The sequence below is a fragment of the Ochotona curzoniae genome, unplaced genomic scaffold (genome assembly GCF_017591425.1).
Source record: "Ochotona curzoniae isolate NIBS_2020 unplaced genomic scaffold, NIBS_Ocur_1.0 contig_2404, whole genome shotgun sequence".
NCBI classification, from domain to species: domain Eukaryota; kingdom Metazoa; phylum Chordata; class Mammalia; order Lagomorpha; family Ochotonidae; genus Ochotona; species Ochotona curzoniae.
This window is the reverse complement of record NW_024465451.1, coordinates 13,345,146-13,415,539: the sequence shown is the minus strand read 5'-3', so window position 1 is coordinate 13,415,539 and position 70,394 is coordinate 13,345,146. Positions and strand designations below refer to the sequence as shown.

General features: G+C 49.7%; 1 protein-coding gene across 1 annotated transcript; it reads left to right on the top strand.

Annotated features, from left to right (window-relative positions):
• The first annotated feature begins 16,928 nt into the window (after nt 1-16,928).
• Nucleotides 16,929-40,638, top strand: KLF18 (Kruppel like factor 18). Its single transcript, XM_040974049.1, has 6 exons — nt 16,929-17,408; nt 17,517-17,715; nt 17,962-18,021; nt 35,810-35,911; nt 38,564-39,823; nt 40,463-40,638. The coding sequence occupies exons 1-6, from the start codon at nt 16,929-16,931 to the stop codon at nt 40,636-40,638; spliced, it is 2,277 nt and encodes a 758-aa protein (XP_040829983.1).
• Nucleotides 40,639-70,394: the final 29,756 nt, after the last annotated feature.

Genomic DNA, 70,394 nt, shown 5'->3' with positions numbered 1-70,394 from the left:
TTTTACTTCCTTTTAGTATTATCATTTTATGATATAGTTCCATAGGCCCTGGGATTTCCCTTATCAACTTGCTTCCCAATCCCCTCCCCCACTCTCTGAGTTCCCCTATATCATTACTACAGTATAATTCTTCATGCACGGTCCTCTGTCCATGATTGTGGGCATGCACAATGGCAGAGAGTCCAGCAGCCTATTGTCAAGATACTCTGAACAGTTTGATTGGGAGTCCATCTTTGTGTGGAAGTCGAGATCATACTGTATTGTATCCTCAGATCTCAATATGATAGTCTGCATTACACAGTTACTCTATAGCCCCTGAAATGAAAAGCCACAAAACAAAATCAACAACAGGAGTTAAAAAAAAAAAAAGAAATTAACAACACCATGAAGTTCAATAACATGGTACTGATTGAGTAACGTGTCGCTGAAAAAAATGATGAAGAAAATCAAGAAGCTTCATGAAGAAAATGATGCTACTGTATGATCTATGAGTCATTGAAGAATTTAATCAGAAGAATGTGCTTATATATATGTTCATTTTGATCATCTTTACATAATTGATTAGGGCACAAAGGGTCAAGGGCCACAGGAAAGTGGGACAGACCATTGCTTCTACAGTAATTTCTTTTCCTGTATCTGGGGTCAGGGGAGATACAAAGGGAGAAGCCCCACCCAGCCTCCCACCCATTCCGGGTGCTCGATGTGGGGCATGCTCTGAGGGTCCTGCTGAAGCAGTTTCCAAGTTCAACAGTTTGGAAATGCTGCCAATGTCGCCGTTCCAAGCATGATGAAATCTCTTCAGAATCCACTGGCTGACACAGTCTCTTCATGGTTGGGGTTCTGAGATGAGCAGTTCTGCTGGAGGTATCCCCAAAGAAACTTCGTCTGAGGTGATCCCAGACTGATTCTTGTGTGTGCTTGCCAGTACAGGGTCTGGCACGGTCCATCATCCCAGTCAGCTTATACGTATGCAGGTGATTGCAATTGCTGGGTCAGTTTTGTTTCCAGCCATGTTTTACACATGAAACAATGGGTCTTGCAGTCCAGCCTGATCCTGCCTATTTCATACTCGGTCCTCACGCAAATCAGTGGGAGCTGCAGCCTAGTCGAGGCGAATCCCCATAACCCCCACCAGGCCTGCACCCTACTCTGGTTCCCATGCTTGCCAGTATGTACCACAGACTTGCTCAGTCTGTCCCACATCCCATTTAGCTCCCGTACATGTCAATGGGCATTGAAACCTAGCTCAACCCAATCAGCCCTACTATCCAGCCCATACACATGCTGGTGGGTGCCGTTCTGTCTAGTCACCCTGCCCCGGTCCTGGTTTTCATGCTCTCCAGTGGGAGTGGTAACCCAAGTGGGAGGTGCTCTACTAGGTCACTTCACTCCCGGATCACGCACTCTCCAGCTGGTTCTGCAGTTTAACTTGACAGAATTAGCCCCCAGTGCCAGCCTCTGCCAGCTGATGCTGTGGCAAATTCATTTTCAACAAATGTGTGCCTTTGCACCTAAAAAGAGTCTCTGGCAGAAACAATACACTTGGGTCCTCTTCTTAATCCATGTTACCAATTTCTGCTTTCCTTTGTAGAGTTTGAGTCATTTCGTTTCTACTTTTTTTTTTTGAAGTGTTTATTTATTCACTTACTTGTTTATTTGAAAGTGAGAGTTACCAAGAGAGAGGGAGAGACAGAGAGAGATTTTCCATCTGCTGGGTCACTTCCAGAGGGCTGCAATGATCAGGCCAACGCCAGGATCCAGGAGCTTCATATGGGTCTCCATGCAGGTGTTAGGGATGCAAGAACTTGATCCATTTCCTGTTGCTCTTCTCAGATGATTAGCTGAGATTCAGATAGCAGTGGTGGGACTACTGCTCTCCCATGTGGATGTGGTGGCCCAAGGACTTGGCCATCCTCTTGTGCTTTCCCCGACAATTAGCAGGCAGCTGGATCAGTAGTGGGGCAGCCAGGACTCCACCTTCCTCCCTAGGGGTTGATGGCTCCACAGGTAGAGCCTCACCTTGCTAGGCTTGCTCCTCATTGCTGGCACCATCACTAATTCAAACTAGCACGCTCATATACACTAATGTGTGAGAACCAGCTCACTTCTGCAGCACACTATGAGGTTCCACCATGTCTCACTTCTACTGACCGGGTTCCAACGCTTTCTTTGGACACCTCCACTAAAACACAGTATTTTAGTTTCTCATACCTTTTACTTATCAGTCTCATAACCTCCCCAAAGTTCTCTTTAGCACTGACCAGCCACAGCTCATGTTTTAGGCTCTTTCTAGCTAACTTGGGGGTTGAGGGACACAAAGACTTAATATTATGGCCAAGAAGGGCCAATCCCACTCTGGTTTCTTCTCCCTAACCTAGCGCAGGCTCCTGCAATACCGACTGCTCATTGGCCAGTTGACCCACTCTCCCTGTGCTTGGGTGATAATGGAATCTCCAAGCAACTCAGCCAGCTGCCATAGGACCTCATGTCTGAACTCAGCAGGCCATTTTACTGACCGCACTGCGAGAGAAAAAAAGGGGTTCAGCCAAGGATGCAGTTGGCACAGATGGTGCCTTCTCCAGGCGTTGCCTGAGCCCACTCAGGCACCACACACTGCCAGAGGGTGGTCACCCAGAGTGGAATCACCACTGGTTTCTATGTTCAGACAAGCTCTCTACATCCAGTTGTTGTGGGACGGAGTCGCCCCCTGTGGGAGAGTCAGGGAACTGCTGAAAGGCAGGTTTACTGGTATCTAGCAAGAGAGTGTGATGTGAGGAATTCCTGAAATGCTGGAATACATACAGCAGGGGAATCACTGAAGAGGGAAGATCCCTGAAGGCAGAGAAGGATGGAACTGGCCAATGCCATCAGGAGTGTCAGCCCGCAAGCGCCTGCCACAGGGAGAGAGCACCAAGGCAACAGGGACCCAGGCCAAGGAACCTGGAGATGCAGGAGGGTATGTCAGAGGCTAAGACTTCTCCAGGAGCTGACAGAGTCAGTGCTGAAGGATTCCTGAGACTCAGCTTCTCCCATCCCAACCCCAAAGTCCTGCCCTTTCCCATCCCCTCCCAGGAAGAGATATCGCCTGTGCCAGACTTAGGATTCAGAGGTACACGAAGGCGCCCTACCTACGAGGGGCAAGGTCGTGGATTCTACACACATAGTCCCCATGTGCTCAGTGCTGCCAGGGAGGGGAGTCGGGCCCTGTGGGCTCCCATCCCAAGCTGAACACATCCTGTTTGGCTGTCACGGTCTATGTCCTCAATGTGCATCCAGGTGCCTTCACATCGGGGAGTGGACATGATAAAAGAAGCAGGTGGGGAATGTTTCTGACTTCCTTCTTGGTTCCAGAGCTGGGAGGTCCTGTGCTCTTGTGAAGTGGCCTTCATTTCCTTCTGGGTAGGACGGCCTCTTTGAAGCAGGACATTTTTTTTTTAATACTCTTACTTAGTTGATCAGGGTACAAAGGGTCAAGGACTACAGGTCAGTGGGTAATACCATTGTTTTCCACACTAATATCATCATTTTTTACCCTGCATCCAGAATCTCTTGGCTTGTGCTTCAAAGGCTGAGGAAGCCCAAAAGATGACGTCACTCCAGGAATCCTCGGGCCAGTCTGGGAATGTACCCCCAAAGAAACTGAATAACTTGTTATACAGATTCCCTAACTAACAAACACAGGGACGCCTTTGCTTCTCAAGACGACACGGCGGTGTCTTAGAGACATTTGAGCTAGCCTGCCTTCTTGGAAAAGCACCTGAGGTGTCATGGTCCGTGGGGAGAAGTCATGCTTTATCTCAAAATAAAATCCTCTGAGGAGGTATCTGGGGTCAGGAGAGAAACAAAAGGAAAAGTCCCACCCAGCCTCCTGCCCATCCCAGGTCCCCGATGTGAGGCACACTCCAAGGGTCCGAGCAGGCCATTTTTGAGTTTGATGGGCTAGGGCTGATCTTTGAGAGCACTTCTGGTTGACACACGGCCTGTTAGCTAGGGCCAACACAGCAGATGGCCCTTTGCTGCAATCACAGATGACAAGTCTGGCTGGTGACTCATCACTTTTATTAGGGAAGGGATACATATGTGGAAGACCCAGAAGGACACGGGGTATGTGATACCCATTACAATGGTGGCCAAAAGAGGTCCCTGCCCTTGTGGAAGACACAAACTATTAGGGAGAGAGATTGTCTGAAAAGGCTTGGAGATTGGTGTGATGGCTCAATCGGCTAATCCTCCTCCAGCAAACACCAGCATCCTATATGAGTGCTGGTTCTTGTCCCAGCTACTCTATTCTGCATCCACAGATTCGGCCACTGCACTCCCAGCTAGGTGAGGAAGCTGAGATGGAGTGGTTTAGAGGGGGAAAGCAGAGGGCATGTATGGGTCAGGCCAAGGCACCTGCTCATGGAGGAGATCTGGGCTGGGCAAAGTAGCATCACCTGCTTCCTGTTGGCACATACAGAAGCTGGAGCTGCTGGAGTTCCTGGCAGGCCATGTCAGGCTGGGCCACAACACCCACCAGGACGTGACCTGAATCTGTGGGAAAATTCTGGAGGGGACTCGTGGGCTTGCTCTGTGGGACTGCAGCACCTGGCAGTTCATGTGAGAGCTGGGGGTAGCGATGGGCTGAATGAAGCACGCTGCACTGTGGAACTCACCTGATACTCGTAGGAGCCAGGGCTGGGAGGGGCCAGGCTGGGCCAGGCTGCAGCAACTGATGGCACAAGCTAAGGCCAGAACTCAGGGCAGATCATGATGAGCAGGGCCAAGGCATCTACCAACATGCATGAGAGTTGAGGCTGAGATTGGCCTGGTAGGTGCGTTTAGGGAATTCCTCCACCAGATCAAAATTCCCAGGAACAAGAGAAGGCTTGTCCAGGCAAGGCTGCTGCACTGGTCGGCCTGTGTTTGGGCTGAGCTAGGAGCAAGCTGCACTGGACAGGGCTCAGCACCTGTTGCCACAAATGAAATCCAGGATGTATGTGGGCCACATCTGGCTGGGCTAGGATGCAACACATACCAGCAAGAGCTGAGAGTGTGGCCCGGCACGATAGCCTAGTGGCTACATGCCTCACCTTGCATGGCTGGGAAACCACATGGGCGCAGTTCCAATTCCAGCAGCCTTGCTTCGAATCTAGCTCACTACTTGTGGCCTGGGAAAGTAGTTGAGGATGGCCCAAAGTACTAGACTACACACCCATGTGGGAGTCCCTGACGATCCCCTGGCTCCTGGCTCCTGGCTCCAGACTGCCTTAGCTCCAGCTGTTGCAGCCACTTGGGGGTGAATCAACAGATGGAAGATCTTTGTCTCTATCCCTTGTCCTCTGTGTGTACTTTCCTTTCCAACAAAAATAAATACCTCTTTAAAGAAAAATAATAGCTGAGACTATGTTTGGCCATTCCAGGCTGGACTGAACTCACCAACACATTTACCATCCCTGGCTGAGAATGGCATTGGTAGGGGAAATTTTGAGACTCCCCTACTAGACTTCAGCTCCCATTGGTGAGTGTGAGAGCTGGGACTTGGGCAGAGACCAGGATGGGAAAGGCTTAGCACCTATAGGCATGTGTGTGGGCTAGTTTGGGGGTGGGCCAGGTTGGGCTAGACTGTAACACCAGCTGTGCTTATGAGAGCCAGAATGAGTGTGAAAAAGGCTGGACTACAGATTCACATGAGAGTTGTGTATAGCGGTGGGCCAATCTGAACTAGTCTGTAGCATTTACCAGTGAGTGCCAGGACTGGGGATGATGCTTGTCAAACTACACTGCAGGACACACTGGCTGACACACAACCTGGGGCTGGAAGCACGCCTGGCAGGGGAACTGTGGGCAATACCTCTAGCTAGTTAGAATGAGAACCACGGCTGGGGCTGGACCAGGCTGGCAAGACAGAAGAACCCACTGGCATATGTGTGGGCTGTATCTGGGGGTGGGTTGGATTAGGTTAAGCCACAACAATAAGACGTATGCATGAGAGTTGGATGGGATATGGGCTGGGATGGACTAGGCTGCAGTGGAGACTGGCATGCACAAAAGCCAGGGCTTGTAGCAGGCTGGTTTTTGTTATCCTAACTAGGCCATGGCACCTCTGGTAGGCATGAAGTCTGGGCGAATGGCAGGCACGGCTGAATTGGGCTAGGCTACAGTACCCATCAGTTCCCTTGAGGTGTGACTGGGGAAGAACTAACTAGGCAGCTGCATCCACCAGCATGTGTGTTGACTGGTGCAGGCCACAAATCACACCTCACCCTGCACTGGCTCTCACACACAAGAGGTGTCTCAGGTCCCCCAGTGATGTTTCTTGGGGCATTCCCCAATGAGACAGCTGGACTTCAATCTCAGCCACAGGTGAAACACATGATGTGTGGTCTGACTTTGGAGTGCATGTATCAGGACAGGGCCCCTCAGTTGCTGATACCTGGGCCATAGACAGCACGTCCAGATCCACGCAGGGGAATGGCGACCAGCTCACCTAGGCTAGCAGGGACTGTCAACTGCTTTGTCAGAGAATGGAAAGCCCAACAAGGTGGACAATTCTCCTGGTCAAGCTTTGCAGCATATTCCTGGTTCTGTGGATGCACTTAGGTGAAATGTATGTACCAGTGGACCTTGGAAGGATTTTCTCAACCCTGGAGCAATGAAACTAAGAACTTCCTTCTCAGAACTATCAAGACCATTCAGGTGACCTCCTTGGAACACTCTTCCCCATCTCGGGTCTCTAAGACAGCATCAAGTGACTGTAGCCCATCCCCAGGTATTGTAGTGATCTGACACCATGGAGCAAACCCCTCCAACTCTTACTCCAGAGACACAGCAGAAAGGTAAAACAAAACGGAAATGTATGTCCCACCCACCTTCTTCTGTAACTACACTTCTCACCCCCCCAGTCAGAGTCCCACGTGAGCGTGCACCCCTCTCAACGCTGTAAACAATATTAAAAAGAAAATTGAAAACAAGAGCCAGAATTAGGTCTATTCTGTATGGACGAGTTAACAGTCCAAGCTCTTGCCTTTAACACCAGCATCCTGTAACATGTTGAGTCCTGGCTGCTCCACTTCTGCTCCAGTGCCCTGCTGATGTTGTCAGGAAGAGAGTGAGGGCTGGCCCAATTCTTTGGACTCCTGCCACTCAGGTGGGACACTAGGATGGAGTTCTAGGCTCCTGGCTTCAGACTGTAGCCAAACGTTGTGGCTTTTTGGAGAGTGAACTTGCATAGAGGATCTCTTTGTTTCTGTCACAGTGCCTTTTGAACCTCAAATGCATGTAAAGTCCACCTTAGTACATCCACACACCTAGACACGTGTGCTGCCAATGTCCTGGCACTTGCCAGGTGGTGCCTCACCCCAGTATGGTCCACTCAGTATCAGCTCTCACCAGTGGAAGCAGCAGCTCAGCGCAGGGGTCCACAAGTTCCCCTACCACAACTGCTCCCAGCCCTGTGTCTTGCATGTGCCAACAAGAGCTGCTGCCCAGTTTGAGATGGCACAGACCACTCACCCCTGCAGCAACTCCCTGACTCTCCTGAAGAGGGCGCCTCTTTCCTACAAACACGACCCTGGGAGCTTCTCTGGACACAGAAACCACATCTGAGGGGTGACTGGGCTGTGTCACCCAACAGTAAGAACCGAATGGGGGTGAGCCAGTTGGCAAGATCACTGTTCCTGCCATGGCAGGTGGTAGACCAAGTCAGCCTGGGCCAAGGACCCATCGGTGTACATAAGAACAGCCACTGGCAGGAGGACTGATAGAGAAATTAGGGAGCTCCTCGACCTGGACGCAGTCCCTGCAGGTGACCACAAGAACCAAGGCAAGCAGCCAAAAAAAAAATCAGCAACCCAGATCAGGCCAGGTTGCAGTACCCACAGGCATACGTGTGGCTCAGGTCTGCGGGTGAGTCGTGTGGCTGTACCAGTTCACACCCAGTGGCAGATCTGAGAGCCAGGATGGGGTGCAAGACAGGTCGGGTCGGGCCACATCACCGGCCAGTTCACATTAGGGCCAAAACTGGGGGCTTATTGTGTCTGGTTGGGCAGCAGCCCCTGCCAGCGAGAGCTGGAACAGGGACAGACCGGGCTAGGCCAGGATTCAGCACCTGCCAGCCAGTGCCAAGGTGAAAGAGGGACCACCCCACCCCACTACACCCTCACTGGACCACTGTTCCTGCTTGGGAGAATGAGAGCTGGGACTGCAGACAGAACAGGCTGGGCAGCACCTTCTGGCCTACATGTGTCCTGGGGAGGAGAACCAGCTTGAGCTAATCAACTGTCTCCACTGGTGCAAGCATGAGCAAGAGTAAGGGCAGGTGGGCTGGGCTTTGCTGCAGCATCAGCTGGCAAGTGCTGAGACTGGGGCAAGTCCTGACAGGCTAACATGCAGAATGCAACATCCTCCCAGAGTAGGTCCAGTGGGGAGGCTGTTGGTACCTCGCTGATATGCTACAACTCCCACTGGTTAGGATGAAAGCTGGGACTGGGTACAGGGAAGCAGTAGCAGCCGCCATTTCGGGGAGCTTGTTGACACTGCTGCAGGGGTGGATCCTGAGCTGCCAAGGCTGCCATCCTGCTCACCCGCGCGGGCTGCCCTAATCCCATTGTTTCTTCTAGGTTTGCTTGGGCCTAGCCACCCTCGGAGCCCAATATTCGGGCTGGGCGGCACCAAGGCGAGAAACTGGCAGATGATAATGCTATTGAAGCCATGCTTGAGGCTCCCTACAAGAAGACTTACCTAACGATGCCTCACCTCTACTCCCATGAATTCACCTTGGATTCCAGTGTAAACTGTCCATCACAAGGATGAGAATGAGTTGAGTAGTGCAAACGGCCATGAAGAACGTAGCAAAAAGAGGGAAAAAAGCAAGAGCAGGAGGACAGTCGAGAATGTCCCAAACCTTGGGACCCTGTACTTTGTGGGAGACCTGGAAGAAATTCCTGGATCCTGACTAATAATCAGCATAGCATCGGATATTGCACTCACTTGGAGAGTGAATCATCACATGGACGCAAGATCTTTCTGTCTCTCCTCCTCTCTGTATATCAGACTTTCCAATGAAAACAATATAATTGTAAAAGAAAAACAAAATGTTGTGCCTGGACCGCTGGGAAGGTTGCTGTAGGCACCTGGGAAACTTCTCAGCCAAGAATGCCAGAAGTAAGAAGGCCTCTCTCTGAATGCAGGCAAGTGGACACACATGCATTTTGTCTAGGAGAGTGGCCTTCTGAATGTGACGAGCTGGAGACTGTGGCTCCTGGCTGTGAGTGGTCATTGTAAGTGTTTGCAGAGTCAACTGGAAACTGAAAAGTCTCACTCCAGTTTTCTCGGTCACTTTCCATTTCAAAGAATGTACATCCTCTTTTTGGAAACAAAGAAAGAAGAACACATTTGTTTGTTTTCTTGGCAAGGCACATTGAGAGAGAGAGACAAAAATGTTCTCCAACCATTGGTTTCCTCCCCACAGGGCCACAAAGACTGCAGTGGATCATTCGAAAGCCAGTAGCCAGGAGCTACCTCAGGGACACCCATGAGGGTGCAGGGTCACAAGGCTTTGAGTCACCCACCAGTGCTTTCCCACGAGCCACAAGTAGCAAACTGGATGCAAAGTGGAGCAGCCTGGACACAAACTGGCACCCATACAGAATGCTGTTCCTTGCTGATGGAACATCAGTTAACTGAGTCATTGAGCTGGCCCTAAATCAATACATCTTCAAAGAAATGGTCCTGAAAGCACACAGCAAAATCAAAACTTACTGAAAATGCACACACTCATACACGTATCTAGTGTGCTGGGAATGCACTGTGCTGGGATCCAAGGGAATGGGGCTGGGACAGGGCCATCATTCCACTCCTCCCTAGAAACCGGATACCCTTCAGCACTTGAGTCCGGCATATCATGTGACCAGTGCAGAGTGACTTGTGCAGAGTGACTTGCAGCCTCAAATGCAACTCCTCCAGAAACCACAGTGCCCCATTTGAGGAGGGAACCAATGGACAGAAGACCACTCTGTCTAGCTCTCCCTCTCTCTACTCAAAAGAGGCCTCTTAAAATGAAGGGAAATGAAAGAAGATACATATATAGTAAAATCCCAGAATTAGATGTCTAGCACTCTAGCACTAGGGATGAATGTGGTGTCAGCATCCCCTATGGGCACTGGGTCCAGAGACAAACTGCCTCTTTTTTTTTGTTAATTATTTTACTTCTTTTTAGTATTATCATTTTATGATATAGTTCCATAGGCCCTGGGATTTCCCTTATCCCCTTCACCAACTCCCTCCCCGCTCTCTGACTTCCCCTATAGTATAGTTCTTCATGCACGGTCCTCTGTCCATGATTGTGGGCATGGACAATGACAGAAAGCCCAGCATCCTATTGTCAAGATGTAACTGTAACTCAAAACAGGCCCACAAAGGATGCCAGAGCTTCAAGCGGGAGAGTATACAGCCACAGTGACCACACAGAAGCTTTACTGAGCAAAGGGAAAGTGAAGCACCCAGTTGCAGAGACATGGTGGAGGACAGAGAGAAACCCATTGGCAGAAGTATGCTTTTTTATTTTAAGTCTTGATGCATTTTTAAGTCTTGGAAAGTCAGATACACTGAGAGGAGGAGTGACAGAAAGGAAGATCTTCCATCTGATGATTCATTCCCCAAATGACCACATTGGCTGGAGCTGAGCTGAGCTGAAGCCAGAAGCCAGGGCCTTCTTCTGGGTCTCCCACATGGTTACAGGGTCCCATGGCTTTGGGTCATGCCTCCCTACTTTCCTAGGCCACAAGCAGGGAGCTGGATGGGCAGCAGGGTTACTGGCACATGAACCGGTATCCACAGGGCATCCTGGCACTTGTACAACAAGGATTTTAGCCACTAGACTACCACACTGGGCCCTGTTTCTTGTTTTTCTGGTTTTCTGTCCAAAGCAGGAGACATCTCCTCAAGTGGGAATTTGTCCAAGTTTCTCCATGGGCAGGAGGATTTGAATGCTGGTGGGGTTGGGCTGTGGCCCCTCTCCATTGCTGGAAGTAGCACACAGTCAACATTTTCATTCAGCAAGGACTGAATGGCATGAAAAATGTCCTGGCTGGGCTGGGCAGTGGCCATTTGGACTGCTATGCCTGGACTGACATGGTCTCTGAAAGAGCTGGACAGAAGTGTGTTGCCGAGGCCCTGCTAAAACACTTCAGCTCAGACTCCAAGGCTTTGGACCCAGACTCATTTTCAAAGATCTTGGACCTGGGGAAAACACACTATGGGCCACTAGACCAGGGGCCAGACCAGGGGCCAGACCTGCGGCAATGTGGGGACCTGGAAGCGGTTCAAGGATCATTCCCGTAAGATCTGTTACGAGCCTGCCTGATGATACTGCTTGGAAAATCAGGACAGACCCGCAGAGAGTTGGCCTTGCTCTAGTGTGCCTCAACTCTCTCCCTTATACATTCATTTCTTTTATGCATTTTATTGAAATAAAACCCAGAGCCTTGCATGGATTGAAACCACTTGCCGGTGTGTTTATTCCTCACGTCACAGTGCTGAAATACCAGTCAGGTCCTCATCGTTCAAACCCTCAACAATCTTTCACAGGTTGTCTCTATTCCATCAGTCTTGATGGAATGTTGATTGGATTGCTGCTTCCTTTATCAGATTGACGGTTCTTTGTATGGCAGATCCAATTCCTAGTGCTGGGATGGGCCTTGTGGTGTGCTGGATGAGTTGCCTGCCTCAGCGGCACGCCAAGTAACAAATTTGAGTCCCAGCTATTCCACTTGTGCTCCAGCTCCCTGCTTCTGTGCCTGGGAAAGCAGCAGGGGATGGTCGTCCTGCTTGAATGCCAGCAGCCCTGTGGGATGGCCAGAAGCAGCTGCTGGTTCCTGGTGTGTGTCTGACCCAACCTGCGGCCACACGGCCATTGGGGAGGAAATCAGCCCATGTCACTCTATCTCCCTCTCTCTCTAATTCCTCCTTTGAGAGAAAGAAAAAGATAGAGGAAAAGAGAGAAACTGAAAAAGAGAGAACTGAAAAACTGAAAGAGAGAACTGAAAAACTGTTTGGGAAATTTGGCTTAGAGGGGAAATGCCCATATCTCTTGTCAGAGAGCCTGGCTTCAATTTCAACTCCCGTTCTGAATAGAGCATCCTGCTAATGCAGACCCTGGGAGGCCATAGTGATGACTCAAATGATTGGGTTTCTGGGGCCCAGGCAGGACTCCCAAAAGGAAGCTTTCAGTCCCCAGCTTCAGCCTGAGCCAATTACCAGCCTTGGTGTTTCTTCGGCAGTGAGCCAGTGGATGCAAGCTCTGTCTCTCAAACACAAACCAAAAACCAAACAACAACAACAACTAATTCCATTCCTGTCAACAGTATGCCATGTACCTGCAGGAAAGCCTCTTGCAGCCCCATATTCACCACCTGCTCATCACACAGTCGGCCTCAGCTGTGAGCTGGTTCCCACAACTTTATGTGTCTGAAGATCCTTATTTAATGGATCTTATTTAATCGTCTGCAATCCGGATGTTTCATGGGGTTGTTTGTTTGTATTAAACATATTTATACTAAAGTAAAAACATTTATTTTAAAGCAAATACATTTATTATTTTACAAGATTTATTTACTTCTTTGCAACATCAGAATTACAGAGAGGAGAGGAGACAGAGAGGAAGATGTTCTGAGAGATGATTCCTTCCCGAAGTGACTGCCACAGCTGGTGCTGAGCTGATCCAAAGCCAGGAGCCAGGAACTTCCTCCAGGTCTCATTCTCAGGTGTAGTCTTCCATGGCTTTGGGCCACGCTTGACTGACCTCCCTGGCCACAAGCAGGGAACTGGATGGGAAGTGGAGCTGCCGAGATTGGAACCGGCATCCATATGTGATCCTGAAGCATTCAAGGCAAGAAACCCAGCCACTAGGCCACCGCACCGGGCCCAAAATACTTGGATTCTTCAAACAATACATTCATTTATTTACAAATATTGGTTCTCGGCCCGGCGCGGTGGCGCAAGTGGTTAAGGTCCTCACCTTGCACGCCCGGGATCCCATATGGGCACCGGTTCTACTTCGGGCAGCCCCGCATCCCTTCCAGCTCCCTGCCTGTGGCCTGGGAAAGCAGTCGAGGACGGCCCAAGGCTTTGCGACCCTGCCCCCGTGTGGGAGACCCAGAAGAGGCTCCTGGTTTCAGATCGGCATAGCATCGGCCATTGCGCTCACTTGGGGAGTGAATCATCGGATGGAAGATCTTCCTCTCTGTCTCTCCTCTCTGTATGTCTGCCTTTCCAATAAAAAAAAATAATAATAAAAATAAATCTTTAAAAAAAAATTTTTTTTTAATTAAAAAAATATTGGTTCTATGATTGAGGACGCTGTGGTCCCAGGCAGGAAAGAAGTGCATCGTGAATGAGGTGAGTGAAAAGACCCAACTTCCCTCCCAGGAACACAAGATGGGGAAGGGAAGATTTTGAGCTGATCATGGTTCCAGGTGACATCAGCAAGTGCTAGAGTTCAGGCAACCACTGGCACAATAGACCCTTAGACTTTGAACAAAATCCTCAGATTAGCCCATGCTCAAATCCAGACATTGTGTCGAGTATGGGTGAAGGAAATTTGCATGAGGAGTGCTAGGTTGCTTGAGAGGTTGCTGCCTTGTGGCTGTTTGATGCAGGACACAGCCCACAGAAACAGAAAAGTCTGCAGGCCAATTCCGGGCTGTGGGATAGGCCTTTGGGACTTGTGGGAAGCCCCACTGACGTGTCTCCTGATGAGAGGTTCTCCCAAGACAACCCCGTGGTGGGAGTGCAGGCAACACGCATGTGCCCCATTGCATCTGCTTGTTGGGAAAGGAACATCCGAATTCCCGCTAGCTCCGCCCAGAGGCCAGGGCTCTGAGGACATTGGCTGATGCTCTTGGCTCCGCCCCCTGGAAGGCGTGGCCGAGCCCAAAAGCCAATCACCGTCCACATTCCCATGGGCCTGGCCTATAAGAAAGAGGGCCTGACTGCTGACAGCTCCCAGTGGCTTCCACCTGCAGCAGCCACAGTCATCACTGACCGCCTGGACTTTGATTCTCCGTCTGATTCCGGGACCACTAGCTCTGCTTCTGTTTCTGAGCTACTCCGTGATTGTGCTGAAGGTAGGTCTGTGCCGCCAACACGGGCGCTGTGGGTTGCAAAGTTGTGGGGTGCAATCTCTGCCTTGGGGAAGTGGGGTGGGACAAAATTGCACTTCTTGGGGCCTCTATGCCAGGGAGAGGGTTCTATTGATTGCGGGATTCCCTTAGAGCGCTAGCGGACTGCTGTCTTTGTTTCTTTTCTTTCTTTCCTTTCTTTCTTCCTTTTCTTTCTTTTCATTCTTTCTCTTTCTTTCTTTCTTCCCTTCTTTCTTTCTTTCCTTCTTTCTTTCTCCTTCCTTTATTTCTCTCTTTCTTCCTTCCTGTCTTCATTTCTTTCTTTGTTCTTTCCTCCTTTCTTTCTAGACTTAACAATGTGATTGCAGAGTGAGATCTACAGAGAGGAGGAGAGACAGAGAGAAAGATTTTCTGTGTGACGATTCACTCTCCAAGTCGCCCAAACCCCTAGTGCTGAGCTCTGATTAGGAGGCAGGAGCTTCCTGTGGGTCTGCCATGTGGGCACAGGCTCCAAGCATTTGGGCCGTCCTCCACGGCTTTCCCAAGCCACAAACAGGGAGCCGGACAGGAAGTGGAGACCAGAACCAGGGCCCATATGGGATCCTGGTGCGTTCATGGGGAGGACTTGAGCCTCTAGGCTACCGCACCTCGCCCCTTCTGGGCCTTCTTCACCGCTTCTTCGCACACACGTGCGTGGGCCTTCCTCCAGGCAGACACAGGTCTACACAGGGCTGCGTGTGTGTGTTCTGGGACAAGACGCCCAAGGGACTGGCTGCTCTCCAAGAGTCCACAGACCACAGCTGCTTTGGGGGCTGCAGGACACGCCATTGTAGGTGATGGAAGGGCACAGAGAGGGTGACGCCGTTAAAGCAGCTGTTGTGCAAGAGTAGCGCCTTTTTCCACCTTGTGCTGATGGGCTGAGAATAATGCGTTATCTGGAAATGTGGGGGAGTTTTTGCTTCTATCAAATGTATTGATATGTAAATCGATGCATTTGTTTAAAAAGCATAATTGATTGATCAATACATACATGCCCATAGTTATTTAAAAATGTGTATTGTATGGCGGAGGGGATTATAGTCTCAAGCAGAAAGAGATGCAGGAGGAATGAGGTAAGAGAAAAGACCTTGCCCTCCCTAGCAGGACTGCGAGGTGGGGGAGGGGAAATGTGGGGCTGATCCTGGCTGTCACAGCACATCCACTGGTGCTGCAGTTCAGGCAGCCTCTGCCACCAACACCCCAAACTGCAACCAAGAACCACAGCCACCACCAGCAAAACCACAACCAAGCCCATGCTCCCATCCAGCCCCTGTGTGCACCAGGAGGCCCTTCCTCTGGTCCCGCCTCACAGCCAGACCACACACACACACTCACACACACACACCACACAGCACAGTTGCCAAGGCCCAGTCACAACATTCCAGCAGGTGCTGAGACCAAGCCTGGCCACACCCAGCCCTTGTGCGTGGGAGCTCAGATGGTTTGGGAGGATCCAAGGAGGATCTCAGATTCTCCCTCAAATCTGCCCCATCTCAGCTCCCACCATTATCTGTGGGTAAGGAGACAAGGTGCTTGGAAGCTTCCAGAAATCCTTCTATCCATGTCAAACAAGCACTCAGTGGCCCACATTCTGATCCATCCCTAGTCCAGGGCATCTAGCGATGCTCGCCCTGTCCCACCTGCATGCACTCATGTCAGAGCCAATAGCAGAGGGTTGACCCAGGCTGCTATGTCTCCATGGTGACACAGTGGGCAGGGTCCAGGCCGGGTGAGCTTCGGCAGGACTGCTCTTGTGGAAAACTCTCTCAGGTCTAGTTGTTTTTCTGGGATGGGTGTGGCTGACCTTATGGGCACCACCCTGGACTGAGACTTGAGGCAGAAGCAGGAGGTGAGTGGCCCCTCACGTGAGCCCTAGTGGGTCTGCAAACCTTGCTCTGACAGAATCTTCAGGACTTGAGCCTGGAAGGCATGTGGCTTCCATTTCCAGTCCAGAGTGGGGATGGGATATTTGCATGAGGAGTGCTAGGTTGCTTGAGAGGTTGCTGCCTTGTGGCTGTTTGATGCAGGACACAGCCCACAGAAACAGAAAAGTCTGCAGGCCAATTCCAGGCTGTCAGATGGACCTTTGGGACTTGTGGAAAGTCCCACTGGCGTGTCTCCTGATGAGAGGTTCTCCCAAGACAACCCCGTGGTGGGAGTGCAGGCAACACGCATGTGCCCCATTGCATCCCTCATCGGGAAAGGAACTCAACAAAATCATCCTCTATTTTTACGGACAATACATTATTCTCGGCCCATCAACACAACTCAGAAAGAGGAACTCCGGGGAGAGGATGCACAGGGTGGAGTTCATTTCTGAAGGACAAGGCAGCTGAGACCATGGCAGGTTTCTGGTGAAATGCTGCTGGAGTGAAATTCTGGGCTAGCTACCCCGGGTGCTGACATGAATGGAGAATTGGAGATGGGGCTCGAATTGAGGATGAGGTGGACTACTAACTCCACATTCTTTTCTCATCCTTCCTTTCTTACTAATTCCTTCTGTCGTCAATCATGATTTATAGAACTCTTGTTTTTTTTTTTTTAATTTTGCAGAATCCCGCAACAGAAGCTATATTTCTGTCATTGGGTAACAGTGAAGAGATGTCCTCCTTCCCGGTCACAGCTGAGGACAACGAGTGTGCCCTGGACATTTCTTCAGCACAGAAGGAACAGACTCAAATGAGAGCAGTACCAGAGCCACAGCTCTACATGCCTCCAGCTGCATGCGATGAGGGCAGCTGGCATGTGTCCATGCAGAGCCTTGGCATGCCTAGCCTGACACCCACAACCATGACTTCTGCACCGGGTGACAGCCTCCTGGACATATTGCTCAGCCAGGACTCCACAGCCCAGCCTGTGGCAGCCCTTAATACTCCTCCCGGAGTCCCAGAGCAGACAGTTTGCATGAACCAGATGCTGAGTTCCTGGGATCAGACCAAGCCCAGCACAGGCCCCCAGATGATGGGTGGCATGGACATTGCCGAGACTTGCCCAAGCCATTGTGAGAAGACAGATGCCGCTGCCTTCAGGACAGCCATCCCCAGTGAAGGTGACCAGTTGAAGACTCTCCAGAGCATGCAGATGACGTCGGATGGCCACATCAATGGCTCCAGTAATCAGCAGAGTCTGCAAGAGATGCCTGGGCTGAGTCGTGCTGGTGATCAGACCCTGCGTGTGGGTCAGGTGGTCACACCCACAAGTCACCAGAACCTCTCACTTGGCCAGATGATGCCCAGCACGGTTGACCCGCAGCTCTGTGGGATGCAGATGGTGAGCCCCATGTGTGGGCAGACCCTCTATGGGGATCAAGCCATCACTCCAACGGCTGACCAGGCCCTCTCTGTTGGGCACATGATGATGTCAACACCGTGTGCACAGACCCTGCACAGTGGTCAAGTCATGACTGTGTCACTTGATCAGATCCCCACTGGGATCCAGATGATGACTCCCAGCATTGGCCAGACTCTCCATGGGGGTCAGATGATGACCACCACAGCTTACCAGACCTTCAGTGGAGGCCAGATCATCAGCCCCACAGGAAGCCACAACCTCTATGGAGTGCAGATGGTGATGCCCGGTTGTGACCAGACCCTCCAAGGAGCTTATATGATGCCACCTGTGTTCTACTCAGGGCCAGCCCCAGGGTGCCTGTCTGTTTCAAGTTACCCTTGGATCCAAGCACAAACTCCACAATGCTTTGCAAGTTCTGATTTGGTGCAAGGACAACTCCCAGCACAGCAGGATTGCAACCTACCGACGACCCAGCACTCTCAGTTGCACAAGGTCCCTGAGCGCTTGAAGCCCTACATCTGTACCTATCCAGACTGTGGCAAATCATATTCCAAGCCATCCCACCTCCGAATCCATGAGCGCAGACATACAGGTGAGTGAGGACCCAGGGTTAGGGGGAAAAGTTCATGCTTTTTCTCTTTTGGTATTTCAGCAAGTTTAATGATAAAGAGTTAGAAGCAGAGGGTGAGATGACAGAGTGCCCTTCCTTCTGCGGGTTCACCACACCCTTATGGTTGCCACAGTGACCCGTGTTCAGCTAAGAACAGAGAGGAGGTGCATAAGTGACACTGGCCCAAAACCTGGATGCTTTTGCACTGTCTTTCCCAAGCGGTGGCATAGCTTGTGCTGACATGATAGGAACAAGTAGGGGACTATGTTTGGCTCCTTATGAAGGTTCTCGAGCCTCCCTTCATCTAAGGGCACTGCCACTTCATGGACCCTGTTCTAGAGCAACCTACCCTACAATGCCCTCCCTTCACCCTTCTTCCTCCATGGGCTAGGCTACTACTCCCACTGTTCCTACTTTTCTTTCTTCCTTTCCTGGCTGCATGGCTTTCTTCTCATCCCTCCATCTCAAGCTGTCCTGCTTCTCTGTGTGTCACTCGCCCCCACCCCACCCCACTATTTCTCCTCTCACGACATGCTCAAAACCTTTGCACTTTCAACATTGCCTGCCCACAGCACCTCTACCCTGAAATGGGACAAGTCTCACTCTCTGTCTCTTCTGCAGGGGAAAGGCCCTATGCATGCCACATCACAGGATGCACTTGGACATTCTCCCGCAAAGACGAGCTCACCAGACACAAGAGGAAGCACAGCGGGGAGCGTCCCTACCTGTGTCCCCAATGCAACAAGGCTTTTGCACGATCTGACCATGTACGGCAGCATCAGAAATTCCACAAATGATCTTCATCAAGACCTATGAACTCCCATCAATGTGCTAGCGTCCCAGCTCTTAGCTGTCCTTGCCAAAGTGTCCTGTGAAAGCTGTCGATGCCAAGATGGAGTCCCAGCACACGCATAGCACAGCTGAGCTGAGATTTCCTGATGGAGTGGACCTGCTGCTGTGATGTCTCACAGCAATTATCACAAAGACTTGTGAAGTTTCTTCCTTATAAATGACTGTTAGAGTGCTCACCAAAACGGTCATTGCATAGACATCAAGTTGAGATGTTTGAAAAGGAAGTTGTTTTGAATTGCAGATACACTTTTGCTGCTTACTTGGAAAAAAGGAGCACCCAGCTCTAAACACCTGTTCATACATGTCTTTGACAAAACCACAATTGATGACCAAGGCATTGGCCCAAAGATAGAGCAGAGGAGTCTGCACTGTGCCTTCATTTGGCTTCCTAACCTTAAGAGGTATCTGCTTCATTTTCAATTTTCAACTACTCAGAAGGCAGAGAGACACTGGGAGATCTGGTCTCCACTGATTGTCCCCTTCAAGGCCTGCTACCACCTGGGCCAGGACAAGCTGAACCAGCACCTGGACACTCAGCCTGGCTCTCCTCCAACGAAACGAGAGAAGTTCTGCAGCCTTGCCTTGCTGCCTCGCAGAGCATGGATTAGCAGCAAGGCAGCATTGGAAGCAGAATGAGAACTCATACAGAGGATGCGTGTGTCCTCGGGAGCCAACTGGGATGATAGGCTCTGTATGAAGTTTATGCTGCACAGTCATTTTTAAGTATTGTGCAGACCCGGGAACTCTGAGGAAGATCTCATGCTTCTGTGTCTCAGATAAGATTGATTGAGAAGACTGTCCCTCTGCCTTTTCAATAAAACTTGAAAAAATAAATTGAATGTGTTCATAAATGTGTGTTTGTTACTTATTCATTCATGTATTTATTTTTGAACACAATCATTTAGATGTGCCTGTTCTTTGGTTATAGTAGCCTGATGCAGAAGCCAGTTAGGATAGTGAGCCAGCCTGAAAGCAAGAATCCTTTCTCCACTCATGGCCATTGTTTCCAAAGCAGAGGCCTACAGAAGAGGGGCTGACTGCCTCACTAGCGTCGTGGGTGTCAGAGCAGCTTGGGGAATCCTACTGTGCCAGAAAAGGCAGGGTGTGAGTGGTAAGAGGGTAGCAGGATTGGCTATGCTGAGTGACAGGTAGGAAATGCTGTCCCTGGGCCCAGCAGCGTGGCATGGTTGCTAAATTCCCTGCCTTGAATGTGCGGGTATTCCATATGGTCACCCGTTTTAATCCTGGCAGCTACACTTCCCATTCAGTGCCCTACTTTGGCCTGGGAAAGCAGTCAAGGATAGCCCAAAGCCTTGGGACATTGCATTCGTGAGGATGACCAGGAAGAAAATCCTGGATCCTATCTTCGAATCAGCATAGCACTGACCTTTGCAGTCACTTGGGGAGTTAATCATCAGACAAAAATTCTTCCACACTGTCTCTCCTCTTCTGTGTATATATGACTTTCCAATAGAAAAAAAATAACTCTTAAAAAAAAAATGTTGGGCCCTCTGGCATGGCCTGGCAGCTAAAATCCTCACCTTGAAATTGCCAGGATCCCATATGGGCGCCCGTTCTAATCCCAGCAGCTCCACTTCCCATCCAACTCCCTGCTTGTGCCTGGAAAGCAGTTAAGGATGCCGAAAGCTTTGGGACCCTGCACCTGTGTGGGAGACCTGGAAGAAGTTCCTGGATCCTGGCTTCGAATCAGCATAGCATCGGCCATTGCACTCACTTGGGGAGTGAATCATCACATGGACGCAAGATCTTTCTCTCTGTCTCTCCTCCTCTCTGTATATCTGACTTTCCAATGAAAACAATATAATTCTTAAAAAAAAAAAAATGTTGTTCCTGGACTGCTGGGAAGGAGGTCTTGCTGGAGACACCTGGAAAACTTCTCAGCCAAGAATGCCAGAAATAAGAAGGCCTCTCTGAATGCAGGCAAGTGGACACACATGCATTTTGTCTAGGAGAGTGGCCTTCTGAATGTGACCAGCTGGAGACTGTGGCTCCTGGCTGTGAGTGGCCATTGTAAGCGTTTGCAGAGTCAACTGGAAACTGGAAAGTCTCACTCCAGTTTTTTCTCTGTCACTTTCCATTTCAAAGAATGTACATCCTCTTTTTGGAAACAAAGAAAGAAAAACACATTTGTTTGTTTTCTTGGCAAGGCACATTGAGAGAGAGAAAGAGAGACAAAAATGTTCTCCAACCATTGGTTTCCTCCCCACAGGGCCATAAAGACTGCAGTGGATCATTCGAAAGCCAGTAGCCAGGAGCTACCTCAGGGACACCCATGAGGGTGCAGGGTCACAAGGCTTTGAGTCACCCACCAGTGCTTTCCCACGAGCCACAAGTAGCAAACTGGATGCAAAGTGGAGCAGCCTGGACACAAACTGGCACCCATACAGAATGCTGTTCCTTGCTGATGGAACATCAGTTAACTGAGTCATTGAGCTGGCCCTAAATCAATACATCTTCAAAGAAATGGTCCTGAAAGCACACAGCAAAATCAAAACTTACTGAAAATGCACACACTCATACACATATCTAGTGTGCTGGGAATGCACTGTGCTGGGATCCAAGGGAATGGGGCTGGGACAGGGTCATCATTCCACTCCTCCCTAGAAACCGGATACCCTTCAGCACTTGAGTCCGGCATATCATGTGACTTGCAGTGCAGAGTGACTTGCAGCCTCAAATGCAACTCCTCCAGAAACCACAGTGCCCCATTTGAGGAGGGAACCAAAACACGGAACACCACTCTGTCTAGCTCTCCCTCTCTCTACTCAAAAGAGGCCTTTTAAAATGAAGGGAAATGATAGAAAAAAAAATATATATGTATGGTAAAATCCCAGAATTAGATGTCTAGCACTCTAGCACTAGGGATGAATGTAGTGTCAGCATCCCCTATGGGCACTGGGTCAAGAGACAAACTGCTCTTTTTTTGTTGTTGTTAATTATTTTACTTCTTTTTAGTATTATCATTTTATGATATAGTTCCATAGGCCCTGGGATTTCCCTTATCCCCTTCCCAATCCTCTCCCTTGCTCTCTGAGTTCCCCTATATCATTACTACACTATAGTTCTTCATGCACAGTCCTCTGTCCATGATTGCGGGCATGGACAATGGCAGAGAGTCCAGCAGCCTATTGTCAAGATATACTAAACAGTTTGATTGGGAGTCCATCTTTGTGTGGAAGTCGAGATGCATACTGCATTGTTTCCTCACATCTCAATATGATAGTCTGCATTACACAGTTACTCTATAGCCCCTGAAATGAAAAGCCACAAAACAAAATCAACAACAGGAAGTAAAAACCAAAAAGAAATTAACAACACCATCAAGTTCAATAACATGGTACTGATTGAGTAACGTGTCGCTGAAAAAAATGATGAAGAAAATCAAGAAGCTTCATGAAGAAAATGATGCTACTGTATGATCTATGAGTCATTGAAGAATTTAATCAGAAGAATGTGCTTATATATATGTTCATTTTGATCATCTTTACATAATTGATTAGGGCACAAAGGGTCAAGGGCCACAGGAAAGTGGGACAGACCATTGCTTCTACAGTAATTTCTTTTCCTGTATCTGGGGTCAGGGGAGATACAAAGGGAGAAGCCCCACCCAGCCTCCCACCCATTCCGGGTGCTCGATGTGGGGCATGCTCTGAGGGTCCTGCTGAAGCAGTTTCCAAGTTCAACAGTTTGGAAATGCTGCCAATGTCGCCGTTCCAAGCATGATGAAATCTCTTCAGAATCCACTGACTGACACAGTCTCTTCATGGTTGGGGTTCTGAGATGAGCAGTTCTGCTGGAGGTATCCCCAAAGAAACTTCGTCTGAGGTGATCCCAGACTGATTCTTGTGTGTGCTTGCCAGTACAGGGTCTGGCACGGTCCATCATCCCAGTCAGCTTATACGTATGCAGGTGATTGCAATTGCTGGCTCAGTTTTGTTTCCAGCCATGTTTTACACATGAAACAATGGGTCTTGCAGTCCAGCCTGATCCTGCCTATTTCATACTCGGCCCTCACGCAAATCAGTGGGAGCTCCAGCCTAGTCGAGGCGACTCCCCATAACCCCCACCAGGCCTGCACCCTACTCTGGTTCCCATGCTTGCCAGTATGTACCGCAGACTTGCTCAGTCTGTCCCACATCCCATTTAGCTCCCGTACATGTCAATGGGCATTGAAACCTAGCTCAACCCAATCAGCCCTACTATCCAGCCCATACACATGCTGGTGGGTGCCGTTCTGTCTAGTCACCCTGCCCCGGTCCTGGTTTTCATGCTCTCCAGTGGGAGTGGTAACCCAAGTGGGAGGTGCTCTACTAGGTCACTTCACTCCCAGATCACGCACTCTCCAGCTGGTTCTGCAGTTTAACTTGACAGAATTAGCCCCCAGTGCCAGCCTCTGCCAGCTGATGCTGTGGCAAATTCATTTTCAACAAATGTGTGCCTTTGCACCTAAAAAGAGTCTCTGGCAGAAACAATACACTTGGGTCCTCTTCTTAATCCATGTTACCAATTTCTGCTTTCCTTTGTAGAGTTTGAGTCATTTCATTTCTATTTTTTTGAAGTGTTTATTTATTCACTTACTTGTTTATTTGAAAGTGAGAGTTACCAAGAGAGAGGGAGAGACAGAGAGATTTTCCATCTGCTGGGTCACTTCCAGAGGGCTGCAATGATCAGGCCAACGCCAGGATCCAGGAGCTTCATATGGGTCTCCATGCAGGTGTTAGGGATGCAAGAACTTGATCCATTTCCTGTTGCTCTTCTCAGACGATTAGCTGAGATTCAGATAGCAGTGGTGGGACTACTGCTCTCCCATGTGGATGTAGTGGCCCAAGGACTTGGCCATCCTCTTGTGCTTTCCCCGACAATTAGCAGGCAGCTGGATCAGTAGTGGGGCAGCCAGGACTCCACCTTCCTCCCTAGGGGTTGATGGCTCCACAGGTAGAGCCTCACCTTGCTAGGCTTGCTCCTCATTGCTGGCACCATCACTAATTCAAACTAGCACGCTCATATACACTAATGTGTGAGAACCAGCTCACTTCTGCAGCACACTATGAGGTTCCACCATGTCTCACTTCTACTGACCGGGTTCCAACGCTTTCTTTGGACACCTCCACTAAAACACAGTATTTTAGTTTCTCATACCTTTTACTTATCAGTCTCATAACCTCCCCAAAGTTCTCTTTAGCACTGACCAGCCACAGCTCATGTTTTAGGCTCTTTCTAGCTAACTTGGGGGTTGAGGGACACAAAGACTTAATATTATGGCCAAGAAGGGCCAATCCCACTCTGGTTTCTTCTCCCTAACCTAGCGCAGGCTCCTGCAATACCGACTGCTCCCTGTACTTGGGTGATAATGGAATTTCCAAGCAACTCAGCCAGCTGCCATAGGACCTCATGTCTGAACTCAGCAGGCCATTTTACTGACCGCACTGCGAGAGAAAAAAAGGGGTTCAGCCAAGGATGCAGTTGGCACAGATGCTGCCTTCTCCAGGCGTTGCCTGAGCCCACTCAGGCACCACACACTGCCAGAGGGTGGTCACCCAGAGTGGAATCACCACTGGTTTCTATGTTCAGACAAGCTCTCTACATCCAGTTGTTGTGGGACGGAGTCGCCCCCCTGTGGGAGAGTCAGGGAACTGCTGGAAGGCAGGTTTACTGGTATCTAGCAAGAGAGTGTGATGTGAGGAATTCCTGAAATGCTGGAATACATACAGCAGGGGAATGAAGCCGAAAGATCCCTGAAGGCAGAGAAGGATGGAACTGGCCAAGGCTATCAGGAGTGTCAGCCCGCAAGCGCCTGCCACAGGGAGAGAGCACCAAGGCAACAGGGACCCAGGCCAAGGAACCTGGAGATGCAGGAGGGTATGTCAGAGGCTAAGACTTCTCCAGGAGCTGACAGAGTCAGTGCTGAAGGATTCCTGAGACTCAGCTTCTCCCATCCCAACCCCAAAGTCCTGCCCTTTCCCATCCCCTCCCAGGAAGAGATATCGCCTGTGCCAGACTTAGGATTCAGAGGTACACGAAGACGCCCTACCTACGAGGGGCAAGGTCGTGGATTCTACACACATAGTCCCCATGTGCTCAGTGCTGGCAGGGAGGGGAGTCGGGCCCTGTGGGCTCCCATCCCAAGCTGAACACATCCTGTTTGGCTGTCACGGTCTATGTCCTCAATGTGCATCCAGGTGCCTTCACATCGGGGAGTGGACATGATAAAAGAAGCAGGTGGGGAATGTTTCTGACTTCCTTCTTGGTTCCAGAGCTGGGAGGTCCTGTGCTCTTGTGAAGTGGCCTTCATTTCCTTCTGGGTAGGAGGGCCTCCATGGAGAGGGCACTTTTTTTTAATACTCTTACTTAGTTGATCAGGGTACAAAGGGTCAAGGACTACAGGTCAGTGGGTAATACCATTGTTTTCCACACTAATATCATCATTTTTTACCCTGCATCCAGAATCTCTTGGCTTGTGCTCCCAAGGCTGAGGAAGCCCAAAAGATGACGTCACTCGAGGAATCCTCGGGCCAGTCTGGGAATGTGCCCCCAAAGAAACTGAATAACTTGTTATACAGATTCCCTAACTAACAAACACAGGGACGCCTTTGCTTCTCAAGACGACACGGCGGTGTCTTAGAGACATTTGAGCTAGCCTGCCTTCTTGGAAAAGCACCTGAGGTGTCATGGTCCGTGGGGAGAAGTCATGCTTTATCTCAAAATAAAATCCTCTGAGGAGGTATCTGGGGTCAGGAGAGAAACAAAAGGAAAAGCCCCAGCCAGGCTCTCTGCCCATCCCAGGTCCCCAATGTGAGGCACGCTCCAAGGGTCCAAGCAGGCCATTTTTGAGTTTGATGGGCTAGGGCTGATCTTTGAGAGCACTTCTGGTTGACACACGGCCTGTTAGCTAGGGCCAACACAGCAGATGGCCCTTTGCTGCAATCACAGATGACAAGTCTGGCTGGTGACTCATCACTTTTATTAGGGAAGGGATACATATGTGGAAGACGAGGAAGGACATGAGGTATTTGATACCTGTTATAATGGTGGCCAAAAGAGGTCCCTGCCCTTGTGGAAGACACAAACTATTAGGGAGAGAGATTGTCTGAAAAGGCTTGGAGATTGGTGTGATGGCTCAATCGGCTAATCCTCCTCCAGCAAACACCAGCATCCTATATGAGTGCTGGTTCTTGTCCCAGCTACTCTATTCTGCATCCACAGATTCGGCCACTGCACTCCCAGCTAGGTGAGGAAGCTGAGATGGAGTGGTTTAGAGGGGGAAAGCAGAGGGCATGTATGGGTCAGGCCAAGGCACCTGCTCATGTAGGAGATCTGGGCTGGGCAAAGTAGCATCACCTGCTTCCTGTTGGCACATACAGAAGCTAGAGCTGTGGTGCTTCCCTGGTAGGCCATGTCAGGCTGGGCCACAACACCCACCAGGACGTGACCTGAATCTGTGGGAAAATTCTGGAGGGGACTCGTGGGCTTGCTCTGTGGGACTGCAGCACCTGGCAGTTCATGTGAGAGCTGGGGGTAGCGATGGGCTGAATGAAGCACGCTGCACTGTGGAACTCACCTGATACTCGTAGGAGCCAGGGCTGGGAGGGGCCAGGCTGGGCCAGGCTGCAGCAACTGATGGCACAAGCTAAGGCCAGAACTCAGGGCAGATCATGATGAGCAGGGCCAAGGCATCTACCAAGATGCATGAGAGTTGAGGCTGAGATTGGCCTGGTAGGTGCGTTTAGGGAATTCCTCCACCAGATCAAAATTCCCAGGAACAAGAGAAGGCTTGTCCAGGCAAGGCTGCTGCACTGGTCGGCCTGTGTTTGGGCTGAGCTAGGAGCAAGCTGCACTGGACAGGGCACAGCACCTGTTGCCACAAATGAAATCCAGAATGTATGTGGGCCACATCTGGCTGGGCTAGGATACAACACATATCAGCAAGAGCTGAGAGTGTGGCCCGGCACGATAGCCTAGTGGCTACATGCCTCACCTTGCATGGCTGGGAAACCACATGGGCGCAGTTCCAATTCCAGCAGCCTTGCTTCGAATCTAGCTCACTACTTGTGGCCTGGGAAAGTAGTTGAGGATGGCCCAAAGTACTAGACTACACACCCATGTGGGAGTCCCTGACGATACCCTGGCTCCTGGCTCCTGGCTCCAGACTGCCTTAGCTCCAGCTGTTGCAGCCACTTGGGGGTGAATCAACAGATGGAAGATCTTTGTCTCTATCCCTTGTCCTCTGTGTGTACTTTCCTTTCCAACAAAAATAAATACCTCTTTAAAGAAAAATAATAGCTGAGACTATGTTTGGCCATTCCAGGCTGGACTGAACTCACCAACACATTTACCATCCCTGGCTGAGAATGGCATTGGTAGGGGAAATTTTGAGACTCCCCTACTGGGCTTCAGCTCCCATTGGTGAGTGTGAGAGCTGGGACTTGGGCAGAGACCAGGATGGGAAAGGCTTAGCACCTATAGGCATGTGTGTGGGCTAGTTTGGGGGTGGGCCAGGCTGGGCTAGACTGTAACACCAGCTGTGCTTATGAGAGCCAGAATGAGTGTGAAAAAGGCTGGACTACAGATTCACATGAGAGTTGTGTATAGCGGTGGGCCAGTCTGAACTAGTCTGTAGCATTTACCAGTGAGTGCCAGGACTGGGGATGATGCTTGTCAAACTACACTGCAGGACACACTGGCTGACACAAAATCTGGGGCTGGAAGCACGCCTGGCAGGGGAACTGTGGGCAATACCTCTAGCTAGTTAGAATGAGAACCAGGGCTGGGGCTGGACCAGGCTGGCAAGACAGAAGAACCCACTGGCATATGTGTGGGCTGTATCTGGGGGTGGGTTGGATTAGGTTAAGCCACAACAATAAGACGTATGCATGTGAGTTGGATGGGATATGGGCTGGGATGGACTAGGCTGCAGTGGAGACTGGCATGCACAAAAGCCAGGGCTTGTAGCAGGCTGGTTTTTGTTATCCTAACTAGGCCATGGCACCTCTGGTAGGCATGAAGTCTGGGCGAATGGCAGGCACGGCTGAATTGGGCTAGGCTACAGTACCCATCAGTTCCCTTGAGGTGTGGTTGGGGAGCAACTAACTAGGCAGCTGCATCCACCAGCGTGTGTGTTGACTGGTGCAGGCGACAAATCACACCTCACCCTGCACTGGCTCTCACACACAAGAGGTGTCTCAGGTCCCCCAGTGATGTTTCTTGGGGCATTCCCCAATGAGACAGCTGGACTTCAATCTCAGCCACAGGTGAAACACATGATGTGTGGTCTGACTTTGGAGTGCATGTATCAGGACAGGGCCCCTCAGTTGCTGATACCTGGGCCATAGACAGCACGTCCAGATCCACACAGGGGAATGGCGACCAGCTCACCTAGGCTAGCAGGGACTGTCAACTGCCTTGTCAGAGAATGGAAAGCCCAACAAGGTGGACAATTCTCCTGGTCAAGCTTTGCAGCATATTCCTGGTTCTGTGGATGCACTTAGGTGAAATGTATGTACCAGTGGACCTTGGAAGGATTTTCTCAACCCTGGAGCAATGAAACTAAGAACTTCCTTCTCAGAACTATCAAGACCATTCAGGTGACCTCCTTGGAACACTCTTCCCCATCTCGGGTCTCTAAGACAGCATCAAGTGACTGTAGCCCATCCCCAGGTATTGTAGTGATCTGACACCATGGAGCAAACCCCTCCAACTCTTACTCCAGAGACACAGCAGAAAGGTAAAACAAAACGGAAAATTCCCACCCACCTTCTTCTGTAACTACACTTCTTCCCCCAATCAGAGTCCCACGTGAGCGTGCACCCCTCTCAACGCTGTAAACAATATTAAAAAGAAAATTGAAAACAAGAGCCAGAATTAGGTCTATTCTATATGGACGAGTTAACAGTCCAAGCTCTTGCCTTTAACACCAGCATCCTGTAACATGTTGAGTCCTGGCTGCTCCACTTCTGCTCCAGTGCCCTGCTGATGTTGTCAGGAAGAGAGTGAGGGCTGGCCCAATTCTTTGGACTCCTGCCACTCAGGTGGGACACTAGGATGGAGTTCTAGGCTCCTGGCTTCAGACTGTAGCCAAACGTTGTGGCTTTTTGGAGCGTGAACCTGCATAGAGGATCTCTTTGTTTCTGTCACAGTGCCTTTTGAACCTCAAATACATGTAAAGTCCACCTTAGTACATCCACACACCTAGACACGTGTGCTGCCAATGTCCTGGCACTTGCCAGGTGGTGCCTCACCCCAGTATGGTCCACTCAGTATCAGCTCTCACCAGTGGAAGCAGCAGCTCAGCGCAGGGGTCCACAAGTTCCCCTACCACAACTGCTCCCAGCCCTGTGTCTTGCATGTGCCAACAAGAGCTGCTGCCCAGTTTGAGATGGCACAGACCACTCACCCCTGCAGCAACTCCCTGACTCTCCTGAAGAGGGCGCCTCTTTCCTACAAACACGACCCTGGGAGCTTCTCTGGACACAGAAACCACATCTGAGGGGTGACTGGGCTGTGTCACCCAACAGTAAGAACCGAATGGGGGTGAGCCAGTTGGCAAGATCACTGTTCCTGCCATGGCAGGTGGTAGACCAAGTCAGCCTGGGCCAAGGACCCATCGGTGTACATAAGAACAGCCACTGGCAGGAGGACTGATAGAGAAATTAGGGAGCTCCTCGACCTGGACGCAGTCCCTGCAGGTGACCACAAGAACCAAGGCAAGCAGACAAAAAAAAAATCAGCAACCCAGATCAGGCCAGGTTGCAGTACCCACAGGCATACGTGTGGCTCAGGTCTGCGGGTGAGTCGTGTGGCTGTACCAGTTCACACCCAGTGGCAGATCTGAGAACCAGGATGGGGTGCAAGACAGGTCGGGTCAGGCCACATCACCGGCCAGTTCACATTAGGGCCAAAACTGGGGGCTTATTGTGTCTGGTTGGGGAGCAGCCCCTGCCAGCGAGAGCTGGAACAGGGACAGACCGGGCCAGGCCAGGATTCAGCACTTGACAGCCAGTGCCAAGGTGAAAGAGGGACCCCTACCACACCCGACCCCCCACTGGACCACTGTTCCTGCTTGGGAGAATGAGAGCTGGGACTGCAGACAGAACAGGCTGGGCAGCACCTTCTGGCCTACATGTGTCCTGGGGAGGAGAACCAGCTTGAGCTAATCAACTGTCTCCACTGGTCAAGCATGAGCAAGAGTAAGGGCAGGTGGGCTGGGCTTTGCTGCAGCATCAGCTGGCAAGTGCTGAGACTGGGGCAAGTCCTGACAGGCTAACATGCAGAATGCAACATCCTCCCAGAGTAGGTCCAGTGGGGAGGCTGTTGGTACCTCGCTGATATGCTACAACTCCCACTGGTTAGGATGAAAGCTAGGACTGGGTACAGGGAAGCAGTAGCAGCCGCCATTTCGGGGAGCTTGTTGACACTGCCGCAGGGGTGGATCCTGAGCTGCCAAGGCTGCCATCCTGCTCACCCGCGCGGGCTGCCCTAATCCCATTGTTTCTTCTAGGTTTGCTTGGGCCTAGCCACCCTCGGAGCCCAATATTCGGGCTGGGCGGCACCAAGGCGAGAAACTGGCAGATGATAATGCTATTGAAGCCATGCTTGAGGCTCCCTACAAGAAGACTTACCTAACGATGCCTCACCTCTACTCCCATGAATTCACCTTGGATTCCAGTGTAAACTGTCCATCACAAGGATGAGAATGAGTTGAGTAGTGCAAACGGCCATGAAGAACGTAGCAAAAAGAGGGAAAAAAGCAAGAGCAGGAGGACAGTCGAGAATGTCCCAACCCTTGGGACCCTGCACCTTGTGGGAGACCTGGAAGAAATTCCTGGATCCTGACTTATAATCAGCATAGCATCGGATATTGCACTCACTTGGAGAGTGAATCATCACATGGACGCAAGATCTTTCTGTCTCTCCTCCTCTCTGTATATCAGACTTTCCAATGAAAACAATATAATTGTAAAAGAAAAACAAAATGTTGTGCCTGGACTGCTGGGAAGGAGGTTGCTGTAGGCACCTGGGAAACTTCTCAGCCAAGAATGCCAGAAGTAAGAAGGCCTCTCTCTGAATGCAGGCAAGTGGACACACATGCATTTTGTCTAGGAGAGTGGCCTTCTGAATGTGACCAGCTGGAGACTGTGGCTCCTGGCTGTGAGTGGCCATTGTAAGCGTTTGCAGAGTCAACTGGAAACTGAAAAGTCTCACTCCAGTTTTCTCGGTCACTTTCCATTTCAAAGAATGTACATCCTCTTTTTGGAATCAAAGAAAGAAGAACACATTTGTTTATGTTCATTGGCAAGGCACTTTGACAGAGACAAAGAGAGACAAAATGTTCTCCAACCATTGGTTTCCTCCCCACAGGGCCACAAAGACTGCAGTGGATCATTCGAAAGCCAGTAGCCAGGAGCTACCTCAGGGACACCCATGAGGGTGCAGGGTCACAAGGCTTTGAGTCACCCACCAGTGCTTTCCCACGAGCCACAAGTAGCAAACTGGATGCAAAGTGGAGCAGCCTGGACACAAACTGGCACCCATACAGAATGCTGTTCCTTGCTGATGGAACATCAGTTAACTGAGTCATTGAGCTGGCCCTAAATCAATACATCTTCAAAGAAATGGTCCTGAAAGCACACAGCAAAATCAAAACTTACTGAAAATGCACACACTCATACGCGTATCTAGTGTGCTGGGAATGCACTGTGCTGGGATCCAAGGGAATGGGGCTGGGACAGGGCCATCATTCCACTCCTCCCTAGAAACCAGATACCCTTCAGCACTTGAGTCCGGCATATCATGTGACCAGTGCAGAGTGACTTGTGCAGAGTGACTTGCAGCCTCAAATGCAACTCCTCCAGAAACCACAGTGCCCCATTTGAGGAGGGAACCAATGGACAGAAGACCACTCTGTCTAGCTCTCCCTCTCTCTACTCAAAAGAGGCCTTTAAAATGAAGGGAAATGAAAGAAGATACATATATAGTAAAATCCCAGAATTAGATGTCTAGCACTCTAGCACTAGGCATGAATGTGGTGTCAGCATCCCCTATGGGCACTGGGTCAAGAGACAAACTGCCTCTTTTTTTTTTAAATTATTTTACTTCTTTTTAGTATTATCATTTTATGATATAGTTCCATAGGCCCTGGGATTTCCCTTATCCCCTTCACCAACTCCCTCCCCGCTCTCTGACTTCCCCTATAGTATAGTTCTTCATGCACGGTCCTCTGTCCATGATTGCGGGCATGGACAATGACAGAAAGCCCAGCATCCTATTGTCAAGATGTAACTGTAACTCAAAACAGGCCCACAAAGGATGCCAGAGCTTCAAGCGGGAGAGTATACAGCCACAGTGGCCACACAGAAGCTTTACTGAGCAAAGGGAAAGTGAAGCACCCAGTTGCAGAGACATGGTGGAGGACAGAGAGAAACCCATTGGCAGAAGTATGCTTTTTTATTTTAAGTCTTGATGCATTTTTAAGTCTTGGAAAGTCAGATACACTGAGAGGAGGAGTGACAGAAAGGAAGATCTTCCATCTGATGATTCATTCCCCAAATGACCACATTGGCTGGAGCTGAGCTGAGCTGAAGCCAGAAGCCAGGGCCTTCTTCTGGGTCTCCCACATGGTTACAGGGTCCCATGGCTTTGGGTCATGCCTCCCTACTTTCCTAGGCCACAAGCAGGGAGCTGGATGGGCAGCAGGGTTACTGGCACATGAACCGGTATCCACAGGGCATCCTGGCACTTGTACAGCAAGGATTTTAGCCACTAGACTACCACACTGGGCCCTGTTTCTTGTTTTTCTGGTTTTCTGTCCAAAGCAGGAGACATCTCCTCAAGTGGGAATTTGTCCAAGTTTCTCCATGGGCAGGAGGATTTGAATGCTGGTGGGGTTGGGCTGTGGCCCCTCTCATTGCTGGAAGTAGCACACAGTCAACATTTTCATTCAGCAAGGACTGAATGGCATGAAAAATGTCCTGGCTGGGCTGGGCAGTGGCCATTTGGACTGCTATGCCTGGACTGACATGGTCTCTGAAAGAGCTGGACAGAAGTGTGTTGCCGAGGCCCTGCTAAAACACTTCAGCTCAGACTCCAAGGCTTTGGACCCAGACTCATTTTAAAAGATCTTGGACCTGGGGAAAACACACTATGGGCCACTAGACCAGGGGCCAGACCAGGGGCCAGACCTGCGGCAATGTGGGGACCTGGAAGCGGTTCAAGGATCATTCCCGTAAGATCTGTTACGAGCCTGCCTGATGATACTGCTTGGAAAATCAGGACAGACCCACAGACAGTCGGCCTTGCTCTAGTGTGCCCCAACTCTCTCCCTTATACATTCATTTCCTTTATGCATTTTATTGAAATAAAACCCAGAGCCTTGCATGGATTGAAACCACTTGCCGGTGTGTTTATTCCTCACGTCACAGTGCTGAAATACCAGTCAGGTCCTCATCGTTCAAACCCTCAACAATCTTTCACAGGTTGTCTCTATTCCATCAGTCTTGATGGAATGTTGATTGGATTGCTGCTTCCTTTATCAGATTGACGGTTCTTTGTATGGCAGATCCAATTCCTAGTGCTGGGATGGGCCTTGTGGTGTGCTGGATGAGTTGCCTGCCTCAGCGGCACGCCAAGTAACAAATTTGAGTCCCAGCTATTCCACTTGTGCTCCAGCTCCCTGCTTCTGTGCCTGGGAAAGCAGCAGGGGATGGTCGTCCTGCTGGAATGCCAGCAGCCCTGTGGGATGGCCAGAAGCAGCTGCTGGTTCCTGGTGTGTGTCTGACCCAACCTGCGGCCACACGGCCATTGGGGAGGAAATCAGCCCATGTCACTCTATCTCCCTCTCTCTCTAATTCCTCCTTTGAGAGAAAGAAAAAGATAGAGGAAAAGAGAGAAACTGAAAAAGAGAGAACTGAAAAACTGAAAGAGAGAACTGAAAAACTGTTTGGAAAATTTGGCTTAGAGGGGAAATGCCCATATCTCTTGTCAGAGAGCCTGGGTTCAATTTCAACTCCCGTTCTGAATAGAGCATCCTGCTAATGCAGACCCTGGGAGGCCATAGTGATGACTCAAATGATTGGGTTTCTGGGGCCCAGGCAGGACTCCCAAAAGGAAGCTTTCAGTCCCCAGCTTCAGCCTGAGCCAATTACCAGCCTTGGTGTTTCTTCGGCAGTGAGCCAGTGGATGCAAGCTCTATCTCTCAAACACAAACCAAAAACAAAACAACAACAACAACTAATTCCATTCCTGCCAACAGTATGCCATGTACCTGCAGGAAAGCCTCTTGCAGCCCCATATTCACCACCTGCTCATCACACAGTCGGCCTCAGCTGTGAGCTGGTTCCCACAACTTTATGTGTCTGAAGATCCTTATTTAATGGATCTTATTTAATCGTCTGCAATCCGGATGTTTCATGGGGTTGTTTGTTTGTATTAAACATATTTATACTAAAGTAAAAACATTTATTTTAAAGCAAATACATTTATTATTTTACAAGATTTATTTACTTCTTTGTAACATCACATATACAGAGAGGAGGAGAGACAGAGAGGAAGATGTTCTGAGAGATGATTCCCTCCCGAAGTGACTGCCACAGCTGGTGCTGAGCTGATCCAAAGCCAGGAGCCAGGAACTTCCTCCAGGTCTCACTCTCAGGTGTAGTCTTCCATGGCTTTGGGCCACGCTCGACTGACCTCCCTGGCCACAAGCAGGGAGCTGGATGGGAAGTGGAGCTGCCGAGACTGGAACCGGCATCCATATGTGATCCTGAAGCATTCAAGGCAAGAAACCCAGCCAGTAGGCCACCGCACCGGGCCCAAAATACTTGGATTCTTCAAACAATACATTCATTTATTTACAAATATTGGTTCTCGGCCCGGCGCGGTGGCGCAAGTGGTTAAGGTCCTCACCTTGCACGCCCGAGATCCCATATGGATGCCGGTTCTAATCCTGGCAGCCCCGCTTCCCTTCCAGCTCCCTGCCTGTGGCCTGGGAAAGCAGTCGAGGACGGCCCAAGGCTTTGGGACCCTGCCCCCCGTGTGGGAGACCCAGAAGAGGCTCCTGGTTTCAGATCGGCATAGCATCGGCCATTGCGCTCACTTGGGGAGTGAATCATCGGATGGAAGATCTTCCTCTCTGTCTCTCCTCTCTGTATGTCTGCCTTTCCAATGAAAAAATAATAAAAATAAATCTTTTAAAAACATTTTCAAAACTTAAAAAAATATTGGTTCTATGATTGAGGACGCTGTGGTCCCAGGCAGGAAAGAAGTGCATCGTGAATGAGGTGAGTGAAAAGACCCAACTTCCCTGCCAGGAACACAAGATGGGGAAGAGAAGATTTTGAGCTGATCATTGTTCCAGGTGACATCAGCAAGTGCTATGGTTCAGGCAACCACTGGCACAATAGACCCTTAGACTTTGAACAAAATCCTCAGATTAGCCCATGCTCAAATCCAGACATTGTGTCGAGTATGGGTGAAGGAGATTTGCATGAGGAGTGCTAGGTTGCTTGAGAGGTTGCTGCCTTGTGGCTGTTTGGTGCAGGACACAGCCCACAGAAACAGAAAAGTCTGCAGGCCAATTCCGGGCTGTGGGATGGACCTTTGGGACTTGTGGGAAGCCCCACTGACGTGTCTCCTGATGAGAGGTTCTCCCAAGACAACCCCGTGGTGGGAGTGCAGGCAACACGCATGTGCCCCATTGCATCTGCTTGTTGGGAAAGGAACATCCGAATTCCCGCTAGCTCCGCCCAGAGGCCAGGGCTCTGAGGACATTGGCTGATGCTCTTGGCTCCGCCCCCTGGAAGGCGTGGCCGAGCCCAAAAGCCAATCACCGTCCACATTCCCATGGGCCTGGCCTATAAGAAAGAGGGCCTGACTGCTGACAGCTCCCAGTGGCTTCCACCTGCAGCAGCCACAGTCATCACTGACCGCCTGGACTTTGATTCTCCGTCTGATTCCGGGACCACTAGCTCTGCTTCTGTTTCTGAGCTACTCCGTGATTGTGCTGAAGGTAGGTCTGTGCCGCCAACACGGGCGCTGTGGGTTGCAAAGTTGTGGGGTGCAATCTCTGCCTTGGGGAAGAGGGGTGGGACAAAATTGCACTTCTTGGGGCCTCTATGCCAGGGAGAGGGTTCTATTGATTGCGGGATTCCCTTAGAGCGCTAGCGGACTGCTGTCTTTGTTTCTTTTCTTTCTTTCCTTTCTTTCTTCCTTTTCTTTCTTTTCATTCTTTCTCTTTCTTTCTTTCTTCCCTTCTTTCTTTCCTTCTTTCTTTCTCCTTCCTTTATTTCTCTCTTTCTTCCTTCCTGTCTTCATTTCTTTCTTTGTTCTTTCCTCCTTTCTTTCTAGACTTAACAATGTGATTGCAGAGTGAGATCTACAGAGAGGAGGAGAGACAGAGAGAAAGATTTTCTGTGTGACGATTCACTCTCCAAGTCGCCCAAACCCCTAGTGCTGAGCTCTGATTAGGAGGCAGGAGCTTCCTGTGGGTCTGCCATGCGGGCACAGGCTCCAAGCATTTGGGCCGTCCTCCACGGCTTTCCCAAGCCACAAACAGGGAGCCGGACAGGAAGTGGAGACCAGAACCAGGGCCCATATGGGATCCTGGTGCGTTCATGGGGAGGACTTGAGCCTCTAGGCTACCGCACCTCGCCCCTTCTGGGCCTTCTTCACTGCTTCTTCGCACACACGTGCGTGGGCCTTCCTCCAGGCAGACACAGGTCTACACAGGGCTGCGTGTGTGTGTTCTGGGACAAGACGCCCAAGGGACTGGCTGCTCTCCAAGAGTCCACAGACCACAGCTGCTTTGGGGGCTGCAGGACACGCCATTGTAGGTGATGGAAGGGCACAGAGAGGGTGACGCTGTTAAAGCAGCTGTTGTGCAAGAGTAGCGCCTTTTTCCACCTTGTGCTGATGGGCTGAGAATAATGCGTTATCTGGAAATGTGGGGGAGTTTTTGCTTCTATCAAATGTATTGATATGTAAATCGATGCATTTGTCTAAAAAGCATAATTGATTGATCAATACATACATGCCCATAGTTATTTAAAAATGTGTATTGTATGGTGGAGGGCATTATAGTCTCAAGCAGAAAGAGATGCAGGAGGAATGAGGTAAGAGAAAAGACCTTGCCCTCCCTAGCAGGACTGCGAGGTGGGGGAGGGGAAATGTGGGGCTGATCCTGGCTGTCACAGCACATCCACTGGTGCTGCAGTTCAGGCAGCCTCTGCCACCAACACCCCAAACTGCAACCAAGAACCACAGCCACCACCAGCAAAACCACAACCAAGCCCATGCTCCCATCCAGCCCCTGTGTGCACCAGGAGGCCCTTCCTCTGGTCCCGCCTCACAGCCAGACCACACACACACACTCACACACACACACCACACAGCACAGTTGCCAAGGCCCAGTCACAACATTCCAGCAGGTGCTGAGACCAAGCCTGGCCACACCCAGCCCTTGTGCGTGGGAGCTCAGATGGTTTGGGAGGATCCAAGGAGGATCTCAGATTCTCCCTCAAATCTGCCCCATCTCAGCTCCCACCATTATCTGTGGGTAAGGAGACAAGGTGCTTGGAAGCTTCCAGAAATCCTTCTTTCCATGTCAAACAAGCACTCAGTGGCCCACATTCTGATCCATCCCTAGTCCAGGGCATCTAGCGATGCTCGCCCTGTCCCACCTGCATGCACTCATGTCAGAGCCAATAGCAGAGGGTTGACCCAGGCTGCTATGTCTCCATGGTGACACAGTGGGCAGGGTCCAGGCCGGGTGAGCTTTGGCAGGACTGCTCTTGTGGAAAACTCTCTCAGGTCTAGTTGTTTTTCTGGGATGGGTGTGGCTGACCTTATGGGCACCACCCTGGACTGAGACTTGAGGCAGAAGCAGGAGGTGAGTGGCCCCTCACGTGAGCCCTAGTGGGTCTGCAAACCTTGCTCTGACAGAATCTTCAGGACTTGAGCCTGGAAGGCATGTGGCTTCCATTTCCAGTCCAGAGTGGGGATGGGAAATTTGCATGAGGAGTGCTAGGTTGCTTGAGAGGTTGCTGCCTTGTGGCTGTTTGATGCAGGACATGCCCACAGAAACAGAAAAGTCTGCAGGCCAATTCCGGGGTGTCGGTTGGACCTTTGGGACTTGTGGGAAGCCCCACTGGCGTGTCTCCTGATGAGAGGTTCTCCCAAGACAACCCCGTGGTGGGAGTGCAGGCAACACGCATGTGCCCCATTGCATCCCCTTGTTGGGAAAGGAACTCAACAAAATCATCCTCTATTTTTACGGACAATACATTATTCTCGGCCCATCAACACAACTCAGAAAGAGGAACTCCGGGGAGAGGATGCACATGGTGGAGTTCATTTCTGAAGGACAAGGCAGCTGAGACCATGGCAGGTTTCTGGTGAAATGCTGCTGGAGTGAAATTCTGGGCTAGCTACCCCGGGTGCTGACATGAATGGAGAATTGGAGATGGGGCTCGAATTGAGGATGAGGTGGACTACTAACTCCACATTCTTTTCTCATCCTTCCTTTCTTACTAATTCCTTCTGTCGTCAACCATGATTTATAGAACTCTTGTTTTTTTTTTTTTAATTTTGCAGAATCCCGCAACAGAAGCTATATTTCTGTCATTGGGTAACAGTGAAGAGATGTCCTCCTTCCCGGTCACAGCTGAGGACAACGAGTGTGCCCTGGACATTTCTTCAGCACAGAAGGAACAGACTCAAATGAGAGCAGTACCAGAGCCACAGCTCTACATGCCTCCAGCTGCATGCGATGAGGGCAGCTGGCATGTGTCCATGCAGAGCCTTGGCATGCCTAGCCTGACACCCACAACCATGACTTCTGCACCGGGTGACAGCCTCCTGGACATATTGCTCAGCCAGGACTCCACAGCCCAGCCTGTGGCAGCCCTTAATACTCCTCCCGGAGTCCCAGAGCAGACAGTTTGCATGAACCAGATGCTGAGTTCCTGGGATCAGACCAAGCCCAGCACAGGCCCCCAGATGACAGGTGGCATGGACATTGCCGAGACTTGCCCAAGCCATTGTGAGAAGACAGATGCCGCTGCCTTCAGGACAGCCATCCCCAGTGAAGGTGACCAGTTGAAGACTCTCCAGAGCATGCAGATGACGTCAGATGGCCACATCAATGGCTCCAGTGATCAGCAGAGTCTGCAAGAGAGGCCTGGACTGAGTCCTGCTGGTGATCAGACCCTGCGTGTGGGTCAGGTGGTCACAGCCACAAGTCACCAGAACCTCTCACTTGGCCAGATGATGCCCAGCACGGTTGACCCGCAGCTCTGTGGGATGCAGATGGTGAGCCCCATGTGTGGGCAGACCCTCTATGGGGATCAAGCCATCACTCCAACGGCTGACCAGGCCCTCTCTGTTGGGCACATGATGATGTCAACACCGTGTGCACAGACCCTGCACAGTGGTCAAGTCATGACTGTGTCACTTGATCAGATCCCCACTGGGATCCAGATGATGACTCCCAGCATTGGCCAGACTCTCCATGGGGGTCAGATGATGACCACCACAGCTTACCAGACCTTCAGTGGAGGCCAGATCATCAGCCCCACAGGAAGCCACAACCTCTATGGAGTACAGATGGTGATGCCCGGTTGTGACCAGACCCTCCAAGGAGCTTATATGATGCCACCTGTGTTCTACTCAGGGCCAGCCCCAGGGTGCCTGTCTGTTTCAAGTTACCCTTGGATCCAAGCACAAACTCCACAATGCTTTGCAAGTTCTGATTTGGTGCAAGGACAACTCCCAGCACAGCAGGATTGCAACCTACCGACGACCCAGCACTCTCAGTTGCACAAGATCCCTGAGCGCTTGAAGCCCTACATCTGTACCTATCCAGACTGTGGCAAATCATATTCCAAGCCATCGCACCTCCGAATCCATGAGCGCAGACATACAGGTGAGTGAGGACCCAGGGTTAGGGGGAAAAGTTCATGCTTTTTCTCTTTTGGTATTTCAACAAGTTTAATGAGAAAGAGTTAGAAGCAGAGGGTGAGATGACAGAGTGCCCTTCCTTCTGCGGGTTCACCCCACCCTTATGGTTGCCACAGTGACCCGTGTTCAGCTAAGAACAGAGAGGAGGTGCATAAGTGACACTGGCCCAAAACCTGGATGCTTTTGCACTGTCTTTCCCAAGCGGTGGCATAGCTTGTGCTGACATGATAGGAACAAGTAGGGGACTATGTTTGGCTCCTTATGAAGGTTCTCGAGCCTCCCTTCATCTAAGGGCACTGCCACTTCATGGACCCTGTTCTAGAGCAACCTACCCTACATTGCCCTCCCTTCAACCATCTTCCTCCATGGGCTGGGCTGCTACTCCCACTGTTCCTACTTTTCTTTCTTCCTTTCCTGGCTGCGTGGCTTTCTTCTCAACCCTCCATCTCAAGCTGTCCTGCTTCTCTGTGTGTCACTCGCCCCCACCCCACCCCACTATTTCTCCTCTCACGACATGCTCAAAACCTTTGCACTTTCAACATTGCCTGCCCACAACACCTCTACCCTGAAATGGGACAAGCCTCACTCTCTGTCTCTTCTGCAGGGGAAAGGCCCTATGCATGCCACATCACAGGATGCACTTGGACATTCTCCCGCAAAGACGAGCTCACCAGACACAAGAGGAAGCACAGCGGGGAGCGTCCCTACCTGTGTCCCCAATGCAACAAGGCTTTTGCACGATCTGACCATGTACGGCAGCATCAGAAATTCCACAAATGATCTTCATCAAGACCTATGAACTCCCATCAATGTGCTAGCGTCCCAGCTCTTAGCTGTCCTTGCCAAAGTGTCCTGTGAAAGCTGTCGATGCCAAGATGGAGTCCCAGCACACGCATAGCACAGCTGAGCTGAGATTTCCTGATGGAGTGGACCTGCTGCTGTGATGTCTCACAGCAATTATCACAAAGACTTGTGAAGTTTCTTCCTTATAAATGACTGTTAGAGTGCTCACCAAAACGGTCATTGCATAGACATCAAGTTGAGATGTTTGAAAAGGAAGTTGTTTTGAATTGCAGATACACTTTTGCTGCTTACTTGGAAAAAAGGAGCACCCAGCTCTAAACACCTGTTCATACATGTCTTTGACAAAACCACAATTGATGACCAAGGCATTGGCCCAAAGATAGAGCAGAGGAGTCTGCACTGTGCCTTCATTTGGCTTCCTAACCTTAAGAGGTATCTGCTTCATTTTCAATTTTCAACTACTCAGAAGGCAGAGAGACACTGGGAGATCTGGTCTCCACTGATTGTCCCCTTCAAGGCCTGCTACACCTGGCCAGGACAAGCTGAGCCAGCACCTGGACACTCAGCCTGGCTCTCCTCCAACGAAACGAGAGAAGTTCTGCAGCCTTGCCTTGCTGCCTCGCAGAGCATGGATTAGCAGCAAGGCAGCATTGGAAGCAGAATGAGAACTCATACAGAGGATGCGTGTGTCCTCGGGAGCCAACTGGGATGATAGGCTCTGTATGAAGTTTATGCTGCACAGTCATTTTTAAGTATTGTGCAGACCCGGGAACTCTGAGGAAGATCTCATGCTTCTGTGTCTCAGATAAGATTGATTGAGAAGACTGTCCCTCTGCCTTTTCAATAAAACTTGAAAAAATAAATTGAATGTGTTCATAAATGTGTGTTTGTTACTTATTCATTCATGTATTTATTTTTGAACACAATCATTTAGATGTGCCTGTTCTTTGGTTATAGTAGCCTGATGCAGAAGCCAGTTAGGATAGTGAGCCAGCCTGAAAGCAAGAATCCTTTCTCCACTCATGGCCATTGTTTCCAAAGCAGAGGCCTACAGAAGAGGGCGTGACTGCCTCACTAGCGTCGTGGGTGTCAGAGCAGCTTGGGGAATCCATCCATGCCAGAAGAGGCAGGGTGTGGGTGGTAAGAGGGTAGCAGGATTGGCTATGCTGAGTGACAAGTAGGAAATGCTGTCCCTGGGCCCAGCAGCGTGGCTTGTTTGCTAAATTCCTTGCCTTGAATGTGCGGGGATCCCATATGGTCACCCGTTTTAATCCTGGCAGCTACACTTCCCATTCAGTGCCCTACTTTGGCCTGGGAAAGCAGTCAAGGATAGCCCAAAGCCTTGGGACATTGCATTCGTGAGGATGACCAGGAAGAAATTCCTGGATCCTGGCTTCGAATCAGCATAGCACTGGCCTTTGCAGTCACGTAGTAAGTTAATCATCAGACAAAAATTCTTCCACACTGTCTCTCCTCTTCTGTGTATATATGACTTTCCAATAGAAACAAAATAATTCTTAAAAAAAATGTTGGGCCCTGTGTCATGGCCTAGCAGCTAAAGCCCTCGCTTTGAAGGAGCCGGAATCCCATTTGGGCGCCCGTTCTAATCCCAGCAGCTACACCCCATCCAGTGTCCTGCTTGTGGCCTGGAAGGGCAGTCAAGGATGGCCCAAAGCTTTGGGACCCTGTACCTGTGTGGGAGACCAGAAGAAGTTCCTGGATCCTGGTTTCAGATCGGCATAGCATTGGCCGTTGTGCTCACTTGGGGAGTGAATCATCACATGGATGGAAGATCTTCCTCTGTCTCTCCTCCTCTCTGTATATCTGACTTTCCAATGAAAACAATATAATTCTTAAAAAAAAAAAAAATGTTGTTCCTGGACTGCTGGGAAGGAGGTTGTTGTAGGCACCTGGGAAACTTCTCAGCCAAGAATGCCAGAAATAAGAAGGCCTCTGAATGCAGGCAAGTGGACACACATACATTTTGTCTAGGAGAGTGGCCTTCTGAATGTGACCAGCTGGAGAATGTGGCTCCTGGCTGTGAGTGGCCATTGTAAGCGTTTGCAGAGTCAACTGGAAACTGGAAAGTCTCACTCCAGTTTTTTCTCTGTCACTTTCCATTTCAAAGAATGTACATCCTCTTTTTGGAAACAAAGAAATAAAAACACATTTGTTTGTTTTCTTGGCAAGGCACATTGAGAGAGAGAAAGAGAGACAAAAATGTTCTCCAACCATTGGTTTCCTCCCCACAGGGCCACAAAGACTGCAGTGGATCATTCGAAAGCCAGTAGCCAGGAGCTACCTCAGGGACACCCATGAGGATGCAGGGTCACAAGGCTTTGAGTCACCCACCAGTGCTTTCCCACGAGCCACAAGTAGCAAACTGGATGCAAAGTGGAGCAGCCTGGACACAAACTGGCACCCATACAGAATGCTGTCATTTGCTGATGGAACATCAGTTAACTGAGTCATTGAGCTGGCCCTAAATCAATACATCTTCAAAGAAATGGTCCTGAAAGCACACAGCAAAATCAAAACTTACTGAAAATGCACACACTCATACACATATCTAGTGTGCTGGGAATGCACTGTGCTGGGATCCAAGGGAATGGGGCTGGGACAGGGCCATCATTCCACTCCTCCCTAGAAACCGGATACCCTTCAGCACTTGAGTCCGGCATATCATGTGACCAGTGCAGTGCAGAGTGACTTGCAGCCTCAAATGCAACTCCTCCAGAAACCACAGTGCCCCATTTGAGGAGGGAACCAATGGACAGGAAGACCACTCTGTCTAGCTCTCCCTCTCTCTACTCAAAAGAGGCCTCTTAAAATGAAGGGAAATGAAAGAAGATACATATATAGTAAAATCCCAGAATTAGATGTCTAGCACTCTAGCACTAGGGATGAATGTAGTGTCAGCATCCCCTATGGGCACTGGGTCAAAAGACAAACTGCCTCTTTTTTTTTTTTAATTATTTTACTTCTTTTTAGTATTATCATTTTATGATATAGTTCCATAGGCCCTGGGATTTCCCTTATCCCCTTCACCAACTCCCTCCCCGCTCTCTGACTTCCCCTATAGTATAGTTCTTCATGCACGGTCCTCTGTCCATGATTGTGGGCATGGACAATGACAGAAAGCCCAGCATCCTATTGTCAAGATGTAACTGTAACTCAAAACAGGCCCACAAAGGATGCCAGAGCTTCAAGCGGGAGAGTATACAGCCACAGTGACCACACAGAAGCTTTACTGAGCAAAGGGAAAGTGAAGCACCCAGTTGCAGAGACATGGTGGAGGACAGAGAGAAACCCATTGGCAGAAGTATGCTTTTTTATTTTAAGTCTTGATGCATTTTTAAGTCTTGGAAAGTCACATACACTGAGAGGAGGAGTGACAGAAAGGAAGATCTTCCATCTGATGATTCATTCCCCAAATGACCACATTGGCTGGAGCTGAGCTGAGCTGAAGCCAGAAGCCAGGGCCTTCTTCTGGGTCTCCCACATGGTTACAGGGTCCCATGGCTTTGGGTCATGCCTCCCTACTTTCCTAGGCCACAAGCAGGGAGCTGGATGGGCAGCAGGGTTACTGGCACATGAACCGGTATCCACAGGGCATCCTGGCACTTGTACAGCAAGGATTTTAGCCACTAGACTACCACACTGGGCCCTGTTTCTTGTTTTTCTGGTTTTCTGTCCAAAGCAGGAGACATCTCCTCAAGTGGGAATTTGTCCAAGTTTCTCCATGGGCAGGAGGATTTGAATGCTGGTGGGGTTGGGCTGTGGCCCCTCTCATTGCTGGAAGTAGCACACAGTCAACATTTTCATTCAGCAAGGACTGAATGGCATGAAAAATGTCCTGGCTGGGCTGGGCAGTGGCCATTTGGACTGCTATGCCTGGACTGACATGGTCTCTGAAAGAGCTGGACAGAAGTGTGTTGCCGAGGCCCTGCTAAAACACTTCAGCTCAGACTCCAAGGCTTTGGACCCAGACTCATTTTCAAAGATCTTGGACCTGGGGAAAACACACTATGGGCCACTAGACCAGGGGCCAGACCAGGGGCCAGACCTGCGGCAATGTGGGGACCTGGAAGCGGGTCAAGGATCATTCCCGTAAGATCTGTTATGAGCCTGCCTGATGATACTGCTTGGAAAATCAGGACAGACCCGCAGAGAGTTGGCCTTGCTCTAGTGTGCCTCAACTCTCTCCCTTATACATTCATTTCTTTTATGCATTTTATTGAAATAAAACCCAGAGCCTTGCATGGATTGAAACCACTGGCCGGTGTGTTTATTCCTCACGTCACAGTGCTGAAATACCAGTCAGGTCCTCATCGTTCAAACCCTCAACAATCTTTCACAGGTTGTCTCTATTCCATCAGTCTTGATGGAATGTTGATTGGATTGCTGCTTCCTTTATCAGATTGACGGTTCTTTGTATGGCAGATCCAATTCCTAGTGCTGGGATGGGCCTGTGGTGTGCTGGATGAGTTGCCTGCCTCAGCGGCACGCCAAGTAACCAATTTGAGTCCCAGCTATTCCACTTGTGCTCCAGCTCCCTGCTTCTGTGCCTGGGAAAGCAGCAGGGGATGGTCGTCCTGCTTGAATGCCAACAGCCCTGTGGGATGGCCAGAAGCAGTTGCTGGTTCCTGGTGTGTGTCTGACCCAACCTGCGGCCACACGGCCATTGGGGAGGAAATCAGCCCATGTCACTCTATCTCCCTCTCTCTCTAATTCCTCCTTTGAGAGAAAGAAAAAGATAGAGGAAAAGAGAGAAACTGAAAAAGAGAGAACTGAAAAACTGAAAGAGAGAACTGAAAAACTGTGTGGAAAATTTGGCAGTCTCCAGCTGGTCACATTCAGAAGGCCACTCTCCTAGACAAAATGCATGTGTGTCCACTTGCCTGCATTCAGAGAGAGGCCTTCTTACTTCTGGCATTCTTGGCTGAGAAGTTTCCCAGGTGCCTACAGCAACCTCCTTCCCAGCGGTCCAGGCACAACATTTTGTTTTTCTTTTACAATTATAGTGTTTTCATTGGAAAGTCTGATATACAGAGAGGAGGAGAGACAGAAAGATCTTGTGTCCATGTGATGATTCACTCTCCAAGTGAGTGCAATGGCCGATGCTATGCTGATTATAAGTCAGGATCCAGGAATTTCTTCCAGGTCTCCCACAAGGTGCAGGGTCCCAAGGGTTGGGACATTCTCGACTGTCCTCCTGCTCTTGCTTTTTTCCCTCTTTTTGCTACGTTCTTCATGGCCGTTTGCACTACTCAACTCATTCTCATCCTTGTGATGGACAGTTTACACTGGAATCCAATGTGAATTCATGGGAGTAGAGGTGAGATATCGTTAGGTAAGTCTTCTTGTAGGGAGCCTCAAGCATGGCTTCAATAGCATTATCATCTGCCAGTTTCTCGCCTTGTTGCCGCCCAGCCCGAATATTGGGCTCTGAGGGTGGCTAGGCCCAAGCAAACCTAGAAGAAACAATGGGATTAGGGCAGCCCGCGCGGGTGAGCAGGATGGCAGCCTTGGCAGCTCAGGATCCACCCCTGCGGCAGTGTCAACAAGCTCCCCGAAATGGCGGCTGCTACTGCTTCCCTGTACCCAGTCCTAGCTTTCATCCTAACCAGTGGGAGTTGTAGCATATCAGCGAGGTACCAACAGCCTCCCCACTGGACCTACTCGGGGAGGATGTTGCATTCTGCATGTTAGCCTGTCAGGACTTGCCCCAGTCTCAGCACTTGCCAGCTGATGCTGCAGCAAAGCCCAGCCCACCTGCCCTTACTCTTGCTCATGCTTGCACCAGTGGAGACAGTTGATTAGCTCAAGCTGGTTCTCCTCCCCAGGACACATGTAGGCCAGAAGGTGCTGCCCAGCCTGTTCTGTCTGCAGTCCCAGCTCTCATTCTCCCAAGCAGGAACAGTGGTCCAGTGAGGGTGTAGTGGGGTGGGGTGGTCCCTCTTTCACCTTGGCACTGGCTGGCAGGTGCTGAATCCTGGCCTGGCCCGGTCTGTCCCTGTTCCAGCTCTCGCTGGCAGGGGCTGCTGCCCAACCAGACACAATAAGCCCCCAGTTTTGGCCCTAATGTGAACTGGCCGGTGATGTGGCCCGACCCGACCTGTCTTGCACCCCATCCTGGCTCTCAGATCTGCCACTGGGTGTGAACTGGTACAGCCAGAGGACTCACCCGCAGACAAGAGCCACACGTATGCCTGTGGGTACTGCAACCTGGCCTGATCTGGGTTGCTGATTTTTTTTTTTTTTTGTCTGCTTGCCTTGGTTCTTGTGGTCACCTGCAGGGACTGCGTCCAGGTCGAGGAGCTCCCTAATTTCTCTATCAGTCCTCCTGCCAGTGGCTGTTCTTATGTACACCGATGGGTCCTTGGCCCAGGCTGACTTGGTCTACCACCTGCCATGGCAGGAACAGTGATCTTGCCAACTGGCTCACCCCCATTCGGTTCTTACTGTTGGGTGACACAGCCCAGTCACCCCTCAGATCTGGTTTCTGTGTCCAGAGAAGCTCCCAGGGTCGTGTTTGTAGGAAAGAGGCGCCCTCTTCAGGAGAGTCAGGGAGTTGCTGCAGGGGTGAGTGGTCTGTGCCATCTCAAACTGGGCAGCAGCTCTTGTTGGCACATGCAAGACACAGGGCTGGGAGCAGTTGTGGTAGGGGAACTTGTGGACCCCTGCGCTGAGCTGCTGCTTCCACTGGTGAGAGCTGATACTGAGTGGACCATACTGGGGTGAGGCACCACCTGGCAAGTGCCAGGACATTGGCAGCACACGTGTCTAGGTGTGTGGATGTACTAAGGTGGACTTTACATGTATTTGAGGTTCAAAAGGCACTGTGACAGAAACAAAGAGATCCTCTATGCAGTTTCACTCTCCAAAAAGCCACAACGTTTGGCTACAGTCTGAAGCCAGGAGCCTAGAACTCCATCCTAGTGTCCCACCTGAGTGGCAGGAGTCCAAAGAATTGGGCCAGCCCTCACTCTCTTCCTGACAACATCAGCAGGGCACTGGAGCAGAAGTGGAGCAGCCAGGAATCAACATGTTACAGGATGCTGGTGTTAAAGGCAAGAGCTTGGACTGTTAACTCGTCCATACAGAATAGACCTAATTCTGGCTCTTGTTTTCAATTTTCTTTTTAATATTGTTTACAGCGTTGAGAGGGGTGCACGCTCATGTGGGACTCTGACTGGGGTGAGAAGTGTAGTTACAGAAGAAGGTGGGTGGGTCATACATTTCCGTTTTGTTTTACCTTTCTGCTGTGTCTCTAGAGTAAGAGTTGGGGGGGTTTGCTCCATGGTGTCAGATCACTACAATACCTGGGGATGGGCTACAGTCACTTGATGCTGTCTTAGAGACCCGAGATGGGGAAGAGTGTTCCAAGGAGGTCACCTGAATGGTCTTGATAGTTCTGAGAAGGAAGTTCTTAGTTTCATTGCTCCAGGGTTGAGAAAATCCTTCCAAGGTCCACTGGTACATACATTTCACCTAAGTGCATCCACAGAACCAGGAATATGCTGCAAAGCTTGACCAGGAGAATTGTCTACCTTGTTGGGCTTTCCATTCTCTGACAAGGCAGTTGACAGTCCCTGCTAGCCTAGGTGAGCTGGTCGCCATTCCCCTGCGTGGATCTGGACGTGCTGTCTATGGCCCAGGTATCAGCAACTGAGGGGTCCTGTCCTGATACATGCACTCCAAAGTCAGACCACACATCATGTGTTTCACCTGTGGCTGAGATTGAAGTCCAGCTGTCTCGTTGGGGAATGCCCCAAGAAACATCAATGGGGGACCTGAGACACCTCTTGTATGTGAGAGCCAGTGCAGGGTGAGGTGTGATTTGTGGCCTGCACCAGTCAACACACACGCTGGTGGATGCAGCTGCCTAGTTAGTTGCTCCCCAACCACACCTCAAGGGAACTGATGGGTACTGTAGCCTAGCCCAATTCAGCCGTGACTGCCATTCGCCCAGACTTCATGCCTACCAGAGGTGCCATGGCCTAGTTAGGATAACAAAAACCAACCTGCTACAAGCCCTGGCTTTTGTGCATGCCAGTCTCTACTGCAGCCTAGTCCATCCCAGCCCATATCCCATCCAACTCACACGCATATGTCTTATTGTTGTGGCTTAACCTAATCCAACCCACCCCCAGATACAGCCCACACATATGCCAGCGGGTTCTTCTGTCTTGCCAGCCTGGTCCAGCCCCAGCCCTGGTTCTCATTCTAACTAGCTAGAGGTATTGCCCACAGTTCCCCTGCAAGGCGTGCTTCCAGCCCAAGGTTGTGTGTCAGCCAGTGTGTCCTGCAGTGTAGTTTGACAAGCATCATCCCCAGTCCTGGCACTCACTGGTAAATGCTACAGACTAGTTCAGACTGGCCCACCGCTATACACAACTCTCATGTGAATCTGTAGTCCAGCCTTTTTCACACTCATTCTGGCTCTCATAAGCACAGCTGGTGTTACAGTCTAGCCCAGCCTGGCCCACCCCCAAACTAGCCCACACACATGCCTATAGGTGCTAAGCCTTTCCCATCCTGGTCTCTGCCCAAGTCCCAGCTCTCACACTCACCAATGGGAGCTGAAGCCTAGCAGGGGAGTCTCAAAATTTCCCCTACCAATGCCATTCTCAGCCAGGGATGGTAAATGTGTTGGTGAGTTCAGTCCAGCCTGGAATGGCCAAACATAGTCTCAGCTATTATTTTTCTTTAAAGAGGTATTTATTTTTGTTGGAAAGGAAAGTATACACAGAGGACAAGAGACAAAGATCTTCCATCTGTTGATTCACCCCCAAGTGGCTGCAACAGCTGGAGCTAAGGCAGTCTGGAGCCAGGAGCCAGGAGCCAGGGGATCGTCAGGGACTCCCACATGGGTGTGTAGTCTAGTACTTTGGGCCATCCTCAACTACTTTCCCAGGCCACAAGTAGTGAGCTGGATTCTAAGCAAGGCTGCTGGAATTGGAACTGCGCCCATGTGGTTTCCCAGCCATGCAAGGTGAGGCATGTAGCCACTAGGCTATCATGCCGGGCCACACTCTCAGCTCTTGCTGATATGTGTTGCATCCTAGCCCAGCCAGATGTGGCCCACATACATCCTGGATTTCATTTGTGGCAACAGGTGCTGTGCCCTGTCCAGTGCAGCTTGCTCCTAGCTCAGCCCAAACACAGGCCGACCAGTGGAGCAGCCTTGCCTGGACAAGCCTTCTCTTGTTCCTGGGAATTTTGATCTGGTGGAGGAATTCCCTAAACGCACCTACCAGGCCAATCTCAGCCTCAAATCTCATGTGCACAGATGCCCGGTTGTGACCAGACTCTCCAAGAAGCTTATATGATGCCACCTGTGTTCTACTCAGGGCCACACCCAGGGTACCTGTCTGTTTCAAGTTACCCTTGGATTCAAGCACAAACTCCACAATGCTTTGCAAGTTCTGATTTGGTGCAAGGACAACTCCCAGCACAGCAGGATTGCAACCTACCGACGACCCAGCACTCTCAGTTGCACAAGGTCCCTGAGCGCTTGAAGCCCTACATCTGTACCTATCCAGACTGTGGCAAATCATATTCCAAGCCATCCCACCTCCGAATCCATGAGCGCAGACATACAGGTGAGTGAGGACCCAGGGTTAGGGGAAAAGTTCATGCTTTTTCTCTTTTGGTATTTCAACAAGTTTAATGAGAAAGAGTTAGAAGCAGAGGGTGAGATGACAGAGTGCCCTTCCTTCTGCAGGTTCACCACACCCTTATGGTTGCCACAGTGACCCGTGTTCAGCTAAGAACAGAGAGGAGGTGCATAAGTGACACTGGCCCAAAACCTGGATGCTTTTGCACTGTCTTTCCCAAGCGGTGGCATAGCTTGTGCTGACATGATAGGAACAAGTAGGGGACTATGTTTGGCTCCTTATGAAGGTTCTCGAGCCTCCCTTCATCTAAGGGCACTGCCACTTCATGGACCCTGTTCTAGAGCAACCTACCCTACATTGCCCTCCCTTCACCCATCTTTTTCCTCCATGGGCTGGGCTGCTACTCCCACTGTTCCTACTTTTCTTTCTTCCTTTCCTGGCTGCGTGGCTTTCTTCTCATCCCTCCATCTCAAGCTGTCCTGCTTCTCTGTGTGTCATTCGCCCCCACCCCACCGCACTATTTCTCCTCTCACGACATGCTCAAAACCTTTGCACTTTCAACATTGCCTGCCCACAGCACCTCTGCCCTGAAATGGGACAAGTCTCACTCTCTGTCTCTTCTGCAGGGGAAAGGCCCTATGCATGCCACATCACAGGATGCACTTGGACATTCTCCCGCAAAGACGAGCTCACCAGACACAAGAGGAAGCACAGCGGGGAGCGTCCCTACCTGTGTCCCCAGTGCAACAAGGCTTTTGCACGATCTGACCATGTACGGCAGCATCAGAAATTCCACAAATGATCTTCATCAAGACCTATGAACTCCCATCAATGTGCTAGCGTCCCAGCTCTTAGCTGTCCTTGCCAAAGTGTCCTGTGAAAGCTGTCGATGCCAAGATGGAGTCCCAGCACATGCATAGCACAGCTGAGCTGAGATTTCCTGATGGAGTAGACCTGCTGCTGTGACATCTCACATCAATTATCACAAAGACTTGTGAAGTTTCTTCCTTATAAATGACTGTTAGAGTGCTCACCAAAACGGTCATTGCATAGACATCAAGTTGAGATGTTTGAAAAGGAAGTTGTTTTGAATTGCAGATACACTTTTGCTGCTTACTTGGAAAAAAGGAGCACCCAGCTCTAAACACCTGTTCATACATGTCTTTGACAAAACCACAATTGATGACCAAGGCATTGGCCCAAAGATAGAGCAGAGGAGTCTGCACTGTGCCTTCATTTGGCTTCCTAACCTTAAGCGGTATCTGCTTCATTTTCAATTTTCAACTACTCAGAAGGCAGAGACACTGGGAGATCTGGTCTCCACTGATTGTCCCCTTCAAGGCCTGCTACCTCCTGGGCCAGGACAAGCTGAGCCAGCACCTGGACACTCAGCCTGGCTCTCCTCCAACGAAACGAGAGAAGTTCTGCAGCCTTGCCTTGCTGCCTCGCAGAGCATGGATTAGCAGCAAGGCAGCATTGGAAGCAGAATGAGAACTCATACAGAGGATGCGTGTGTCCTCGGGAGCCAACTGGGATGATAGGCTCTGTATGAATTTTATGCTGCATAGTCGTTTTAAGTATTGTGCAGACCCGGGAACTCTGAGGAAGATCTCATGCTTCTGTGTCTCAGATAAGATTGATTGAGAAGACTGTCCCTCTGCCTTTTCAATAAAACTTTGAAAAGATAAATTGAATGTGTTCATAAATGTGTGTTTGTTACTTATTCATTTATGTATTTATTATTTTTTGAACACCATCATTTAGATGTGCCTGTCCTTTGGTTATAGTAGCCTGATGCAGAAGCCAGTTAGGATAGTGAGCCAGCCTGAAAGCAAGAATCCTTTCTCCACTCATGGCCATTGTTTCCAAAGCAGAGGCCTACAGAAGAGGGGCTGACTGCCCCACTAGCGTCGTGGGTGTCAGAGCAGCTTGGGGAATCCATCCATGCTAGAAGAGTCAGGGTGTGGGTGGTAAGAGGGTAGCAGGATTGGCTATGCTGAGTGACAGGTAGGAAATGCTGTCCCTGGGCCCAGCAGCGTGGCATGGTTGCTAAATTCCTTGCCTTGAATGTGCTGGGATCCCATATGGTCACCTGTTTTAATCCTGGCAGCTACACTTCCCATCTAGCTCTCTGCTTGTGGCCTGGGAAAGCAGTCAAGGACAGCCCAAGCCTTGGGACCCTGCATTTGTAAGGGTGATCAGGAAGAAATTCCTGGATCCTGCCTTCGAATTGGCGTAGCACTGGCCTTTGCAGTCACTTAGTAAGTTAATCATCAGACAAAAATTCTTCCACACTGTCTCTCCTCTTCTGTGTATATATGACTTTCCAATAGAAACAAAATAATTCTAAAAAAAAAAAAAAATGTTGGGCCATGTGTCATGGCCTAGCAGCTAAAGCCCTCGCTTTGAAGGCGCTGGGATCCCATTTGGGCGCCCGTTCTAATCCCAGCAGCTACACCCCATCCAGTGTCCTGCTTGTGGCCTGGAAGGGCAGTCAAGGATGGCCCAAAGCTTTGGGACCCTGTACCTGTGTGGAATACTCAGAAGAAGTTCCTGGATCCTGGTTTCAGCTGGGCATAGCATTGGCCGTTGTGCTCACTTGGGGAGTGAATCATAGGATGGAAGATCTTCCTCTGTCTCTTCTCCTCTCTGTATATCTGACTTTCCAATGAAAACAATATAATTCTTAAAAAAAGAAAAAAATGTTGTGCCTGGACCGCTGGGAAGGAGGTCTTGCTGGAGACACCTGGGAAACTTCTCAGCCAAGAATGCCAGAAGTAACAAACAACAACTACAAAAACCTAGAGTAGATAGGCAGAGAACAGCAAGGAAAGCTTAGAAACAGGAAACGTTCAGTAGGGATGCTCTTATAACTCACTGGGTGGGAAACAGTGTTTAGTTACTCCTCACTAGGGTATTGAAGATTTCTCTGCACATCACTCCTAAAGCTGTTCACCTAAACTGCTAACATATGTCTTGTTACAGTTATAGAGTTAGACTATCCAAAAAAACAGCCAGGTTCTGCAAAATCATGCTTCAACGCTATAAAATGCTAAATACTAAAATTAAAATAGACATGAGACAGCTCAATAGTAATCTATAGCCATTTTAAGATGTATAGAACCCAGTTGTATATACATTAATAATTCAAATGTCACTCACAGGATGGGGTTCAGAACTTGCACTCTTTTTCTCTCTCTCTCTCTTTTAACATGTTGGTTACCCAATACCATGTCAACTAATTCCATTACATTATAAATTGTTACTAATGTAATGTTGGGGCTTTTAACTGATTGGGCTGATACTCTGTCGGCTCTACCTTCAGACAGAGATGGTCTCCCCAAGAAGCAGTTGAACTTATCTGGACAATAAGACGCTGGAGTCTATGCTTTGTAGATTGCAAGGAAAGAATCTCAATTGAATGTGAACTGTGGTTATGCAACAAGGTGGAGGAATTGACCATGAAGGGCACGGGTTTTGAAGAGGGGATGGGGGAATCCAAGTGCCTAAAAAACTGTGTCACATAATGCAATGTATTCAATAAAAAAATAATTACCAAAAAAAAAAAAAAAAAAAAGAATGCCAGAAGTAAGAAGGCCTCTCTGAATGGAGGCAAGTGGACACACATGCATTTTGTCTAGGAGAGTGGCCTTCTGAATGTGACCAGCTGGAGAATGTGGCTCCTGGCTGTGAGTGGCCATTGTAAGTGTCTGGAGAGTCAACTGGACATTCAAAAGTCTCACTCCAGTTTTTTCGGTCACTTATCATTTCAAAGAATGTACATCCTCTTTTTGGAAACAAAGAAAGAAGAACACATTTGTTTACTTCATTGGCAAGGCACTTTGACAGAGACAAAGAGAGACAAAAATGTTCTCCAACCATTGGTTTCCTCCCCACAGGGCCACAAAGACTGCAGTGGATCATTCGAAAGCCAGTAGCCAGGAGCTACCTCAGGGACACCCATGAGGGTGCAGGGTCACAAGGCTTTGAGTCACCCACCAGTGCTTTCCCACGAGCCACAAGTAGCAAACTGGATGCAAAGTGGAGCAGCCTGGACACAAACTGGCACCCATACAGAATGCTGTTCCTTGCTGATGGAACATCAGTTAACTGAGTCATTGAGCTGGCCCTAAATCAATACATCTTCAAAGAAATGGTCCTGAAAGCACACAGCAAAATCAAAACTTACTGAAAATGCACATACTCATACACATATCTAGTGTGCTGGGAATGCACTGTGCTGGGATCCAAGGGAATGGGGCTGGGACAGGGCCATCATTCCACTCCTCCCTAGAAACCAGATACCCTTCAGCACTTGAGTCCGGCATATCATGTGACTTGCAGTGCAGAGTGACTTGCAGCCTCAAATGCAACTCCTCCAGAAACCACAGTGCCCCATTTGAGGAGGGAACCAATGGACGGAAGACCACTCTGTCTAGCTCTCCCTCAATCTACTCAAAAGAGGCCTTTTAAAATGTAGGGAAATGAGAGAAGATACATATATAGTAAAATCCCAGAATTAGATGTCTAGCATTCTAGCACTAGGCATGAATGTGGTGTCAGCATCCCCTATGGGTACTGGGTCAAGAGACAAACTGCTCTTTTTTTTTTTTTAATTATTTTACTTCTTTTTAGTATTATCATTTTATGATATAGTTCCATAGGCCCTGGGATTTCCCTTATCCCCTTCCCAATCCCCTCCCCCGCTCTCTGAGTTCCCCTATATCATTACTACACTATAGTTCTTCATGCACAGTCCTCTGTCCATGATTGCGGGCATGGACAATGGCAGAGAGTTCAACAGCCTATTGTCAAGATATACTAAACAGTTTGATTAGGTGTCCATCTTTGTGTGGAAGTCGAGAAGCATACTGCATCTCGATATGATAGTCTGCAGTACACAGTTACTCTATAGCCCCTGAAATAAAAAGCCACAAAACAAAATCAACAATGGAAGAAAAACAAGAAATTAACAACACCATGAAGTTCAATAACATGGTGCTGACTGTCTCATGTGTCCTGAAGAAATGAAAAAGAAAATCAAGAAGCTTCTTGAAGAAAATGATGCTACTGTATGATCTATGAGTTACTGAAATATTTAATCAGAAGAAATTGCTTTTAAGAGTTGAAACTAACCAAAACAAAATAATGAAAATCCATGAGTTATATCTGACACTGATTTTTGTTGGTGAAACGTGTCTCTTTTACACACACAAAACTAGATGGAATTTTTTTTTAGTCATGCCTACTAATCTATGGCTTTTGATTGAGCTCAAGCCATTTACATTCAGGGTTAAGATATAAGGGTGGCATTTTGGTCTTGACATTTTAGGAATGGATTGTTCATTGATTTAGTGTTCTGTTGTCATTTTACTGGGATGTTCTTCACACTTGCCTTTGGCTTTGTTGAGTGCTATTCCTCTTCTGTGTCAAGAGAACATCTTCAAGTATCATTTGTAGGGCAGGTTTGGAAGAGGCATATTCTTTTAACTTTTTGACTGTGGAAAAAATTTATTTCATTTTCAAAGACAAAAGAAAGCTTTGCTGGCTATGTTATCCTGGGCTGACAATTTTTTTCTTTTAGAATCTGCAATATGTCACTCCATTTCTTGTTGACTATAGAGTTTCCTGTGAGAGGTCTCCTGTGAGTTTAATTGGCATTCCTTCATATGTCAGTTGTTTTCCTTTCACATGCACATTTCAGGATCTTTTCCTTCTGTTCCATTGAAGAGAAGTTGATGCTCATGTGTCGTGGTGAAGATCGTTCTTGATCAAGCCTGTTGGGAGTTCTGTGCCCCTCCTGGATCTTGTTTCCCAATTCTTTCTCTAGATAGGTAAAATTTCCCTTATGATTTCATTGAATATATTTGTAAAACCAGTGTCTCTTTCCGTACCTTCTGGGACTCGCATAACTCTTCTATTAGGCCTCTTAATAGAGTCTTTCAATTCTTGAATACTATTTTTTTGGCCTGATCCAGCTCTGCTTCCAACTTTTTGTTTCCTTGCCCCTGCTGACAGGAAATATCTTCCAATCCTGAGATTCTTCCTTCTGCTTGCTTCATTCTATTTTGGAGACTCTTCATTGTACTTTTAATTTGCTGTACTGTGTTCTTAATTTCTGATATATCAGCCTTGATTTGCTTTCTTGCTGCAATTTCCTGTTTAACATATTCTTTAAATTCTTTGAACTCTTGTATGTGCTTCTGATTGTTGCTCAGAAGCATTAAAATGAGTTTTCTGAAATCTGTGTCCCACATTTTCTCGATATTGTCTTCAGTGAATTCTGAGGTTGGCATAGAGTTTTTGCTCCTTTGCAGGGGAGTCTTCAGTAATATTCATTATATTTCTGTCTCTTCTTGTGCTCTTGGTCATCGTGCTTCTGGTTTTCAGATTCTTCTCCTTGGGGCAGGTTTCTGAGCTGTCGCCCACAGGTCTACAGTCTGATTTTACTTATTGCAGTTGGTACACAGCTGTTTGCATGCAGCCAATTGTGCCACTTCCTCCAGCAAGTTCCAGGTCTGGAATCTTGGATCTTATGTTAGATTTCCACCATGGTCTCCACAGCCCAGGCTCCTGGCTCACCACTCTCCACATCCTGTGATATCATGCTGAGGTTGCATTGTCATCTCTGCAGCCTTTCTCCACTTCTGGTTGGATCAGGTCCCAGAATCAGGGAGACGCCAGGTTTGCTACATAGCTAGGTTGGTGGTGGTGCTGATCTTGCCGGAACCTGTTGGTCATTAGGTCCGTTAGGTGCCACATGGACCTATTTTGGCACATATGATGCCACAGTTGATATTATTTTCCTGTGGGACCAGTGCAATTCACTGAACTCAGTGAGTTCTCATGAGCTCAGCACATGTGCAGTTCACTGTTGTGCCCTGCAGTCCTAAAACTTTTGCCTCACTGTACAAAATGGTGCCTGATGTGCCACTCCTATATTCTTGATCTGTTGGCTGTCAGGTCTGAGGGCTACCGAGACCTGTCTTGGGTGGATCCTGTAGGATGCCACGTTGCTGCAGTTCGCTGAGTCAGAAAAGTGTTCTCTCTCAGCTCAGCATATGCTTAGTCCTTTCCCTTGCCTTTGCCTCCTTACTCAAAATGACACCGGTTTGGCTCTAGGGGGCTGACTGGGCTATAAAAGCCACCCTGTTCTCGCACTGCCCATCTGGGATCTGCCACTGTCTCTGCTCCTGGTCAAATCAAACAGACCAGCAGGACAGATGGCTTTTTGTCTGGGTTTAGCTCCTAAGCTTCCAGTGAATGTCCCTTCCTACCTGGTAGCTGGTGGAGTTCCAGCTGCTGGTGGAGTTCAGATGGCCATTAGCTGAATCCCGCTGGAGTATCAGTCACTGCAACACCACACCGTTATGTCTGCTGCTTTCCTGTGTCTATCAGTCTACTGAGACCCCACAGCTGTGGCTCTGTTCTCTCCTGTTTCCTGGAATGTGTCCTATCTGCTTCACCCTGATTAAAGCTTTCTCCGTCAGTTTAAATGTGTCCTTACCCTATTGTGCCATCTTGATTCTCACAAGAAATACATTCTAAAATGAATGAAAGAAAATGAGAGAGTGGGAAGGAAGATATTCCAGGCAATTAGTGGAGTCGGGATTGCCATGCTACCCTCGGACAAAACAGACTTTACATCAGAAAAGCACACACCAAAGACACACAAGGAGAATCTGTCTGAGCACCAGTTTCAGTACAGAAGACAAAACAAGATTTAACCACTTCACAATAGCATATTGAAATCAGTCAGCAAATTTGGCAGGCACATGGAAGAAAGAGAGCTCTAGAATCCTTGTGAGAAGGGTCTGTGCTGTGGCAAATAAAGTCAGTGCCTGGAGTGCCAGCATTCGACATGGTGCCAGTTCAAGTCCTGGCTGTTCCATCTCTGATCCAGCTCCCTGATAATGCGCCAGGGAAAGTAGCAGAGGATGGGTCAAGTGCTTTGGTGCAAGCACCTCTGGGAGAGACCCAGAAGCTCCTAGCTGCTGCTTCATCTTGGCCCAGTCCCAACCATCAGTCATTGAGGGAGTGCACCAGCAGAGGGCAGACCTCTCTGTAATTCTGCCTTTCTGAGAAACAATGACCAAACTGGAGTAAACATGTCAAGAAGTGAGACATCAGGTGTCCTTCAAGCCAAGATCAAGACTATACTTTCAGGCATCATTTCTATAGTCTGTGCCTTAAAACCACAGGTCACCCAGACCAAAGTGGGCTGGCACTGAGAAGTGATTACTCTGCCCTCACCTGTGCTGTGAACCAGCAGTAGCGTCTGGAACATTTGGACAGAAAGTCCCAAGGGATGCTCAGCAAGGCTCCTCTCAGAGACGAGAAACACACCTCCAAACGGGGTACAGATGCTGGTTTCACAAAGGTCCCAAGATGAACCAACTGTTAGCAATGGAAGGGAGCAAAAACTGACGGGTACTCGGGGATTGGACAGCACGAAGGAGCAGGCAGCCCCAGGGACTCACGCCATCCTCGGCACATTTGCCAGGAGCAGCGGCAGGGAGAGGGTCAGAACTGGAGTGCTGTAACACAAAACAGGGCCCACAAAGGATGCCAGAGCTTCAAGCGGGAGAGTATACAGCCACAGTGGCCACACAGAAGCTTTACTGAGCAAAGGAAAAGTGAAGCACCCAGTTGCAGAGACATGGTGGAAGACAGAGAGGGACACCCATTGCCAGAAGTATGCTTTTTTATTTTAAGTCTTGATTCATTTTTAGTGGAAAGTCAGATACACCGAGAGGAGGAGCGACAGAAAGGAAGATCTTCATTTTGGAATGGTGATTCATTCCCCAAATAGCCACACTGGCTGGAGCTGAGCTGAGCTGAAGCCAGAAGCCAGGGGTTAACTTCTGGGTCTCCCACGTGGTTACAGGGTCCCATGGCTTTGGGTCATGCCTCCCTACTTTCCTAGGCCACAAGCAGGGAGCTGGATGGGCAGCAGGGTTACTGGCACATGAACCGGTATCCACAGGGCATCCTGGCACTTGTACAGCAAGGATTTTAGCCACTAGACTACCACACTGGGCCCTGTTTCTTGTTTTTCTGGTTTTCTGTCCAAAGCAGGAGACATCTCCTCAAGTGGGAATTTGTCCAAGTTTCTCCATGGGCAGGAAGATTTGAATGCTGGTGGGGTTGGGCTGTGGCCCCTCTCCATTGCTGGAAGTAACACACAGTCAACATTTTCATTCAGCAAGGCCTGAATGGCATGAAAAATGTCCTGGCTGGGCTGGGCAGTGGCCATTTGGACTGCTATGCCTGGACTGACATGGTCTCTGAAAGAGCTGGACAGAAGTGTGTTGCCGAGGCCCTGCTAAAACACTTCAGCTCAGACTCCAAGGCTTTGGACCCAGACTCATTTTCAAAGATCTTGGACCTGGGGAAAACACACTGTGGGCCACTAGACCAGGGGCCAGACCAGGGGCCAGAGCAGGGGCCAGACCTGCGGCAATGTGGGGACCTGGAAGCGGTCCAAGGATCATTCCCGTGAGATCTGTTACTAGCCTGCCTTGATGATACTGCTTGGAAAATCAGGACAGACCCACAGACAGTCGGCCTTGCTCTAGTGTGCCCCAACTCTCTCCCTTATACATTCATTTCTTTTATGCATTTTATTGAAATAAAACCCAGAGCCTTGCATGGGTTGAAACCACTTGCCGGTGTGTTTATTCCTCACGTCACAGTGCTGAAATACCAGTCAGGTCCTCATCGTTCAAACCCTCAACAATCTTTCACAGGTTGTCTCTATTCCATCAATCTTGATGGAATGTTGATTGGATTGCTGTTTCCTTGATGAGATTGACGGTTCTTTGTATGGCAGATCCAATTCCTAGTGCTGGGACGGGCCTTGTGGTGTGCTGGACGAGTTGCCTGCCTCAGCGGCACGCCAAGTAACCAATTTGAGTCCCAGCTGTTCCACTTGTGCTCCAGCTCCCTGCTTCTGTGCCTGGGAAAGCAGCAGGGGATGGTCGTCCTGCTGGAATGCCAGCAGCCCTGTGGGATGGCCAGAAGCAGCTGCTGGTTCCTGGTGTGTGTCTGACCCAACCTGCGGCCACACGGCCATTGGGGAGGAAATCAGCCCATGTCATTCTATCTCCCTCTGTAGTTCCGACTTTCAAAGAAAGAAAGATAGAGGAAAAGAGAGAAACTGAAAAAGAGAGAACTGAAAAACTGAAAGAGAGAACTGAAAAACTGTGTGGGAAATTTGGCTTAGAGGGGAAATGCCCATATCTCTTGTCAGAGAGCCTGTGTTCAATTTCAACTCCCGTTCTGAATAGAGTGTCCTGCTAATGCAGACCCTGGGAGGCCATAGTGATGACTCAAATGATTGGGTTTCTGGGGCCCAGGCAGGACTCCCAAAAGGAAGCTTTCAGTCCCCAGCTTCAGCCTGAGCCAATTACCAGCCATGGTGTTTCTTCGGCAGTGAGCCAGTGGATGCAAGCTCTGTCTCTCAAACACAAACCAAAAACAAAACAAGAACAACAACTAATTCCATTCCTACCAACAGTATGTCATGTACCTGCAGGAAAGCCTCTTGCAGCCCCATATTCACCACCTGCTCATCACACAGTCGGCCTCAGCTGTGAGCTGGTTCCCACAACTTTATGTGTCTGAAGATCCTTATTTAATGGAAATCCCAAGGTCAACACCGTGCCTGAGCAGCTGAAGCCTCCACCTGAGTTGCCTGGATCCCATATGGCAAGAGGTCGACTTTCAGCTGTTCCACTTCTGCTCCAGATGCTTGCTCATGGCCTGGAAAAGCAGAAAAGCATGGCTCATGTCCTGGGCCGTATATTTCCCACGGGAGACTCAGAAGAAACTCCTGCTTCTTGCTTCCTGCTTCCTGCTCCCTGCTCCCTGGCTGTCAACCAGGCAACTCTGGCCGCTGAGGCCATTTGGGGAATGAACCACCAGGTGGAAGCTCTTTCTCTCTTGTCTCTCTCTGTAACTCTTGTCTCTCAAAGAAAAAGGAAGTACGTATTTGTATGGGGACACGGTTACAATTTCATAGTATCATATCAACAAATACAGAAAAAGCAAGGGTTTACTTTCAGATGCTAGAACCCGCATGCACAATAATACCAACATAGCATTCAGAATGCTGCAAGAGATTTTTTTCTTTTCATCACAGAATATGCCAACAGCTGTTTCCTTATCAGAATTTCCAAAATCCTCTCTTCTGATGAAAACTTTGAGACTATACATACAGATATCTCTCATGTGACCACATACACCTGGCATCTTGCAACCGAAACTGACTATCGGGCCCGTCGGTGTGGCCTACTGGTCAAAGTCCTGGTCTAGAACATGCCGGGATCCCATATGGGCGCTAGTTCTAATTCCGGTATCTCCACTTCCCATCCAGCTCCCTGCTTGTGTCCTGGGATAGCAATTGAGGACGGCCCAAACCCCTGGGACTCTACACCCATGTAGGAGACCTGGAAGAAGTTCCTGGATCCTGGCTCCGGATAGTATAGTACCGGCCGTTGGGCTCTCTTGGGGAGTGAACCATTGGATGCAGGATCCTTCTCTCTGTCTCTCCTCCTCTCTGTATATCTGCCTTTCCAAAACAATAAAGTAAATCTTTCAAAAAAAAAAAAAAGCAAGAAAAGAAGATGGCTATGATCTTCATGACTGAACTAAATCTCTTACATTGAGATTTAGAAAAGGACACACTGTCCAGTGCGGTCCCTAGCTGCTAGAATCCTTGCCTTGCACGCACCGGGATGCCATATGAACACTGGTTCTAATTTCAGCAGCCCCAATTCCCATCCAGCTCCCGGCTGTGGCCTGGGAAAGCAGTCAAGGACAACCCAGGCCTTGGGATCCTGCACCTATGTGGCAGACCCGGAGGAGGCCTGTACTCCTGGCTTCAGATTGGATCAGTTTTGGCCGTTGCGGCTACATGGGGAGGGAATCCACGGACAGAAGAGCTTCCTCTCTGCCTCTTCTCCTCCTTATATATCTGACTTTTCAATAAAAAACTAACACAAATCTTGTTTTCAAAAAGGAAGGCAAATGATTCTCTATGGAGACTTATTACTGCAGTGTCCACAATGAATTCTATTCTTTTAATCTGACATTGCCTGTGAATTTCATAACATGAGAGGAATCAAAACCCAAGAGCAAGGTTAAGTTCTAAAAGAGTTTCCTGTTGAAGTTGATAGAATAATTTGTAGATATACTTCTTTCTGGTATTTTAAGGGAAACACAAGTACTTAGTGAACTTAAAAACTACTAAGATATATAAGGATGCCATGTTTGAAAACACAAATGTATCAATGCTTTCCAACAATGTCTGGTTTTCGTTTTGGTTTGCTTTCTTTGTCTCAGTTGAAGCTTTATTTATTTATTTATTTATTTATTTATTGTTACTGAAAAAAGGAAAGACAGGGAGAATGATCGTACATCTGATGGTTCACTCCATCTGATGGTTTGAGGTATTCTGTGCACCTGCTGGAGTGGTCTGTGCCCCCACACGGGCTCAGAGGGTCGCAGCATTGTGGGGTGCAATCTCTGCCTTGGGGAGGTGGGGCGGGCTTCATCTGCAGTGCTGTGCTGCCTGTGATGGAGAGGGTCGTGCAGAATGTGGGGTGTGCTTGGAGTGTTCAAGGCCTTCTTGGCGGCTTCCTCGCACGCACACGTGCGTGGGCCTTCCTCCAGGCAGGCAGGGGCCTGCAGAGGGCTGCAGTTCTGGGTCCTGGGACAAGCCTCCCAGCACCTGGCTGCTGCTCTAGAGTCCGCACACCACAGCCGCTTCCAGGGCTGCAGCACACACCATTGTGGGTGACAGAAGAGCACGGACAAGTGGATGCTATTATGATGGATGAAATCCTGATGCCAGTGTTTGCGGATGGGCTGAGAATCATCTGCAATCCGGACGTTTCATGGGGTTATTTATTTGTATTAAACATACTTATACTAAAGTAAAAACATTTATTTTAAAGCAAATACATTTATTATTTTACAAGATTTATTTACTTCTTTGCAACATCAGAATTACAGAGAGAGAGCAGACAGAGAGGAAGATGTTCTGAGAGATGATTCCCTCCCGAAGTGACTGCCACAGCTCGTGCTGCGCTGATCCAAAGCCAGGAGCCAGGAACTTCCTCCAGGTCTCACTCTCAGGTGTAGTCTTCCATGGCTTTGGGCCACGCTCGACTGACCTCCCTGGCCACAAGCAGGGAGCTGGATGGGAAGTGGAGCTGCCGAGATCAGAACCGGCATCCATATGTGATCCTGAAGCATTCAAGGCAAGAAACCCCAGCCACTAGGCCACCGCACCAGGTCCAAAATACTTGGATTCCTCAAACAATACATTCATTTATTTAAAAATATTGGTTCTATGACTGAGGACGCTGTGGTCACAGGCAGGAAAGAAGTGCATCGTGAATGAGGTGAGTGAAAAGACCCAACTTCCCTCCCAGGAACACAAGATGGGGGAAGGGAAGATTTTGAGCTGATCATGGTTCCAGGTGACATCAGCAAGTGCTAGAGTTCAGGCAACCACTGGCACAATAGACCCTTAGACTTTGAACAAAATCCTCAGATTAGCCCATGCTCAAATCCAGACATTGTGTCGAGTATGGGTGAAGGAGATTTGCATGAGGAGTGCTAGGTTGCTTGAGAGGTTGCTGCCTTGTGGCTGTTTGGTGCAGGACACAGCCCACAGAAACAGAAAAGTCTGCAGGCCAATTCCGGGCTGTGGGATGGACCTTTGGGACTTGTGGGAAGCCCCACTGACGTGTCTCCTGATGAGAGGTTCTCCCAAGACAACCCCGTGGTGGGAGTGCAGGCAACACGCATGTGCCCCATTGCATCTGCTTGTTGGGAAAGGAACATCCGAATTCCCGCTAGCTCCGCCCAGAGGCCAGGGCTCTGAGGACATTGGCTGATGCTCTTGGCTCCGCCCCCTGGAAGGCGTGGCCGAGCCCAAAAGCCAATCACCGTCCACATTCCCATGGGCCTGGCCTATAAGAAAGAGGGCCTGACTGCTGACAGCTCCCAGTGGCTTCCACCTGCAGCAGCCACAGTCATCACTGACCTCCTGGACTTTGATTCTCCGTCTGATTCCGGGACCACTAGCTCTGCTTCTGTTTCTGAGCTACTCCGTGATTGTGCTGAAGGTAGGTCTGTGCCGCCAACACGGGCGCTGTGGGTTGCAAAGTTGTGGGGTGCAATCTCTGCCTTGGGGAAGTGGGGTGGGACAAAACTGCACTGCTTGGGCCCGGTGGGATGGCCTAGCAGCTGAAGTCCTCCCCTTGCATGTGCCGGGATCCCAAATTGGTGCCGATGCTAATCCCGGCAGCCCCACTTCCCATCCAGCTCCCTGCTTGTGGCCTGGGAAAGCAGTCGAGGACAGCCCAAAGCTTTGGGACCCTTCACCCGTGTGGGAGACCCGGAAGAGGCTCCTGGATCTGTTTCAGACGGATAGCAGGCTTGCGCTCATTGGGATGATGCGGGAGATTCCCTCTGTAGCTCCTAGCTGATACTGCTTCAATATTGAAATTTCTTTTACATTTACTTTCACTGTCTGTGCTACTAGCCAGGTTTTCTTTCTTTTCGATTCTTTCTCTTTCTTTCTTTCTTTCCTTCTTTCTTTCCTTCTTTCTTTCTCCTTCCTTTCTTTCTTCCTCTTTCTTCTTCATTCTTTCTCTCTTCTTTCTTTCTTTCTTTCCTCCTTTCTTTCTAGAATTAACATTGTGATTGTAGAGTGAGATCTACAGAGAGGAGGAGAGACAGAGAGAAAGATTTTCTGTGTGACGATTCACTCTCCAAGTCGCCCAAACCCCTAGTGCTGAGCTCTGATTAGGAGGCAGGAGCTTCCTGTGGGTCTGCCATGCGGGCACAGGCTCCAAGCATTTGGGCCGTCCTCCACGGCTTTCCCAAGCCACAAACAGGGAGCCGGACAGGAAGTGGAGACCAGAACCAGGGCCCATATGGGATCCTGGTGCGTTCATGGGGAGGACTTGAGCCTCTAGGCTACCGCACCTCGCCCCTTCTGGGCCTTCTTCACCGCTTCTTCGCACACACGTGCGTGGGCCTTCCTCCAGGCAGACACAGGTCTACACAGGGCTGCGTGTGTGTGTTCTGGGACAAGACGCCCAAGGGACTGGCTGCTCTCCAAGAGTCCACAGACCACAGCTGCTTTGGGGGCTGCAGGACACGCCATTGTAGGTGATGGAAGGGCACAGAGAGGGTGACGCCGTTAAAGCAGCTGTTGTGCAAGAGTAGCGCCTTTTTCCACCTTGTGCTGATGGGCTGAGAATAATGCGTTATCTGGAAATGTGGGGGAGTTTTTGCTTCTATCAAATGTATTGATATGTAAATCGATGCATTTGTTTAAAAAGCATAATTGATTGATCAATACATACATGCCCATAGTTATTTAAAAATGTGTATTGTATGGCGGAGGGGATTATAGTCTCAAGCAGAAAGAGATGCAGGAGGAATGAGGTAAGAGAAAAGACCTTGCCCTCCCTAGCAGGACTGCGAGGTGGGGGAGGGGAAATGTGGGGCTGATCCTGGCTGTCACAGCACATCCACTGGTGCTGCAGTTCAGGCAGCCTCTGCCACCAACACCCCAAACTGCAACCAAGAACCACAGCCACCACCAGCAAAACCACAACCAAGCCCATGCTCCCATCCAGCCCCTGTGTGCACCAGGAGGCCCTTCCTCTGGTCCCGCCTCACAGCCAGACCACACACACACACTCACACACCAGACACCACACAGCACAGTTGCCAAGGCCCAGTCACAACATTCCAGCAGGTGCTGAGACCAAGCCTGGCCACACCCAGCCCTTGTGCGTGGGAGCTCAGATGGTTTGGGAGGATCCAAGGAGGATCTCAGATTCTTCCTCAAATCTGCCCCATCTCAGCTCCCACCATTATCTGTGGGTAAGGAGACAAGGTGCTTGGAAGCTTCCAGAAATCCTTCTGTCCATGTCAAACAAGCACTCAGTGGCCCACATTCTGATCCATCCCTAGTCCAGGGCATCTAGCGATGCTCGCCCTGTCCCACCTGCATGCACTCATGTCAGAGCCAATAGCAGCGGGTTGACCCAGGCTGCTATGTCTCCATGGTGACACAGTGGGCAGGGTCCAGGCCGGGTGAGCTTTGGCAGGACTGCTCTTGTGGAAAACTCTCTCAGGTCTAGTTGTTTTTCTGGGATGGGTGTGGCTGACCTTATGGGCACCACCCTGGACTGAGACTTGAGGCAGAAGCAGGAGGTGAGTGGCCCCTTAGGTGGGTCGGCAAACCGTGCTCTGACAGAATCTTCAGGACTTGAGCCTGGAAGGCATGTTGCTTCCATTTCCAGTCCAGAGCAGGGATGGAAAATTTGCATGAGGAGTGCTAGGTTGCTTGAGAGGTTGCTGCCTTGTGGCTGTTTGATGCAGGACACAGCCCACAGAAACAGAAAAGTCTGCAGGCCAATTCCGGGCTGTGGGATGGACCTTTGGGACTTGTGGGAAGCCCCACTGGCGTGTCTCCTGATGAGAGGTTCTCCCAAGACAACCCCGTGGTGGGAGTGCAGGCAACACGCATGTGCCCCATTGCATCTGCTTGTTGGGAAAGGAACTCAACAAAATCATCCTCTATTTTTACGGACAATACATTATTCTCGGCCCATCAACACAACTCAGAAAGAGGAACTCCGGGGAGAGGATGCACAGGGTGGAGTTCATTTCTGAAGGACAAGGCAGCTGAGACCATGACAGGTTTCTGGTGAAATGCTGCTGGAGTGAAATTCTGGGCTAGCTACCCCGGGTGCTGACATGAATGGAGAATTGGAGATGGGGCTCGAATTGAGGATGAGGTGGACTACTAACTCCACATTCTTTTCTCATCCTTCCTTTCTTACTAATTCCTTCTGTCGTCAATCATGATTTATAGAACTCTTGTTTTTTTTTTTTTAAATTTTGCAGAATCCCGCAACAGAAGCTATATTTCTGTCATTGGGTAACAGTGAAGAGATGTCCTCCTTCCCGGTCACAGCTGAGGACAACGAGTGTGCCCTGGACATTTCTTCAGCACAGAAGGAACAGACTCAAATGAGAGCAGCACCAGAGCCACAGCTCTACATGCCTCCAGCTGCATGCGATGAGGGCAGCTGGCATGTGTCCATGCAGAGCCTTGGCATGCCTAGCCTGACACCCACAACCATGACTTCTGCACCGGGTGACAGCCTCCTGGACTTATTGCTCAACCAGGACTCCACAGCCCAGCCTGTGGCAGCCCTTAATACTCCTCCCAGAGTCCCAGAGCAGACAGTTTGCATGAACCAGATGCTGAGTTCCTGGGATCAGACCAAGCCCAGCACAGGCCCCCAGATGACAGGTGGCATGGACATTGCCGAGACTTGCCCAAGCCATTGTGAGAAGACAGATGCCGCTGCCTTCAGGACGGCCATCCCCAGTGAAGGTGACCAGTTGAAGACTCTCCAGAGCATGAAGATGACGTCAGATGGCCACATCAATGGCTCAAGTAATCAGCAGAGTCTGCAAGAGAGGCCTGGACTGAGTCCTGCTGGTGATCAGACCCTGCGTGTGGGTCAGGTGGTCACAGCCACAAGTCACCAGAACCTCTCACTTGGCCAGATGATGCCCAGCACGGTTGACCCGCAGCTCTGTGGGATGCAGATGGTGAACCCCATGTGTGGGCAGACCCTCTATGGGGATCAAGCCATCACTCCAACGGCTGACCAGGCCCTCTCTGTTGGGCACATGATGATGTCAACACCGTGTGCACAGACCCTGCACAGTGGTCAAGTCATGACTGTGTCACTTGATCAGATCCCCACTGGGATCCAGATGATGACTCCCAGCATTGGCCAGACTCTCCATGGGGGTCAGATGATGACCACCACAGCTTACCAGACCTTCAGTGGAGGCCAGATCATCAGCCCCACTGGAAGCCACAACCTCTATGGAGTACAGATGGTGATGCCCGGTTGTGACCAGACCCTCCAAGGAGCTTATATGATGCCACCTGTGTTCTACTCAGGGCCAGCCCCAGGGTGCCTGTCTGTTTCAAGTTACCCTTGGATCCAAGCACAAACTCCACAATGCTTTGCAAGTTCTGATTTGGTGCAAGGACAACTCCCAGCACAGCAGGATTGCAACCTACCGACGACCCAGCACTCTCAGTTGCACAAGATCCCTGAGCGCTTGAAGCCCTACATCTGTACCTATCCAGACTGTGGCAAATCATATTCCAAGCCATCCCACCTCCGAATCCATGAGCGCAGACATACAGGTGAGTGAGGACCCAGGGTTAGGGGAAAAGTTCATGCTTTTTCTCTTTTGGTATTTCAACAAGTTTAATGAGAAAGAGTTAGAAGCAGAGGGTGAGATGACAGAGTGCCCTTCCTTCTGCAGGTTCACCACACCCTTATGGTTGCCACAGTGACCCGTGTTCAGCTAAGAACAGAGAGGAGGTGCATAAGTGACACTGGCCCAAAACCTGGATGCTTTTGCACTGTCTTTCCCAAGCGGTGGCATAGCTTGTGCTGACATGATAGGAACAAGTAGGGGACTATGTTTGGCTCCTTATGAAGGTTCTCGAGCCTCCCTTCATCTAAGGGCACTGCCACTTCATGGACCCTGTTCTAGAGCAACCTACCCTACAATGCCCTCCCTTCAACCATCTTTTTCCTCCATGGCTGGGCTGCTACTCCCACTGTTCCTACTTTTCTTTCTTCCTTTCCTGGCTGCGTGGCTTTCTTCTCATCCCTCCATCTCAAGCTGTCCTGCTTCTCTGTGTGTCATTCGCCCCCACCCCACCCCACTATTTCTCCTCTCACGACATGCTCAAAACCTTTGCACTTTCAACATTGCCTGCCCACAGCACCTCTACCCTGAAATGGGACAAGTCTCACTCTCTGTCTCTTCTGCAGGGGAAAGGCCCTATGCATGCCACATCACAGGATGCACTTGGACATTCTCCCGCAAAGACGAGCTCACCAGACACAAGAGGAAGCACAGCGGGGAGCGTCCCTACCTGTGTCCCCAGTGCAACAAGGCTTTTGCACGATCTGACCATGTACGGCAGCATCAGAAATTCCACAAATGATCTTCATCAAGACCTATGAACTCCCATCAATGTGCTAGCGTCCCAGCTCTTAGCTGTCCTTGCCAAAGTGTCCTGTGAAAGCTGTCGATGCCAAGATGGAGTCCCAGCACATGCATAGCACAGCTGAGCTGAGATTTCCTGATGGAGTAGACCTGCTGCTGTGACATCTCACATCAATTATCACAAAGACTTGTGAAGTTTCTTCCTTATAAATGACTGTTAGAGTGCTCACCAAAACTGTCATTGCATAGACATCAAGTTGAGATGTTTGAAAAGGAAGTTGTTTTGAATTGCAGATACACTTTTGCTGCTTACTTGGAAAAAAGGAGCACCCAGCTCTAAACACCTGTTCATACATGTCTTTGACAAAACCACAATTGATGACCAAGGCATTGGCCCAAAGATAGAGCAGAGGAGTCTGCACTGTGCCTTCATTTGGCTTCCTAACCTTAAGCGGTATCTGCTTCATTTTCAATTTTCAACTACTCAGAAGGCAGAGACACTGGGAGATCTGGTCTCCACTGATTGTCCCCTTCAAGGCCTGCTACCACCTGTGCCAGGACAAGCTGAGCCAGCACCTGGACACTCAGCCTGGCTCTCCTCCAACGAAACGAGAGAAGTTCTGCAGCCTTGCCTTGCTGCCTCGCAGAGCATGGATTAGCAGCAAGGCAGCATTGGAAGCAGAATGAGAACTCATACAGAGGATGCGTGTGTCCTCGGGAGCCAACTGGGATGATAGGCTCTGTATGAAGTTTATGCTGCATAGTCATTTTAAGTATTGTGCAGACCCGGGAACTCTGAGGAAGATCTCATGCTTCTGTGTCTCAGATAAGATTGATTGAGAAGACTGTCCCTCTGCCTTTTCAATAAAACTTTGAAAAGATAAATTGAATGTGTTCATAAATGTGTGTTTGTTACTTATTCATTCATGTATTTATTATTTTTTGAACACCATCATTTAGATGTGCCTGTTCTTTGGTTATAGTAGCCTGATGCAGAAGCCAGTTAGGATAGTGAGCCAG

Bases quoted from the DNA above. Each gene is read 5' to 3' on its own strand.
- KLF18 (XM_040974049.1), top strand. From the start codon at position 16,929: ATGACTTCTGCACCGGGTGACAGCCTCCTGGACATATTGCTCAGCCAG. The intron at 18,022-35,809 runs GTGAGTGAGGAC...TTCCACCTGCAG, and splicing joins CCATGAGCGCAGACATACAG to CAGCCACAGTCATCACTGAC. The intron at 35,912-38,563 runs GTAGGTCTGTGC...TCCCGGTCACAG, and splicing joins ACTCCGTGATTGTGCTGAAG to CTGAGGACAACGAGTGTGCC.